Genomic DNA, 67809 nt, shown 5'->3' on the forward strand with positions numbered 1-67809 from the left:
TCTCAGCAGGCGTCTTGTCGGGCCTAGAGAGGGAATCCTTTAACCTAAAAAAAACCCATGTGCACTCCACACGTACTCCGCTACCCTTGTAGCCGCTTCCGGCGTGTAGTGCACGCCTGACCTATTCAGGGGGACCCTACATTTCTCCAGCCGATAACGGAGGTCGAGAAATTTGCACTCCAGATCTCCGCAGAATCGTCTGAGCCTCTGGTTTAAGCCTTCCACTCGGCTCCAAACCAGAGGACCGCGATCGGTTCTGGGAACGATACTACAAATAGTTAGCTCTAGTTCCACCCCGCGAGCGAGGCTTTCCGCCTTCACCAACTCCGCCAACCGCCAGTACGAACTGAGGATGACCTCTGAACCCAGACGGCAAGAGTCATTGGTGCCGACATGAGCAACAATTTGCAGTCGGGTGCACCAAGTGCTCTCTATCGCCGCCGGTAGGGCCTCCTCCACATCTCGGATGAGACCCCCAGGCAAGCAGACAGAGTGAACACTGGCCTTCTTCCCCGACCTTTTCGCTATTTCCCTAAGGGGCTCCATCACCCGCCTAACGTTGGAGCTCCCAATAACTAATAAACCCCTCCCCCCGTGTGCCTGCTCGGACCTTGCTGAAGGAGCAGCCACATGTCCACTCACAGGCAGAGCGGGCGATGCCACACGGCCAGCCTCCACATTGACCCTCCGCCTCGTGCGCCGCGAACGCCGCTGAACCCGCCACTCCCCTTGGGGAGAGGGTGGCCCAACCCCGCGAAGATGTCCCGACAGCAGGGACCGTGGGTGAAGCATGTAACACCTAGGGTGTACCTTGCGACGCACCAGACTCCCCACTGCCGCCACACTCCGAGGCAGCAGCCTGAAGACAGCTGACGGCGGCCATCAACACGCTCAGCTGTTCGCGAACAGTGGCCAGCTCCTCCTGCGTCCGTACACAGCAGTCACACATCCTATCCATCCTAAGGAATCAATTTACTGAAGAGACTTAATCAACTTTTAACTAGACTGCTAACTCACTAAAGGCGGCTGATTATTGACTAAACTGTAATTGCTAGCCACTTCTTGTAGAAAACAATGAAAATAGCACTACCTGTCTCTGGACTGTACTGAAAACAAACACTAGCACTACCGGCACTATGGTTGACTGAAGGGACTCTCTCTGACTGTATTCTAAACAAACACGAAATCTATGGAACAATTAATAGCACTCGACAATTAAAGCTTCCTAAAAGCAAAAACACAGTGAAGAAGAAGTGACAAGTAAGAAAAATACAGTTAATACTTAAATTAAAGTAGCTCGTTGTACAGGAGACGTGAAGCAGACGGCGGTTAGGACGACACTGACACCTCAAGCGTCGATTGGCATTGACTACAGAAATGTGTGGCTTATCAGAAGCTCGTCGACCTTTGTACTCCATTCTTTTGAACTCCCTATGCATAGTCGTAGGACCAGGTGAACTGTTGATAGCACTTTGGAATTCACGAGTGATTCCATCAGCTGATTTCATGAGATTTTGTACAACCACTCTCCGTGATGTTTGACGGTGCCCGCCCATCAGTACATGGGGTCTGCCTCGTCTTAGTTTAGCTGTGGTTGCTTCTTCACGTTTCCACATCACAATCACATCACCAACAGTCGACTTGGACAGCTTTAGAACGGTTGAAATGACCCTGGCAGTTTTGTTACTGAGGTGATATCCAACGACTAGTCCACGTTCGAAGTCACTGACCTCCCCTGACCGACCAATATTCGGCACTTACTACTCCTTTGGTGGCAACACAATACTCCCCACCTTCTTTCTCAAATCTAGTGGTTCCACATTTCATAGGGGTGTCCACTTACTTGGATCAGATACTGCTGTCACAACAACGCTATGTTAAGATGTTCTCGTAACAATGGTAACCACATCACAGTACCTTTTCATCACTACATACAGCCTAAGTGAAACTGGATCCTTCCGTGCTGGAACGAAAGATACTGGCATATTGCAGGTTTATTTCGCAATTGTGAGAATATTTTCACAGAAACAAAGGTAACTGGGATAACAAACTGAATAAATCGTAATTACTGAATTACTCTGGAATCACTAAACACCATGTGTCTCTTACGTCAATGTAACCCTGAATGACCTTTTATTTCAATCATCCATCACATCCTAATGTATTTCAGTGTTTCCTGGATACCTGCCACTTCCAAATTTTACAAATGCCTTAAAATCGCCGAGAGACCTACCTCTATCTCGCCTTCCCTTCAGGCTGCCTTATCCAACCAGCTTCGTACACCAGCTCATCCATTTCTCACATCTCCCCTTCCGTCCACCTTCTCTGAGTCAACGCCACAGAACGTCAAGCCTCAGGGCCCGGGTTCGATTCCCGGATGGGTAAGAGATTTTCTCCGCTCATGGACAGTGTGTTGTGTTGTCCTAACCATCATTTCCTCCCCATCGACGTGCAAGTCGCCGAAGTGGCATCAAATCGAAAGACTTGCACCAGGCGAACGATCTACCTGACGGAGGCCTTTGTCACACGACCTTCTCTTCCTGCATCACCTTCGAACCCAGTAGCGTACATAAATCGGAAAACCCTCTCCTGTCCAGGCTTCATGCTGCGGTATTACGCTTGTATCCCACCCTGCATACATACCTATACCTTTCCCGTGCTCTCACGTTACAACTTCAGCCACCACCCATTTCCCAATTATACCTGTCCCACCTGCCGTAGTCTAAAACGCACTATCCCCATACTTTTCCCCTTGTTACACCTGCTCCTCTTTATTATAATGCCTCCTACAGTTCTCCATGAGCCCATTATTGTAAACATCTTTCAATCTCCATCCCAAACTTATTTCATATGTCACCAGCACAACCATTGTGGCTACAGCTTTATTAAATACGGAATACTTACGCTGAAGGGTGGTTTAATCCGCTAGCAGTCCATTTCCTCGAAGAAAACTGAAGTAATAATAAAGAAAACTCAAGAACAGTTTTATTTATTTTTTATTTATATTATTAATGACTATGACAGAGAATGATAGAGTATTAAAACCAGCAGCCAGGGACCCATAACACCTCTCGAATATCACCAAGAAGATGTGAGTGGAATGGGTGTCGGTGGCAGGGGGGGGGGGGGAAGGGGGGGGGGGTTCAACTCAGAGAATCCGACAGGCGAAATCGTCATTAACAGTGCCGAAGTCTCACACCAAAAAGCATCGAGTACTTTGGAATACATTCTGGTTGTCGTGGAGTAATTGCCAATACATTCTCTCGCCTTGGTATCCAAAGCTCTTTGACGAAAACATCTTCGGCCATTGGGGCTCGAGCCTTCGATTTACATTACCTAGCGCCGTCGTGTTAGACAGTATGTGGCCTTGGCTACAGAGGTCACGGTTGAAGGCGCCACGATCTCCTTTGTGAATTCATCTTTCGTTGGACGACGTACTCACCATAATATTTGCCGCATCTCTGCAAACCATGTATGTTTTAAATACAAAACAGATTTTGAGGTTCTTAGCGTTCGTCGTCGACATGAAGCGTCGAAGCTGCAAACAGTGATTTTTTGAACATCGAGTAGCAGACTACAGGAAATTCGTAAGCAATATATAGGCATATCAGATGTTTCTTTTCGGATGATTAGTTCAATTTTACGGAGTTCGCTGTCAGTCTTTCTCTGTGGCTTGTAAGTTTGCAAAGCTTGGTGTTTGTGAAGTCGTCAGATCGCACATTAGTTGGGCTACTACGTTAAACTACCTGAGTGAACTGATGAAAAGCTTAGAATAAGAACATAAGATGTCCAACAGCACCAGTTAATATCGCAGAGTGAAATGCTACTTACTGTTTTCCCAAAGAAGCCACTTCGGAAGATTATCAGACCACTTCTGAATACGTTTAACGGTTACTCGTCATCATCGGCACTCGTGCTACTCATTTCCGTGTTACACATTCTGGACAACGATCTGCTTTCGTGGGTGGAGGGAGTTCGATTTGTATGACCGTTAGTTGTTGCACTTTATAAATCTTAGTCTCTTGCCTGCTGTCTCTCTTTACAGTACCCTTCTAATAAGATTGATAACGTAATAAAGCAATTAAAAGTCAAACAGTCAATTGGCGTAGATGGTGTTACATCCCACAACATAAATGGAGTGACAGTGTATTAAAGCACTTCATACATCCATTGAAACTTGAAACACACGGAGATATTCTTCCGTAATCATTAAATTTATATAAAATAAAATCAGACTTTAAGCTAGGTAATAGCGGTGAATTGGAAAACAAAAGGCCAACTGGTTTTCGTTGTTGGAAAAATCTATACAATAATGTCGTGATATATCAGACTTAAACTGCATACTACCCTCAACACACCAAAGTGGAGAAAACTCAATAAATCAATAACAACAGATTTTGTTGATAATTTTCTAAATGCCCTTGTCTGAAGTACCAGGCGAGCTGTTAGTGGGCAATTGGACATAAATGAGAGCCATTATCAGTTCCCGTATTTGATTTGCAACCAGCACAGTTTTACCGAGAACTTCTGTCGAACATATTTGTTATTCGTTGAGGCACAATGTTGTCCAATGAAGCAGAAGAACTGGATGCAATAAGCTCTGTCTCATACATTAGACTAAGTAAACCATTTAAGACTAATAATGACTTTGTATCAATACGGGAGTCAGTAAAATGACATTCTATTATAAAATCTTACGCAGCAAAGAGAAAACAGTTGCACAGAAATCAAACAAAATGTTGGGAGAAATGTAATCAGTTACAGATGTGATTTGCAAAGTGTCAAATGGCTCTGAGCACTATGGGACTCAACTTCTGAGGTCATCAGTCCCCTAGGACTTAGAACTACTTAAACCTAACTAACCTAAGGACATCACACACATCCCTTCCCGAGGCAGGATTCGAACCTGCGACCGTAGCGGTCTCGCTGCTCCAGACTGTAGCGCCTAGAACCGCACGGCCACTCCGGCCGGCTGCAAACGGTCAAATTCAGCTTCCTACAAGGTGTCGATCTCGGATCAATAATGTTTATTTTTTATGTTGATGCAGTCGTCTAAAATGTTAAGCAGAAACTTAGAATGTGTGTGTATGACGTGACAATTATCTACACCGCTCAGACAAGGAAGAGCCTGAAAATGAGGCAATTCTGAACAGAGGAAAGAAAAATATATGTCTGGTTTAAGGCAATATATGTAGCATATCGTCAGATAGTGTGAAGTGAGTGACGTAGATATTTTAAAAAATAGCGAAAGAAGTGAAGAAATAACCAGTACTATGTGTTTAGGAACTACCGCAGATAAGCATTTTATTTAACAGATCATGTAGAATATAGATACGTTACATAGAACTACTCGTATATGCTTACAGACACCCCCCTCCCCCCTGATCCGCAAAACAGTGTTAAGGAGGAGGTTTTGGACTCGTATTTACACACGTCTGATTCTTCTCATCTATATGGTTGGATTGTTTGAGGGAGGAGACCAGACAGCCAGGTCATCGGTCTCATCGGATTAGGGACGGACGTGGAAGGAAGTCGGCCGTGCCCTTTCAAAGGAACCATCCCGGCATTTGCCTGGAGCTATTTAGGGAAATCACGGAAAACCTAAACCAGGACGGCCGGACGCGGGATTGAACCGTCGTCCTCCCGAATGCGAGTCCAGTGTCCTAGCTACTGCGCCACCTCGCTCTGTCTTCTCATCTATAGGGGAGTGTACAAGATGATTCTTAGAAAGAATACTCGTGTTTCGTAAAAGAGCAGTGCGGTATACTGTAAAAATACCGCTCACAATTAACGTCAACTTTTTTGTAACTTTTCATACTGCGACAGTATACTAGCGCGTACACCGTTATCTAACAGAAATATATATACAGAATGAGCGTGGAACTAAATTTAAGAAGTGAATAATTATCTAACTCTGTTTGTCTGTGCGTGTGCGCGCGCGCGTGTGTGTGTGTGTGTGTGTGTGTGTGTGTGTGCTATACAGGATGTTACAAAAAGGTACGGCAAAACTGTCAGGGAGCATTCCTCATACACAAAGAAAGAAAATATGTTATGTGGACATGTCTCCGGAAATGCTTACTTTCCATGTTAGAGCTCATTTTATTACTCCTCTTCAAATCACATTAATCATGGAATGGAAACACACAGCAAGAGAACTTACCAGCGTGACTTCAAATACTTTGTTACAGGAAATGTTCAAAATGTCCTCCGTTAGCGAAAATACATGCATCCACCCTCTGTCGCATGGAATCCCTGATTCGCTGATGCAGCCCTGGAGAATGGCGTATTGTAACACAGCCGTCCACAATACGAGCACGAACAGTCTCTACATTTGGTACCGGGGTTGCGTAGACAAGAGCTTTCAAATGCCTCCATAAATAAAAGTCAAGAGGGTTGAGGTCAGGAGAGCGTGGAGGCCATGCAATTGGTCCGCCTCTACCAATCCATCGGTCACCGAATCTGTTGTTGAGAAGCGTACGAACACTTCGACTGAAATGTGCAGGAGCTCCATCGTGCATGAACCACATGTTGTGTCGTACTTGTAAAGGCACATGTTCTAGAAGCACATGTAGAGTATCCCGTATGAAATCATGATAACGTGCTCCATTGAGCGTAGGTGGAAGAACATGGGGCCCAATCAAGACATCACCAGCAATGCCTGCCCATACGTTCATAGAAAATATGTGTTGATGACGTGATTGCACAATTGTGTGCGGATTCTCGCGAGCCCACACATGTTGGTTGTGAAAATTTACAATTTGGTCACGTTGGAATGAAGCCTCATCCGTAAAGGGAACATTTGCACTGTAATGAGGATTGACACATTGTTGGATGAATCATTCGCAGAAGTGTACCCGTGGAGGCCAATCAGCTGCTGATAGTGCCTGCACACGCTGTCTATGGTACGGAAACAACTGGTTCTCCCGTAGCACTCTCCATACAGTGACGTGGCCAACGTTACCTTGTACAGCAGCAACTTCGCTGACGCTGAAATTAGGTTTATCGTCAACTGCACGAAGAATTGCCTCGTCCATTGCAGGTGTCCTCGTCGTTCTAGGTCTTCCCCAGTCGCGTGTCATAGGCTGGAATGTTCCGTGCTCCCTAAGACGCCGATCAATTGCTTCGAGCGTCTTCCTGTCGGGACACCTTCGTTCTGGAAATCTGTCTCGATACAAACGTACCGCACCACGGCTATTGCCCCGTGCTAATCCATACGTCAAATGGGCATCTGCCAACTCCGCATTTGTAAACATTGCACTTACTGCAAAACCACGTTCGTGATGAACACTAACCTGTTGATGCTACGTACTGATGTGCTTGATGGTAGTACTGTAGGGCAATGACTCGCATGTCAAAAAAAGCACCGAAGTCAACATTACCTTCCTTCAATTGGGCCAACTGGCGGTGAATCGAGGCAGTACAGTACATACTGACGAAACTTAAATGAGCACTAACATGGAAATTATGCGTTTCCGGACACATGTCCACATAATATCTTTTCTTTATTTGTGTGTGAGGAATGTTTCCTGAAAGTTTGACCGTACCTTTTTGTAACACCCTGTATACAGAATGAGCATGGAACTAAATTTAAGAATTGAATAATTATGTAACTCTGTCTGTCTGAGTGTGTGTGTGTATGTGTGTGTGTGTGTGTGTGCGCGCTTTAAAATATATTTAGAGTAAAATGCAGATAATATACAAAAAGCATAAAAAGAGGGCGTGCTTATAAAAATTATAAATGTAATCGAACGTAGAAATTACGTCGTAATAGCTGCCTGATTATGAAATCGTATGACGCACCCAATACCCTCAGCTGCAGTTGTCAGGATGTGTCCTCGGGCAAGGAATGGGTAAGCGAGTTCTAACACACAACATTTTGCTTGTGGCTCGAGACTCATACGCGTGCGTTGTTCCGTCAAAATATTCTACACTCGATGTCTTTCAATTCGATAACACTTCAGAAAACTAAGAAATCAGTAATGGCTGTAATCAGTCTCAAAATAGAAAATAAGGCACTTGGAAGCGTTGAGGAACGAGAAATTCATTTTCTGGGACGCGCGCTTTTCGATGTCTTTGTGTTTCTCAACCAGCCGATTCTTGTGAATGGTTCCTGCTAGAACCGCTATCGAGCTCCCGCGAGTAGGCGCATGCGCACTGGCGTCGGTCCGAGCGTATGTCATGCGCGGCCAGACCTCTCGCCCGGACAGTGCACTGGCTGCCGCCGACGAAGACGTGTTGCTCGAGGAACGATGGTCCACACCAAAGCAAGCTCCGGCAAGAAGGACGAGGTGAGCGCCTGCCAGACGCCTTGTTCTCAAGCCTATTTCCCGCTGTTCGCTTTTGTGCCTGATAACCCGCTGCTCATATTTTTGCCCTGTAATTCCCGTTTACAGTCAACTCCCTATGCTATCGATATCAGCTTTGCCTCTTTGTGCCCCAGGCAGGAAAGACTTGCGGAATAATTAACTGCGTATACCCTACAGTATACATCTTTATTTCTTTACTCTTTTCTCGTCATCTTCGGGGAACTTGTTTGGAGAAGCGTATGCTCTTAAAATATTTTTGGCAGATAAGATTATAGCATTATTAAAATTTTCTATACAATGTAGTGTCCTCTTCACTGAGTGAGGCAACACACTGAGTTCGTACCTCGAGGGACAGAAGCTCAAATTCTGCTTCAGCAAAGTGTTTTTTAGGCCTTCGACTAGCCTGACCGACGCCAAAACAGACATCTGCAATGTGTCCTCAAAGACCACTTTGTGGACTATGCGTCCAAGTCTAAACTTCCTGGTTTCTTACATGTCAATTTCTGATAATGTTGCGATTAATGTTAAGCATATCGGTAAGTCTCCCGTGGTCACAAAATTAGCTCATCATAAATCTTTTCCTTTCAGTTACTAATTTTTTAGCTCGTTCCAATATATATATATATATATATATATATATATATATATATATATATATATATATATATATATGTGTGTGTGTGTGTGTGTGTGTGTGTGTGTTCATGTTTTAAAAGCCTATACAGCACACTAGCTAGATTTTGGGTTCTAAGTAAATTTTCTTCTGTTACACTGTCGCGAAGTTCTTGCCAAGTACATGCTACGTCAGTGTTTTATGTCATGTCGAAACTACGCCTCCACATCCTCCATATACAATTCCCAAGGAATAACACGCTAAACTGTTTCTGCCCCCGGCAATATGGGAACGCGAAAGAAGCCTATATGAACCTGCATGCAACACCAGCAACTGAAAATAATATATTCATACAAAATATTCGCCTGAGTTCATAGCTACGTTAAGAGTTTTTTATGTGCGAAATTTGTTGTTTTAATCTCGCTGGATAATCATCAGTGGTCACAGACGCAATTTTCGGTATTTCGCAAGGATACAGTCACTGTTATTGAAGAAATATTCGACGACTTGGTACAATACATTTTTCTTGTAGATAACAGGATAACCTTTCAGAAATTGTTGCGTCGAAATTCTGCTGTCATTTTTCTCCGTTTCAAAATATCAGTTTGTTATAGGGAGTGGAAAGTAGTTCTACAGGTACTGGGTTCTGAACTTTTCTGTAGTTGGTCACCACTGAAAACGTGTTACGAAATGGAAATATAAATTAAATTTAGCTTGTGAAATAAAGATTGCGTAGCTCCTCTCTATTTCTACGGTACTGGCTATCTACGAATAAGATTTCATCTGCAATCAGCAGTTAAGACCTCTGTGACGAATGACTAGGATTTCAAATGTGTACAAATGAGGGTCTCCGTCAAGAGATTACTTACACGAGATCTTCGTGACCACATTGATCAACCGAATACGGAAGCGTTTCGGGACTGGAGATGTCTAAACCTCCAAAATATACAAACGATCTAGGTGTTTATCAGCATCCTGCAGTTTTGTAAATATCGTTGACGAGGGAAGATGTAGAAAAGGCAAGCATCTGGCAGTCATTTTTCTCATTCTCCACCTGAGAACTGAAAGCTAGACACAAAATACCCTTTGTCATGTAAAATAATCTTCGCAAACGTAATTCACGTATGTTCCACCAATTTTCATTACATCGCTCAATTGTCTTGTTGCTTCGATTATATGTCATTAATCCTTATACATGATAGTATCCAATAGATTCATTCTTCAAACTTCAAATGACTCAGTATATACAATACTGAAGAAAGGACTTTTTTACAAGAAAGTATAGTAATGTTTGCTTATGAATTATGAATTTGACAACAAAGAGCTACAGTATCGTACAACTTATAAATTTAGCGCTTCAGCAGGAGGACAACTCTATCCTGATAATGCTCATGTTTTCAGATAACCTTCGTTCCTGTATCTATTCTCTATCGTCAACCACTTACTCAGCCCTCGTAAATGTTACTACCTGATAAGTACGTAAAACCAGACACGCTTTCTATGCACTTCTAAAAAGATTTTTAAAAAAATAAAAATAAAAATACTAGAATATCGTTGGAGTCCGATATGTCCTATCGTCGATACTTCAAACTTCCTTACTTTTGCATACGTACGCGTAACTCATGGATGTTAAGAAACTATAGAAGATGTACATAGTGCATAACTAGAAATTCTCTTTATTATTTGACTTAAAACCAGCCTTAAATTGCCCGATTGCTACTCCTTAAGTCCACGGATGAAAAACATCATAAATCAGAATCTCTAATGTTAAATACATGACATTCAATGTCTACAGTTCAAAGGCAATTCTCTTCCCATGTAACTCATGCATAACTACAAGTTTTCTGCATTACTTTGTGCAACTACTGAAGAAAATCATGAGAAACGCGAATTTTTCGCATGGTCTCTTCATGCTCTCATTTATTATTGTAATAAAAGAACTAATCTCAGAACACAGCTGTCATTCCGCTAATAAATAATAAATTTGAATCGAGCGATGTTTCCATTTGGATTACACCATCGTGCTCAACATCTCACAATGTTGTCTTATTTCTCTCACTAAAAAAATCGCCAATATAGAATTATAATCGAAGGTATACGACGCATATCAGAATGGCGTTGCACCCTCTCTCGCTTGGATGTACGCACTGATTGGGTTGGGTGGGGTGTCGTAAGGCCATCTCCGGAGGCAAGCAGCCTCACAGCTCTTTTAACTGGTCCTTGATATCCTGGATAACGGCGCTGGGACAGAGTTGACGTCCCAGCTGGACGCCGAGATCTGGCGATCTGGCTGGTATTGGGAGTACCTCAACATCACGCAGATAGTTCACAGACACACATGGCGTGTGTGGGCAAGCATTGTCCTGTTGAAAAACGCCACCACGATACTGTAGCCTGAGGAGTAACATACGAGGGCGCAGCGCATCCACGACGCACCGTTGTACATACAGAGTTCCCTCGACCAATACCAGACGTGGCCTGAAGTCATACTGAGTGGCTGCCTACCTTAGGAGTAACACCACTGTGTGTCTTCAACACATCTGAAGAACAGGACCTCTCGGCAAGACATCGCCGTTCTCACCGGCCATGGTCATCCGTACTAGTGCAGAACTGCGGTTCATCGCTGAACGCAATTCATCAGTAGTCCACACTTCATGGTCATGGCACTACTCCAAACACAGCAGTTTGTGTTCGGACCAATAGTGCGGGATGGCACAGCATGTAGCTGGGAGTCCGTTAGTTGTTCTCGCACAGCAGGTGCGAACGAGTTGCGTTGTGTTGGTGCATAATATGGCGATGCTTCCTTGTGTTGGTCAGAGTGGTCCACCAGAATCTTGACGAGGAGCATGCCAGCCCTCACGTGTTCTCATGCATCCCAATATCGGATGACTGTCACATCCGAATGGTATACATATCCACTCGGCCAAATGGAGACCCTCATTGGGCCCCTCTCAAACTCTGTCAGATGCTAATAACGCTGTCTCACACGTGTACGTGACGTCTCCTCGTCCATCAATATAATACTCTGCAAGCCACCGCACGGTGTATGGCGGAGGGTACCACGTATCACTACAAGTCATTTCCTTTCCCGTTCCACACTCAGATACAGTGAAGGAAAAGCGAATGTCTAAAAGCTTCCCATTAGCCCTAATTTCTCTCATTTTATCTTCGTGCTCCTTAGGCGAAATATACGACGGCAGCATTAGGATCGATGTGCAGACGGCGTCAAATATCGAGTCTCTAAATTTCCGCAATAGTGCCTGGCGAGAAAGAGTCGTCTACCCTCCAGGAATTCCCATTTGTGTTCAAGAAGCACTTTCGCAACACTGATCGACACTACCGGTAACAAATATAGCAACACGCCTCTGAACTGATTTGATGTCTTCCTTTAATCCCACCTGGTGGGAATTCCAAATACGGGAGCAATATCCAGTGCTGGTGTGTAAAGCTCTTCTGTAGCAAGGAAATTGATTACATTCGAACTCAAAATGTGTACAATAATTCTGCTGCAAACCGATATTAACGATCCAGAATGAAATGATCATTCTGCAGCGGAGTGTGCGCTGATATGAAACTTCCTGGCGGATTTAAACTGTGTGCCGGACCGAGACTCGAACTCAGGATCTTTGCCTTTAGCGGGCAAGTGGGCCAGGAAGTTTCGATATTAAGGATACTTGTGTGTAATTATACGAGCCCGTTCTTTTACCTTTCTCATATAATAGCATCACCAGTTTTTTTTTTTTTTTTTTTTTTTTTTTTTTTTTTTTTTTTTTTTTTTTTTTTTTCACGCGGAGCTCCTCCCTGGGCGAGAGATTTCGCGATAAATGCAGGTTCAGTAAGGGGCCAATGCCGAAGAGTATAAGAGGACAGTGGATTAGCTGAGGTGGCATTTGTACTCAGGTGATTCATGTGAGTAGGTTTCTGGAGTGATTATCGGCGCACAGCATTAACAGACTTTGGACGCGGAATAGTTTCTTGAGCTACACATAAGGAACATTCCATTTCGGATCTCGTTAGGGAATTCCATATTGCGAAATCCACAATGTCAAGATTCTGCCGAGAAAACCAAATTTTAGGCATTACCTCTCACCAGGGACAACGCAGGGGTCGACGGCCTTCGTTTAACGACCGAGAGCGTCAACAGTTGCGTACAGTTGTCAGTGCTAATAGACATGTAACATTCCTTGAAATAGCCGCAGAAATCAACGTGGGACACAGGACGAACGTATCCGTTAAGACAGTGCGGCAAAATTTGGCGTTAATAGGCTATGGTAGCAGACGACCGACGCTAGTGCCTTTGTTAAAAGCACGACATCACCTACAGCGCCTCTTCTGGGCTCGTGACAGTATCGGTTCGACAATAGACGACTGAAAAACGATGTCCTGGTGGGATGGGTTCCCTATGTCAGTTGACAAGAGCTGAGAGATCGAGTATCGTGCAGAACACACAAAGCCATGGGTCCAGGTTCTCAACAAGGCACTGCTGGTGGTGGCTTCATAAAGCCGTAGCCTGTGTTTACATGGAAAGGAATGGGTCTTCGGTTATGTGAGGTTATTTAGCGACCATTTGCATTCTTCCGTGGACTTCATGTTTCCAAACAACGGTGGAATTTTTATGGATGACAATGGCCCACAACTCTTTGCATTTCGAGCCAAAGATTTGGCCACCCATCATGAATCCCATGGAACATTCGTCGGAATAATGGACACCTCAGTTCGTGCGCAAAGTCCTGCACCGGAAAAACGCTCACAATTACGGACTGCTACAGTGTCAGCATGATTCAGTATTTCTGCAGGGGACTTCCACGACTGGTGAGTCCATGTTACGGCGAGCTACTGTGCTACGCCGACAAAAAGAAGGTTAGACACGCTGTTACGGAGTAGCCGCGCGGTTAGAGCCACCACGTCACTAATCGTGCGGTCCCTCCCGCCGGAGCTTCGTCTTCTCCCCCAGGCATGGATGTGAGTGTTGTCCTTAGAGTTAAGTTAGTTTAAGTATTGTGTAAGTCTAGGGACCGATTACCTCAGTTTGGTCCCTTGGGAATTCACACATATTTGAACATTTTTAAACAAGCTATTAGGAGGAATCTCCAGACTTTTGTCCGCTCAGTGTGTATGGTACCAGATAGGGTAACAGCACGAAACACGAACACCACTAATACCCTGGTGGCCGTTCTCAGGCTTTCAGACAATTCAACTCTAACCATTTACACATCCACCAATGGTGTGTATGTGTACGAAGTGACATGGGCATTCGACACGACTATGTCTTCTGTAGGTCATACGAAATCGCACTCCAGACCATAGCTCCAGGTGTAGGCCAATTGAATCAAACAGATTAGTCGCAGTCCATCGCTGGACTCCTTTTAACCAACACACCATCACTGTGCACCAAGGCAGAACCACCTTTCATCAGAAAACGTAACAGACTTCCACCCTGTTCTCGAATGATCCCTCGCTTGACACCAAATGGCGCTGGTTTGGTGTAAGTGGAATACACGCTACAGGTTGTCTGTCTCGCAGCAGTCCTTGAAGTGACCGATTTGTAACAGTTTGTTGTGTCACTGCCGTGCCAGTTGCTGCTCATACAGCTACTGCAGAAGCAGTACTATGCGCCAGAGATAAAGCCCAAACACGATGGTCTTCTCTTTCGGTAGTGCCCTTTGGCTGTCCAGAGACATTCTCACGACTAATGCTGCCAACAATAATGCACAGTGGCTACATGCGTGCCAAGGCTCTCTGCAGTATCGCAGAAGGCATATCCAGCTTCTCGTATCCTTGCCACACGACTCCGCTCAAACTCCATGAGGTGCTAGTAATTGCGGCTTTGTCACCTTAAAGGTCTTCTTGATTAATGTCAATTCATCTTTCGTTTAAGTCACATAACTCCTTCTTTGTGTGGCGATTTTTTTCTGTCTGTGTATGAAAGGTGACGCAGTTATAATGTGCAGGTCCCTAGGATTCGTAAGGCTACATATTCATACTGGGTTACACTACTCCACTGAAACGACAGTGGGTTGTGAGCACTAAACATATCGAGGACAGTTACAGTTTCATTTTCGGTCAACGCCGAGGTCATTTAGAAATGGAGCGCTGCCTCAGTAGCTCAAGAACGTGAGAAGGAACAGGCTCTGGCCTGTTACGAAGCCATCTCTACAAACACTTGAAATCATTTTCCAAAAATCACAGCAGAGCCGTATCGAGAGGGCTAGTCGGGGATTTGAGTGCTACTTGTCTATTACGTTTACCGCATCACTTTAATAAAAGTATACTAAGGAACCTTATTTTGAATTTCAAGCCATTTTGAATATTTTTAGACAGTGACTGTCTCAAGAAATATGTAAAGGTATTTTTTTTTAATTACCGCTACCAATCACAAACTTTGTCAACTATTGTACTACTTATTTATTTAGCGACATGTTTCGAGGGTTAAACCTCATCTTCAGGCTAAATGGCATTACAAAAACAACTTTGCAATAAGGTCATACTGATATTACATAATCTTTTCGTAAATGCTGTAGTCATCCTGTGAAAGAAGAGAAAACTTAGTAAGAGGCGATGTCACTTTGGAAGCTTTAAAGAACACATTGACTGTTTCAAACTTGGCAACCCGAATAAATCTGCTATAGCGGAACATATAAATGAAACAGGACACAGTGTTACAATAGACAACGATCTCAGAGTAGTACAAATTTAGAAAAGAGCTGGGAAATGGAAATCTTGGAAGAAAAGGAAATATTCATCCATGGCCACATGGGGAATAACGAGATCCTCAATGAAATGACAGACTTCAAAAATTCACATTTCTTTTCCAATTTCACTACAGTACTCCTAGAATAAAAGATACATAACATGACAGTCGTTTGACTCTAGCCCCAGCAATAGCTTAGAAATATGTAAAATAAATAGTCTGTATCATGACGTGTCAATAATATTGCAACAGTTGCTCAACTTGTAATGTATTTCGTCTACCTACATCTGTAATACTACAACAAGACGAGCAGACGACATGTAAACATCTGACACCACATAGATCGACAAATCGATAGTCAAACGAGCTGTATTTCGACCGACATCTTGTCCACTGCACTACAGAGCTGTTTGTGATCGTGTTTCCAAGTTACTGCTATATTAGTGACAATCTGTGAACTGTGACCAAGAGAGCCACGGAAATGGATACACCGCAACACATCACAGCGAGACTGCCACACCAGAAGAACAAAGTGAGTGACCGTTACACGACGCTTTCGTGCAAACATCAGTTCAGCTTCCATCCAGTGACATCGCCTCTTACTAGGTTTTCTCTTCTTCCACAGGAAGACTGCAGCATTGACAAAAGACTACGTAATATTAGTTTGACCTTATTGTAAAGTTGTTTTTGTAATGCCATTCAGCCTGGAGATGAGGTTTAACCCTCGAAACATGTCGCTAAATAAATAAGTAATGCAACAGTTGACAAAGTTTGTGACTGGCAGCGGTAATTTTAAAAAAAAAACCTTTACATAAAGGAACCTTATATTTAACGTCTCTTTGACAACGGAGTTATTGGACATTTGACACAAATTTGTATAGCACAACGATGGGGCAAGAATTCGAGCAGTACATTTTCAAAGAAACAGAGATTTGAACCCCGCTCCTCCCATATGCGAGACTAGAGTCTTAAGCATTGCAAAATCTTGCTCTCCACTTTAAGAAGGCTTGAGGTCGCTATTGCAAGCTCAACTTGGAGCTAAGCCGCTTCTTATCCTGATGGTGGAAAATTTTCACTGTCTGTATTTGACCGGCAGTGTGCGTGTGTGTGTGTGTGTGTGGGGGGGGGGGGGGGGGGGGTAGAACGGAAGATGATGGCATATAGTTCCTGACAACCAGTCTTGGTGGTATTGTCCTGGATTAAACTCCAACCCCTCCGCAGTGTCTTATGAAGCGAGAGCATGTGGAATCCGATCGAAAGAGACGTTGAGCTCGGCGACCTCCTTGGTGCTATTCGAGAGGAGTAGCCAATGTGCCAACAACGGGTCTCACCCTCCCCATTTCCTTGATCCATAATGGCATAGACCCACCACTACACTGTGCACGCACCCATTGCAGTCATCCACAAGACACAGATACACACACGACACTTCACAACAGGTCGGAGGAAGGCAACGGCAAACCACATCCAATAGGAAATTTCTCTAAACTCCAATGAAGTATTGCTGCACCTTCTCCCTCAAATGCATTCTCTGAGTATGAGACTCTACGTTATGCTTCAAAGGCTTAGAGCAGGCCTTGATTAACGTGTTAAGCAGGCATATTCAGGGTGAACCCACATTAAAAATTCGTCAGATAACTATTAACTTGATCCATAACCAACGTTACATCTCAAAATACCTGCTACTGAACAAGAAAAAGTGCACCGATTTTATCTCCGCTCATATTCAGTGACATCTGGACCATAGCCTTATAACCCTTACTGAAATTTCCTCATTAAAGGCGATGTCTTAGTAGCGCCGCGATTCGCTTGCCCACAAAGACGTGCGAGCTAACTACACAGTCGATAAGTCTTCCGGAAAAATCTGGGTTGGGACATTGTTTGTTCGCTAGATAAGTGCTGCTCTGCCAAACAGCTGACGAGATAGGACATTTCCTAGACCTATCGCCGTCATTCTTCCTCCGAGATAGCTTATCGATTTTAGAGCAAGTCAGGTTCAAGGATTTAGATCTAATTCTTCCATTGCGTTCCTAAATGTTTATGAACTGCAGATCGGTTTAATGCAGTGGCCGGTAAATAGCGCCACACCAAAACATCGCAACGATTATTGAGTACTGCATTAGTGCTGCACACCTACAAGATCACATACATGGAACAGAAACTGCTGATATCCCAGTTTTTATAATACCACTGCACTCTGTGTAATAACTATTTCCTCTTGAGTCATATGTCATACATAGTTTCAGAGTTGAACAAATGTGATTTTCCCCCTTCTAATTATGAAAGGCGAAACAAAAGGACTCCACCAAACTTTCAAAATATCTTCCTCACAGACATATCAGAACAAAATATGTTACATGTATCGGATATGAGAACGTGGTCATTTCTGATCAGAAATAATTTTCCATAACTTGTTAGAGTGTATTAACATTAATCGTGGGACACACTTAGGAACAGGACATATCAACTAGAGACGAATACGAGTATTTTAAAAGGCGGTGCCATCTTGCTTGGTTCAACGGTTCAACTAGGAAATATACGACGCACTTTGCGTGTACAGCCTACACTAAAACATCATTTTATCAGGTTGGACTCAAAAAATGGCTGTAAGCAATATGGGACTTGACATCTGAGGCCATCAGTCCCCTAGACTTAGAACTACTTAAACCTAACTAGCCTAAGGATATCAAACACACCATACCGAGGCAGGATTAGAACCTACGACCGTAGCAGCAGCTCGGTTCCAGACAGAAGCGCCTAGAACCGCTCGGCCACCGAGGTCGGCTATCAGGTTGGACTGATAGACCATCAAGTGCGAATGGTCTCAGATAGGTTTGCCTCATTAGAAAGTATGACGGAAACGTTGATTTCCATTGGCAAATTGTCCATCAAACACGCCTGTTACGTCAAGGAACTCCGTTTAGAAAATGCTGACCGATATCATACCGTGGTAAGGCACCGAAATCGCATCCAAAGGGACCGTTCATCCAAATTTATGTTTTCCACGACTTCCTAAATCCCTTAACGTAAATGCAGGGACGGTTTTTATAAAAAGAACACGGCCGACTTCATTCCTCGTACTTTTCCACTTCGATTTTGTTCGCCGCTTCTAATGAGCTCACATTCGACTCGACGTTGAACACTAAACTTCCACAGTTCTGCGCTAGGAATTATTCTTTCATTGCGGATGCACACCAAGCCCAATATCTTGCCAGAATCCGAAATGGCGAGTGAGGGGTAGATGGATAAGAGGCTCTACGTTAGTAACAGGCCAGGAATTTGGGTCAGATGGGTAAAGGACTCGGATGTCCGAAGCGGTTAAGGCAATGCTGGTGATAGGTGGGAAATCGAGTTTCGAGTACCAGTCTGGCACAAACGTTCACCTGTTACCATTGATTCACTTCGACGTCCAAATGCTGCTAGTCTCACTGAAAATATTTAAATATTATTTTTAGGGCAGCTGGACCGCCTAACGTGTACTATCTGAACAAAAGTATCCAGACAGACGTACATAATGAATTGACCACTAGACGTTACGCGATGCGGACGAGCCTGTATAAAAAAAGAGACGGTATTGTGCTGGTTGCAGTGTCAGTACAGAAGTACTACTAAAAGCAGAACAGGTTGGTCAGGAGAGCTCAGTAACTTCTAACATGGACTTGTCACTCGATGTCAGCCCAATGACAAATCCACCAGGTACGTTTCAACTCTGCTAAAGCTGACCAAACAGACTGTTGATGTTGTGATTGTGAAGTGCTAACACGATGGAACTAAACCAATATAAAGCAGACTTCAAGTCTTGATTGACTAGGGATGAAATGATGACGGTTGGGACAACAGAACACCCAGGCCTTGAGCGGAGAAAATCTCCGACCCAGCCGGGAATAGAACCCGGGCCCTTTGGATTGACATTCCGTCACGCTGACCACTCAGCCACCGGGGGCGGACAGACTAACAGTTGAGAGACGATGATTATGTATATCACCTGGCAATACACCTTGTTATAAAGCAGCATCTGCGAGACAATGGTTTGTGTACAATAACATTTCAGAAATGTACTGGTCTGTCCAGAGTCTCGACACAATAGAACACCACTGCCATGAGTTATAACGTCAACTTCACTCCAGACACCAGCGTAGAGAATCACTACCCTCTCTGGTTTCAGATCTTTAACAAGAATGAGCTACTATTCCATTCATCTACATCTACATTTATACTCCGCAAGCCACCCAACGTTGTGTGGCGGAGGGCACTTTACGTGCCACTGTCATTACCTCTCTTTCCTGTTCCAGTCTCGTATGGTTCGCGGGAAGAACGACTGTCTGAAAGCCTCCGTGCGCGCTCTAATCTCTCTAATTTTACATTCGTGATCTCCTCGGGAGGTATAAGTAGGGGGAAGCAATATATTCGATACCTCATCCAGAAACGCACCCTCTCGAAACCTGGACAGCAAGCTACACCGCGATGCAGAGCGCCTCTCTTGCAGAGTTTGCCACTTGAGTTTGTTAAACATCTCCGTAACGCTATCACGGTTACCAAATAACCCTGTGACGAAACGCGCCGCTCTTCTTTGGATCTTCTCTATCTCCTCCGTCAACCCGATCTGATACGGATCCCACACTGATGAGCAATACTCAAGTATAGGTCGAACGAGTGTTTGTAAGCCATCTCCTTTCTTGATGGACTACATTTTCTAAGGACTCTCCCAATGAATATCAATCTGGTACCCGCCTTACCAACAATTAATTTTATATGACCATTCCACTTCAAATCGTTCCGCACGCATACTCCCAGATATTTTACAGAAGTAACTGCTACCAGTGTTTGTTCCGCTACCATATAATCATACAATAAAGGATCCTTCTTTCTATGCATTCGCAATTTTTACATTTGTCTATGTTAAGGGTCAGTTGCTACTCCCTGCACCAAGTGCCTATCCGCTGCAGATCTTCCTGCATTTCGCTACAATTTTCTAATGCTACAACTTCTCTGTATACTACAGCATCATCCGCGAAAAGCCACATGGAACTTCCGACACTATCTACTAGGTCATTTATATATGTTGTGAAAAGCAATGGTCGCATAACACTCCCCTGCGGCACACCAGAGGTTACTTTAACATCTGTAGACGTCTCTCCATTGATAACAACATGCTGTGTTCTGTTTGCTAAAAACTCTTCAATCCAGCCACACAGCTGGTCTGATATTCCGTAGGCTGTTACTTTGTTTATCAGGCGACAGTGCGGAACTGTATCGAACGCCTTCCGGAAGTCAAGAAAAATAGCATCTACCTGGGAGCCTGTATCTAATATCTTCTGGGTCTCATGAACAAATAAAGCGAGTTGGGTCTCACACGATCGCTGTTTCCGGAATCCATGTTGATTCCTGCAGAGTAGATTCCGGTTTTCCAAAAACATGATACTCGAGCAAAAAACATGTTCTAAAATTCTACAACAGATCGACGTCAGAGATATAGGTCTATAGTTTTGCGCATCTGCTTGACGACCCTTCTTGAAGACTGGGACTACCTGTGCTCTTTTCCAATCATTTGGAACCTTCCGTTCCTCTGGAGACTTGCGGTACACGGCTGTTAGAAGGGGGACAAGTTTTTTCACGTACTCTGTGTAGAATCAAATTGGTATCCCGTCAGGTCCAGTGGACTTTCCTCTGTTGAGTGATTCCAGTTGCTTTTCTATTCCTTGGACACTTATTTCTATGTCAGCCATTTTTTCGTTTGTGTGAGGATTTAGAGAAGGAACTGCAGTGCGGTCTTCCTCTGTGAAACAGCTTTGGAAAAAGGAATTTAGCATTTCAGCTTTACGCGTGTCATCCTCTGTTTCAATGCCATCATCGTCCCGGAGTGTCTGGATATGCTGTTTCGAGCCACTTACTGATTTAACGTAAGACCAGAACTTCCTAGTTCCATTCCTCATAGACAGCCAGACAACATAATGAAAGTGTTCCAAACAGAGTTCGATCCATTACAAAGACGAAGGGTAGGATCACCCAACGTCAATATCCACTGATAGGTGATTGGATACTTTTGATCAGATAGTGTATTTTTGAACACACAACTCCTCAGCGGGTGACTCCTTCACAGAACGAATCGTCAGTTTGGATTGCAGAGGACACAGGATCATCGATACTGGACAGTCCATCAATGCATACATGTCACCTCATATCATGAATCTCGTGTACTGGTACACCAGGTCTATGGTCATGTCCGGATACACCACCACCCAGGCAAACAGCTGCTCAAAACATGCATTACATCACATTAGATTCCAGTGGGGCAGTATTATTCTATGGGGTGTATTTACCTGGTCTTCAAATTGTTCAAATGGCTCTAAGCACTATGGGACTTAAGATCTGAGATCATCAGTCCCCTAGACTTAGAACTACTTAAACCTAACTAACCTAAGGGCACTACAGACATCCATGCCCGAAGCAAGATTCTAACCTGCGACCGTGGCAGCAGCGCGGTTCCGGACTGAAGAGCCTAGAACCTCACCTGGTGTTCCATGAGACCTGTGGCAGTAATCGAAGGGCCCATGAACACATCGCTTAATGTTTGATGTCTTTCCAAACGAGGGTTCCCGGATATGTGAGTGGCTGCAAGATTTCTTATGTAATAGTATCCAGTATGCTGTCGTCGAAGTCGAGTGCTCATCACAGACAAAAATATCGTCAGGAGTTCCCCAGGGAAGTGTGGCAGGATCGCTATTATTCTGCATATACATAAATGATCTGGCGGGCAGGTTGGGCAGCAGTTTGCGATTGCTTGGTGATAATGCCGTGGTGTACGGGAAGGTGTCGAAAATGGTTCAAATGGCTCTGAGCACTATGGGACTCAACTGCTGTGGTCATTAGTCCCATAGAACTTAGAACTACTTAAACCTAACTAACCTAAGGACATCACGCACATCCATGCCCGAGGCAGGATTCGAACCTGCGACCGAATCAGTCGCACGGTTCCGGACTGCGCGCCTAGAACCGCGAGACCACCGCAGCCGGCGAAGGTGTCGAAATTGAGTGACTGTACGAGGATACCAGATGACTAACATAAAACTTCTAGTCGTTGTGGTGTATGTCACCTAGTTCTAAATGCCGAACGATGTAAGTTGTTACGGATGAACAAGAAAAACAAGCCTGTAATGTTCGGATACAGCATTAGTAGTGTCCTGCTTGGCACAGTCACATCGTTTAAATATCAGGGCGTAACGTTGCGAAGCGATGTGAAATGGAACGAGTATTTGACGATTGTGGTAGGGAAGGAGAATTTTGGGAAAATGTGGTTCATTTGTAGAGTAGACCTATTTAGGACGCTAGAGCAGCCTATTCTCTAGTACTGCTGCGACGTGTGGGATGCGTACCAGATCGGTACTACATCAAAGTAGTTCAGAGGTGGGCAACATTCTTTTCGAGGAACACTATTGAGAAAATTTAGAGAACCGGAATTTGAGGCTGACTGCCAAACGATTCTGTCACCTCCAACATATTTTGCGCGGAAGCACTTAGTAGATGGTCTTGCGGCAGCGTTCTCGCTTTCCGCGCACGGGGTTCCAGGTCCGATTCCAGGCTGGGCTAGGGATTGTTGTGTCGTCTTCATCATCATCATTCATCCCCATTACAGTTGGAGGAAGGCAATGGCGAACCACCTCCACTAGGACCTCACCTAGTCAGCGGTGCTGGTCTAGGCGCTACAGTCTGGAACCGCGCGACCGCTACGGTCGCAGGTTCGAATCGTGTCTCGGGCATGGTTGTGTGTGATGTCCTCAGGTTAGTTAGGTTTAAGTAGTTCTAAGCTCTATGGGACTAATGACCACAGCAGTTGAGTCCCATAGTGCTCAGAGCCATTTGAACCATTTGCACTCGTGTTTCCCTCGCCCTGTTTGCGAACCGAACAGGAAAAGAAATGACTAATAGTGTTGTAAGGTACCCTCCACCACGCATCGCACGGTACCTTGTGGAGTATTATGCAGACATAGACGTAGTCGTAGAAATTGGATAACTTTTGCGTAGCTATCAGTTGCCACAAACTTCAGGAATCGTTCCGAGGACAGGCAAACCCACGCTACGCAGAATCGCAGCTTTATTGCGTTCCCAAGGTTGACCAACGATGTTGACCAGATGGTTGTAATGTTTTGGCTCGTCCGTGCAGACTGGCGCTGTGCCACAGGTCTTTAGCCAGTCTGGGAGACTGTTCCATCTCCTGGCTGCCTCATGATAGTGCCACGGAAGTTATCACTGCAGGCATGAGTACTTTATTCCCAGAACTATACACTCACGGAATGGGTCGCCATCACCACAATATGGCGTAGCATTCTCGTCCCTTAACATTCACCACAGTGCGGCCGGAGACCGGTGGAAACCCCGACAATAGGTACGTCATCGCCGTCCGTCCTTTGTCCTCAAATGTTGACCTTAGCCCGGGCGATAAGAGTATGAGCAGGCAGGCGCACCGAATACAATCGCTTTGTGTTTGCACCCCCTTGTTTTTATTTAGTAAGCAAATTGTCTCGTTTACCCGGGATGTTTGATTGCACGGGAAAGTAACCGCGCGGTTTGTTTCATCAGACACGGCGAGAAGTCCTTCGGCTTTAAGCCACAAGTTACACTGGTCACCTTTAATAGAGGACGCTTCAGACGTGCCGGTCAATACTTTACGTGTGACGATTGCAAAGGTAAATCAGCACACACCTTCCAAGCACTGTAGGCTACAAATTACATAATTACTACATAATTCTCGATCTTATATTCGTCTTTTTTTTGTCTCATTCACCATCGCGAAACATATTTAACATAGGACAAAATAATTAAACAGTGTGATGGATGATGGAAATTATTAGGAAAACCTAGAACATAAAATGGATCTGGAAATAGAATGGAGTAGAAGACGTAATTACGATTGTAATGCAGATGAAGGGTAGGTGGGCAGGGCATGCAACCAGGTAGACTGACCAAGACATAAGAGAGATTAACAGCGAGTGATCTGAAGGTGTGTAGACATGCGAGACTGAAATTGATACTTACTGCTGAAGACTGTGATACACAGGAAAGTCAAGCAGTGGATGTCGAATGATCGGTGAACGTAATGACCCTCGAAAGTTCATAACATTCTAGAACCTTATCAGCATATTGCCATAGGCAAATGAATAACTTAAACTCATTTTTTGGTTTACTTTAAAGTAAAATGCGAATTTCCAGCAATGCCAGTTGCTTTCTGAAAAGAAACAGAACGCAGCATGTCATTCTCAATGGAGACAAGTCTTCCGAAGTAAGAGTGATTTCAAGTGTGCCGCAGGGGAGTGTCATAGGACCGTTGCTATTCACAATATACATAAATGACCTGGTGGATGACATCGGAAGTTCACTGAGGCTTTTTGCAGATGATGCTGTGGTGTATCGAGAGGTTGCAACAATGGAAAATTGTACTGAAATGCAGGAGGATCTGCAGCGAATTGATGCATGGTGCACGGAATGGCAATTGAATCTCAATGTAGACAAGTGTAATGTGATACGAATACATAGAAAGATAGGTCCCTTATCATTTAGCTACAAAATAGCAGGTCAGCAACTGGAAGCAGTTAATTCCATAAATTATCTGGGAGAACGCATTAGGTGTGATTTAAAATGGAATGATCATATAAAGTTGATCGTCGGTAAAGCAGATGCCAGACTGAGATTCATTGGAAGAATCCTAAGGAAATGCAATCCGACAACAAAGGAAGTAGGTTACAGTACGCTTGTTCGCCCAATGCTTGAATACTGTTCGGCAGTGTGGGATCCGCACCAGGTAGGGTTGATAGAAGAGATAGAGAAGATCCAACGGAGAGCAGCGCGCTTCGTTACAGGATCATTTAGTAATTGCGAAGTAATTGTGGAAGACTCTGCAGGAGAGGCGCTCAGTAGCTCGGTACGGGCTTTTGTTAAAGTTTCGAGAACATACCTTCACCGAAGAGTCAAGCAGTATATTGCTCCCTCCTACGTATATCTCGCGAAGCGACCATGAGGATAAAATTAGAGAGATTAGAGCCAACACAGAAGCATACCGACAATCCTTCTTTCCACGTACAATACGAGACTGGAATAGAAGGGAGAACCGATAGAGGTACTCAGGGTACCCTCCGCCACACACCGTCAGGTGGCTTGCGGAGTATGGATGTAGATGTAGATGTAGATCGTTGAACACAGCGACGAAGAGCTTTAACTTCCATAAAATTACGAGTGCTGTAGGCTGTTTTCACTATCGGATCAGAACTAAGACATTCCTACGTAATGTGGGTATTAACAACCACACCCATGCTCATAAATTAAGGATAATGCTGATACGTGGTGAAACAACGCTCTGATGGGCGGTTTGCGGGTGTAAATCACCTTGGGGTATGACCATGCAGTGCATTTGACCTGCGATCGTCGCGAGGTGGCTCTGGCAGCAGTCCACATAGAGGTGTGTTGGTGCATGTCAGAGTACAGCGCAGCGGTAAGTGTGCAGACGTTTTCAGTCGTGCTAATGGTGACTGCTTAATGGCAATGGCTCAAAGAACACATATGGATGACGCTATGAGGGGTAGAATACCAGGGCGACTGGAGGCGTGTCAAACAACACGGACCCTCCGTGTGCCACAAAGTGTGATACCAAGATAATGGGAACGATTCCAGCAGACAGGAAACGTGTACAGGTACTACAGTATGGGACGTCCACAGTGTACAACACCACAAGAAGAGCGATGTCTCACCATCGTTGCCCGCAGACGGCCACGGATTACTGCAGGTAACCTTGCTCGGGACCTTAACGCAGTCACTGGAACAGTTGTCTCCAGACACACCGACGACTGAACAGACATGGTTTATTCCCCTGGAGACCTGCAAGGTGCATTCCACTGACCCCTCGTCACAGGAGAGCCCGAAAATCCTGGTGTCAAAAACACAGAACATGGTCATTGGAAGAGTTGTCCGGCTTATGTTCGCGGACGAATCCAGTTATAGTCTGAACAGTGATTCTCGCCGGGTTTTCATCTGGCGTGAACCAGGAACCAGATACCAACCCCTTAATGTCCTTGAAAGGGACCTGTATGGAGGTCGTGGTTTGACGATGTGGGGTGGCATTATGGCTGGTGCACGTCCGTCCCTGCATGTCTTTGTCAGAGGAACTGTAACAGGTCAGGTGTACCGGGACCTCATTTTGCACCACTATGTCGGCCTTTTCAGAAGTGCAGTGGGTCCCACCTTCCTCCTGATGGATGATAATGCACTGCCCCACCGAGCTGCGATCGTGGAGGAGTACCTTGAAACAGAAGATATCAGGCGAATAGAGTGGCCTGCCTGTTCTCCAGACCTAAACCCCATCGAGCTCAGGGATGCTCTCGGTCGAAGTGTCGCTGCACGTCTTCAAACCCCTAAGACACCTCAGGAGCTCCGACAGGCACTGGTGCAAGAATGGGAGGCTATAGCCCAGCAGCTGCTCGACCATCTGATCCAGCTGTGTGGCCTGTGCGCGTGTGCATGGGTCGGTTTTCTCAACTTATCACCAATACCGTGGACTGAAAGATATGTGTCGTATGTGTTCCCTATGTGCCTATAGTATTAGCGCCAGTTTTGTGTAGTGCCACGTTGTGTGCCACCACATTCTGCAATCATCCTTAATTTATGAGCATGAGTGTACATGTCACAAGAGGCGGACCCGAGAGTTTAAAATGGGGCGGGGGTTATTGTGTTGCAGTAGAGAAACAGTAACAGTAGAATGGGTCTGTCAGGAGAGCTCAGTGACAAAAACGGATAAGTCATGCGATGGCAGACCTCATGAATTCATGGACGGGGACCATCAGGCATTGCTGAAAATGGTTGCAAGAAATCGCATGAAATCGGTGGGAGTTCATAAGTTCGTGAGATCCAAAGCGCTACCAGAGGACCAGCTGCCACCATGACTGTGCGTAACGAGTTAAGAAGAAGCTCGTAAGCCAACCGCTCCTGTAGTCGGTCCAGACCCCCAGCACACAACGTTAATACCTTCGCTAGTTTGAACTCTTGAAAAAGAACGGGCTGCCATTCTTCGACAGACATTTAGACACCTCATTGAAAGTGATCCCAGTAGAGTTCAAGTTGCCACAAAGGCGAAGTGTGGAAACTTCCGATATCAGTGTCCACAACTAGGTGTCTGTATAGTGTTGATCAGACGGTGTACGTTGTAGATGCATTTCTGGACTGCCTCAGTAGCCAAGGTCACTGGTGCTCGCTAGTATGGTGGCGCTCGATCTGGCGGTAACAGATTCGTATCCAGATGATGGAAGAAGTGACCATGGGCAATAGTTGGTCACCATGCGTGAAGACACACTGGTGTGCAGTGTCTTATCATTAGAATATCATAATGTCATGGAATGGGGACATATAGCGCTCTTCATAACGAGACTATGTGGCTCTGTTCATGTTGATTCTTCCTCCTTAAGATAACTCGCTTGTTCAGTTTCTAGGCATGGAACTCTTTTATCATAGTGCACAGACAGGGACGGACTTCAAAGAGATCCAATTAATAACTTAAACGGCGAAAGAGTTATGCTCCCTGAATCAAATGTGTGATAATTGCGATAGTCTTTCATGCATTAGTCGCGTTAAGTCTATTAGTGTCCGCCCGGCTAGCCGCGCGGTCTGACGCGCTACTTCCCTAGTGGTCCCGCACGAATCCGCCCGGCTGATTAGTGTCAAGGTCCGGAGTGCTGGCCAGCCTGTGGATCGTTTTTAAGGCGGTTTTCCATCTGCATCGGCGAATGCGGCGTGGTTCCCCTTATTCCACCTCAGTTCCACTATGTTGGTGATTGCTGCGCAAACACTGTCTCCACATAAGCGTACACCATAACTACACTTCCACACAAACATTTGGGACTACACTCGTCTGGTATGAGACGATCGACTGGGGGCCGAACAGCACAGTAACCCTGGTTTCGGTATGGGGCAGCGGTGGGGTGGGTAGACCTCTGTGTCCTGTTGTGGGGTTGTGAACCACTGAGGGATACGGCGGGACGAAGCCTCTCCATCGTTTCTAGATCCCTGGTTCAATACACACAATCCACAATACACAAGTGTAATTGTTCCGGAAAGTCGATTTTGAACTGTAGGTAGAGATAATTATGCAACGTGAGTGACGCATTGTCAGACGAAATTACACTCCTGGAAATGGAAAAAAGAACACATTGACACCGGTGTGTCAGACCCACCATATTTGCTCCGAACACTGCGAGAGGGCTGTACAAGCAATGATCACACGCACGGCACAGCGGACACACCAGGACCCGCGGTGTTGGCCGTCGATTGGCGCTAGCTGCGCAGCATTTGTGCACCGCCGCCGTCAGTGTCAGCCAGTTTGCCGTGGTATACGGAGTTCCATCGCAGTCTTTGACACTGGTAGCATGCCGCGACAGCGTGGACGTGAACCGTATGTGCAGTTGACGGACTTTGAGCAAGGGCGTATAGTGGGCATGCGGGAGGCCGGGTGGACGTACCGCCGAATTGCTCAACACGTGGGGCGTGAGGTCTCCACAGTACATCGATGTTGTCGCCAGTGGTCGGCGGAAGGTGCACGTGCCCGTCGACCTGGGACCGGACCGCAGCGACGCACGGATCCACGCCAAGACCGTAGGATCCTCCCCAGTGCCGTAGGGGACCGCACCGCCACTTCCCAGCAAATTAGGGACACTGTTGCTCCTGGGGTATCGACGAGAACCATTCGCAACCGTCTCCATGAAGCTGGGCTACGGTCCCGCACACCGTTAGGCCGTCTTCCGCTCACGCCCCAACATGGTGCAGCCCGCCTCCAGTGGTATCGTGACAGGCGTGAATGGAGGGACGAATGGAGACGTGTCGTCTTCAGCGATGAGAGTCGCTTCTGCCTTGGTGCCAATGATGGTCGTATGCGTGTTTGGCGCCGTGCAGGTGAGCGCCACAATCAGGACTGCATACGACCGAGGCACACAGGGCCAACAGCCGGCATCATGGTGTGGGGAGCGATCTCCTACACTGGCCGTACACCTCTGGTGATCGTCGAGGGGACACTGAATAGTGCACGGTACATCCAAACCGTCATCGAACCCATCGTTCTACCATTCCTACACCGGCAAGGGAACTTGCTGTTCCAACAGGACAATGCACGTCCGCATGTATCCCGTGCCACCCAACGTGCTCTAGAAGGTGTAAGTCAACTACCCTGGCCAGCAAGATCTCCGGATCTGTCCCCCATTGAGCATGTTTGGGACTGGATGAAGCGTCGTCTCACGCAGTCTGCATGTCCAGCACGAACGCCGGTCCAACTGAGGCGCAAGGTGGAAATGGCATGGCAAGCCGTTCCACAGGACTACATCCAGCATCTCTACGATCGTCTCCATGGGGGAATAGCAGCCTGCATTGCTGCGAAAGGTGGATATACACTGTACTAGTGCCGACATTGTGCATGCTCTGTTGCCTGTGTCTATGTGCCCGTGGTTCTGTCAGTGTGATCATGTGATGTATCTGACCCCAGGAATGTGTCAAAAAAGTTTCCCCTTCCTGGGACAATGAATTCACGGTGTTCTTATTTCAATTTCCAGGAGTGTATATGTTCCTGTTTTCATGCAGAGGTAGTTCAGTTCCAATAGGGTTAACATGTACATGACAGAGTGCGAGAGAAATAGCACGATAATTGAGTGTACTCCAAAGTTAAAGTACTGGGGACAGCACGATTCTTTTGGGGAAAATACGTCTAAATGTCATACAGACTTGCCGTCAAATTCTGGCGGTATAAGGACCAAATGCAAAGCCGCGTCCAGCCGCAGTGAATTGGTGCCAACAACGTGGCCAACACGCCGGTGATGCTAACCTAGAAGGAAATCCATCGTCGACCACAAACGACAATGTCCAGGCAATGGAGTAACTGATTCGCAGCAACCTCAGAGAAACATCGTGGATACTGCTCGGCAGATGCGTACCTCAATAGTCAGTGCTCATCCCATCGTAAGAGCTCGTCTACAGTACCCTAAACTGTGGTCATACAATGTCCCACAATGAGGGATGGCATACACGAATTGCGTACGTAAGGTTACTTTGACGACTTGGCGTCACAAAGGGCATCCAGTTACAAAGTTAATAAAATTAGCATTTGTGAAATCCTGAAAAAGAGGACTCTGTGCTACAAACGAATAAATTCTAACCAAAGAAAAACTATACCCGGTCTAGTGCCGTTTTCTTTTTGTTTTTGACCGCGAAATTAAGTATGTGGCAGTTCTTTTTCTTTTTTTCCAATCAGTTTTACAACAAACACACGGTACCAAGAGCATTTCAATAAATCATCGGGACTTGATAGTCGACTAGAATAGTTTGCGCTTGTGGACACGATATCAGAGAGTACGTGTTAAACGGATATCCAGTATTAACTGCATTTTTCTACTCTGCGTTTTATCTCCGTATCCTTGAACTAGAGAGTCAAAAACATTGCTGTCACGGATCACGGGTGATATCAAAAACAACTGTGATAGTGGAAGGAAATTGGAGAAGTTCCCCAAACAACAAGCAGTTTGTCTGCGTCATCGCTCCTGTAAGGACGCCACATGGAAGCTGAAGCTCTCTATTTTCCTCTCTGGTGACTACTCAAGGAAACAATGTGTCCGTGATATAGCGTACTTGGAGTTGCAGTCCCGATAGTTAGAGACGTCATTCAGACGTCAGTCGCATTAGCTTGTGTATGTGTTACTCATTTTAGTAATATTAGGAGTTATCTTTTGGGGTTCCTACCAAAACTGTTAGCCAAAAATCCTGTGCAAACTGATGAAATTTTAAAGCTTGTTCTTGAAGGCAATTTGCAAGTAACAGAAAAGTCTGTACTGACATAGTTCGCACTGTGTTCAATGGAAAAAAACTGGTCCTGAACATCATACGCAAATGATAATCAATCCTTTTTATTTCATGACCGCATGTTAAGCTGTAGTTGACATTGAAAGACCTGCAGAGGGAAACTAGGTCTCATATCCAAAAGGCTAGCTCCAATTATTGTTTCGTAATCGTTGTCAGGAAGCGAAAACAAAAGGGATGTATCTGTGTTTCTTAAAACGGTTATTATGGCACCAGTCGAAAGCACAATCGATTCCTCTGTCTGTTGCCCTCCTTCCTGGGCACACTGATTCATAAACAGAATGTCAACATATGGAATCCCATCACATGCATGGATCTTAAACGTACTGTGTTTAACATCAGGATCCGACCACACGTCTAGTGACTCTTGAGAAGATAAAATCAAACACTGTGAAGGTGTATCTGATGTTTGTATTGAAATACACGGTCTAGTCACATTAAGGTGACCACCGTTTTGTTCGCGACCAACGTGCAATAACCATTCACAGAGGGCAGATGGCAGCACTTGCGTGGAGGGTATACAGGGTGTTACAAAAAGGTACGGCCAAACTTTCAGAAAACATTCCTCACACACAAAGAAAGAAAATATGTTATGTGGACATGTGTCCGGAAACACTTACTTTCCATGTTAGAGCTCATTTTATTACTTCTCTTCAAACCACAGTAATCATGGAAGGCAAACACACAGCAACAGAACGTACCAGCGTGACTTCAAACACTTTGTTACAGGAAATGTTCAAAATGTCCTCCGTTAGCGAGGATTCATGCATCCACCCTCCGTCGCATGGAATCCCTGATGCGCTGATGCAGCACTGGAGAATGGCGTATTGTATCACAGCCGAGCACGAAGAGTCTCAACATTTGGTACCGGGGTTGCGTAGACAAGAGATTTCAAATGCCCGCATAAATGAAAGTCAAGAGGGTTGAGGTCAGGAGAGCGCCGAGGCCATGGAATTGTTCCGCCTCTACCAATCCATCGGTCACCGAATCTGTTGTTGAGAAGCGTACGAACACTTCGACTGTAATGTGCAGGAGCTCTATCGTGCATGAACCACATGTTGTGTCGTACTTGTAAAGGCACATGTTCTAGCAGCACAGGTAGAGTATCCTGCATGAAATCACGATAACGTTCTCCATTGAGCGTAGGTGGAAGAACATGGGGCCCAATCAAGACATCACCAACAATGCCTGCCCAAACGTTCACAGAAAATCTGCTATGATGACGTGATTGCACAATTGCGTGAGGATTCTCGTCAGCCAACTGGCGGTGAATCGAGGAAGTACAGTACATACTGATGAAATTAAAATGAACTCTAACATGGAAATCAAGCGTTTCCGAACACATGTCCACATAACATCTTTTCTTTATTTGTGTGTGAGGAATGTTTCCTGAAAGTTTGGCCTACTTTTTTGTAACACCCTGTATAAAGCGTTTCCGGGGGACACAGGAAACAGTGCAGTCGTTGTCATAATGCGGAAACGGAGCCATTTATCTGACGTCGAAAAGGGTATGATAATTAACATTTGGATCAAGAATGGAATAATTTTCGAAACATTTAAATTTGTAAACAGTATGCGTGCCGCAGTGGCAAAATGTCGATATCCAGAAATGTGCTGAAGGAACTGTGTTGCACCCGGGGGCAATAGATGACAGGGGTGATCGGCTGTTGCGGAGATGTGTACGGGCGAATAGACGTGCAACTGTTGAGCAACTGACCGGCCAGATGAACCAGTGGGCTACCAACTGTGTCTCCTCAACATTCAGCGAACTTGATGCGCATATGAGCCTCCGTAGTAGGCGCCTGGTTCACGCACCCATGCTGAATGCTGTTCATCGGGTACGAAGGCTGCAATTTCCACGGCGGTATCGGAATTGGACCTCCACTGAGTGCCGATCCTTTTCAGATGAATACCGTTTCATGCGTGAAACGGCTGAAGGCAGACACCCTGCAGCAGTCACCGGAAGGGTCCAGGTCAGAGGAGGGAACGCCATGGCCTGGGACACGTTTAAATGTCATTAGCTGGGTCATCTCATTACTATAGAAGACACAACGGATCGGCGCAAGTGTTTATATATTCTTGGGGATAATTGTCCACCCCTACACGCAGCTTATTGTCCCTCGGCAATCTTTCTTTTAATATTATTTATTGTGCAGTAGTGGTACAAAGCTGTATCACTTTTCAACATAATCTCCCCCACGCTCAATGCAAATCCTCCAGCGCTTACAGAGTGCATAAATTCCTTTAGAAAAAAAATCTTTTGGTAGTCTGCGCAACCACTCATGCACGGCGTGGCGTACCTCTTCATCAGAATGGAACTTCTTTCCTCCCATTGCGTATTTGAATGGTCCAAACATATGGAAACCACATGGGGCAAGGTCTGGTGAGTATGGAGGATGAGGAAGACACTCAAAATGCAGGTCTGTGATTGTTGCAACTGTTGTAGGGGCAGTTGGGGCCTAGCATTGTCATGTTGCAAAAGGATACCTTCTGACAGCAATCGTCGTCGCTTTGATTTGATTGCAGGCCGCAGACGATTTTTAAGTAGATCTGTCTATGATGCATTGGTGACGGCGGTCCATCTGGGCATGTTATGCTCCAAAATGACGTCTTTGTCGTCCCGAAAGAGAGTCAGCATAACCCTCCCTGCTGCTGGTTCTGTTCGAAACTTCTTTGGTTTTGGTGATGAGGAATGGAGCCATTCCTTGCTCGCTCTCTTCGTTTCCGGTTGGTCGAATTGAACCCAGGTTTCGTCCCCAGTAACTATTTTCGCAAGGAAGCCATCGTCTTCTCGTTCAAAGCGCCGAAGAAGTTCTTCACAAGCATCAACACGTCGTTCTCTCATTTCAGGAGTCAGCTGCCGTGACACCCATCTTGCAAACACTTTGTGATACCGGAGCATATCATGCACAATGTGGTGTGCTGACCCATGACTAATCTGTAAACATGCTGCAATGTCATTCAGTGTCACTTGGTGATTTTCCTTCACTATGGCTTCAACTGCTGCAATGTTCTGTGGAGTCACAACTAGTTGTGCCTGACCTGGACGAGGAGTATCTTGGGAACTTCCTACTCCATTACTCCATTCCTTGACTTGCTGCTGTGACAAACATGCATCACCGTACTGACCCTTCATTCGTCGATGAATTTCAATAGGCTTCACACCTTCACTAAGCAAAAACCGAATAACAGAACACTGTTCTTCCCTGGTGCAAATCGCAAGTGGGTCGGCCATCTTTATACTAATACTGCGACGGTATGTGTGCATCTGCATTATGCTGCCACCTACAGGCCATTCTGCACGCTGTTTGTAGCACGCTTACGAACTTGCAGGATAACAGCGCGAAATTTCGATTTGTTATTACAAATTTAAGGTTTTCATTTGACTCAACCTCGCACGTGCGTGGTTCGAAGAGCACCATGGTGAGTTTACCGTACTCTCCTGGCCATCTCGTCATTCTGGAAGACACAATGGATCTAGGCAAATCTGCATGTATCCTTGGGGACCACGTCCACCGTTACATGCAGTTTGTTTCTCCTCTTCACAATAGCATCTACCAGCGGGGTAATGCAAAGTGTCATAGAGCATGCAGAACACGTGAGTGGTTTGAAGAACACCTGAATGAGTCTACCGTACTGCTCCGACCACCCTATGTCCCAGAGTTACAGCCAGTCGACAATCTGTGGGATCACCTCGATTGGGCTGTTCGCGGCATGGATCCTCCACCGTGAAATCTAGCGCAGATAGCCACTGCTCTGGAGTCGGCATGGATCCTCATCCCTGTCGGTACCTCCCAGAACCTCATTGACTCTCTTCCAGCACGTCTCTCAGAGGTCCGCTCTGCGAAAGGTGGCTTTTTGACAAGTGGTCACATGAATGTGACCGGAGAGAGTATAAATTATCTTCATCACGACATTTCTTAATGTGTAAAATCCACCAACGATAAGGTCTGATAAGTTACCTGTATGTAAGTTCTGATACACTAATGAGCCAAAACATTACGACTAATCTCTTCTTGGTCAACACTTAGAACGCTGTACTGTAGCATCCCTGCGTGGCACGGATTCATCAAGCCCTTGGTAAGTTTCTCAAGGTAGGTCTTGCAATTCCGGTGCTTTATGGGCAATGAGCTGCCGCCCGAAGGGTCCCAGATGTGTTCCATCGTGTTCCGGTCAGGCGCCTAGACATCAGCGTGTCTTTACTATCATGTTTCTCAAACCATTGGCCTTGCGACACACAGTTATCCTATCAGAAGATGCCATCGCCGATGGATGATTTCAAGCACGAAGTTCTGCAGGTGATCCACTGTAATGTTTACGTGGACCACAGCTGTCATGGTGCCTTCGATTACGAACATAGGCTTAAGGAAGCGCAGATGATTGTCCCCCATACAATAAAACTGCCCCAACCGGCCAGGTGACACGTTTGGAGCAGCCGTTCACCTGTATGACTGTGTATCCGAACATGACCATCGCCTTCTGTAACAAGAATCGGGATTCATCAGACCAAGCCACACGTCTCTATCGATTCAAGCTTCAATGTCGGTGATCCTGTGCGCATCATAGACTAACAGTCGACCAGTTTCATTGTTACAGAGATGCTCGTTCTCAGGCACCGGGCAGCAAAAATGTGCCCTTTCTTCAACCGATTATGTGAGTGGACTCCCCCAATTGCACCCGGTATCGTCGCTAGACTCATTCCCCACTCATTTCTGCTCCTCTGAAACACTTGTGTTACCGCGCCAGGTGTCGGCAACGCCACGACGCGGCATAGCCATGATATATTGACTCATCAATAAATATCGCTAATGTCGTGATTTTTTTGTTATATTCGAACTTTATTATGTGTGTCACTGCTACAGTTACACTACTGGTCATTAAAATTGCTACACCAAGAAGAAATGCGGATGATAAACGGGTATTCATTGGACAAATATATTATACTAGAACTGACATGTGATTACATTTTCACGCAATTTGGGCACATAGACCCGGAGAAATCAGTACCCAGAACAACCAGCTCTGGCCGTAACAACGGCCTTGATACGCCTGGGCATTGAGTCAAACAGAGCTTGGATGGCGTGTACAGGTACAGCTGCCCATGGAGCTTCTTCAAGAGTAGTGACTGGCGTATTGTGACGAACCAGTTGCGCGGCCACCATTGACCAGACGTTTTCAATTGGTGAGAGGTCTGGAGAACGTGCTGGCCAGGGCAGCAGTCGAACATTTTCTGTATCCAGAAAGGCCCGTACAGGACCGGCAACATGCAGTCGTGCATTATCCAGCTGAAATGTAGGGTTTCGCAGGGATCGAATGAATGGTAGAGCCACGGGTCGTAACACATCCGAAATGTAACGTCCACTGTTCAAAGTGCCGTCAATGCGAACAAGAGGTGTCAGAGAGATTAACCAATGGCACTCCATACCATCACGACGGGTGATACGCCAGTATGGCGATGACGAATACACACTTCCAATGTGCGTTCACCGCGATGTCGCCAAACACTGATGCGACCATCATGATGCTGTAAACAGAACCTGGATTCATCCGAAAAAATGACGTTTTGCCATTCGTGCACCCAGGTTCGTCGTTGAGTACACCATCGCAGGATGGATGCAACGTCAAGGGTAACCTCAGCCATAGTCTCCGAGCTGATAGTCCATGCTGCTGCAAACGGCGTCGAACTGTTCGTGCAGATGGTGGTTGTCTTGCAAACGTCCCCATCTGTTGACTCAGGGATCGAGACGTGGCTGCACGATCCGTTACAGTCATGCGGATAAGGTGCCTGTCATCTCGACTGCTAGTGATACGAGGCCTTTGGGATCCAGCACGGCGTTCCGTATTACCCTCCTGAACCCATCGATTCCACATTCTGCTAACAGTCATTGGATCTCGACAAACACGAGCAGCAATGTCGCGATACGATAAACCGCAATCGCGATAGGTTACAATCCGACCTTTATCAAAGTCGGAAACGTGATGGTAAGCATTTCTCCTCCTTACACGAGGTATCACAAAAACGTTTCACCAGGCAACGCCGGTCAACTGCTGTCTGTGTATGAGATATCGCTTAGAAACTTTCGTCATGTCAGCACGTTGTAGGTGTCGCCACCGGCGCCAACCTTGTGTGAATGCTCTGAAAAGCTAATCATTTGCATATCACAGCATCTTTTTCCTGTCGGTTAAATTTCGCGTCTGTAGAACGTCATCTTCGTGGTGTAGCAATTTTAATGGCCAATAGTGTACTTTTATTTCGAATGCTATGAATTATTGGATCATTGGTGTGCTTGTCGAAGAGGCAGAGAACGAGCGATGGGGCCGGAATACTGCTAAGGTACAGATGGGTCCGTAACATCGCATTGAACCCTCATAAAACGAAGCAGCTCTTTCATTGAACTTTACATCCTCGCTGCCCTATGGTGATAGCTACAAGAGAAAGTAATAAAAACTCATCTCCAACTTGGCTGGATAGTAACACAGATAGGCTCAAGACCTCCCTGACGATTACGTGTTTCATTCGGGGATGGTCTGTTTACATCGTTTCCACATTCAAGGAGAGCACCGGCAATTTCTCTTTCCGTCCTCTCATTCTGACCTTGAGTTTCTCTTCTAATGTGATCGTTGGCGATGGAAATCATCTGATATTCTCTGCAACATGCTTCCTTCCAGAGATGTCACTCCTATTTGGTTATCAAGAAATAAAGTGTAATATTTGGAAAAATGGACGAGAAGCAGTCCCAGAACATATGTGTACTTTGGCTTAAATGTTAAAACGCCCAACGACCTACAATGCATGGATCTGCAAAAAACCCGTTTGTACACATACTGGACTAGGACATAGGGATTTTTTTTCCAGCTAAAGAGTAGTCTGCGTCGCATTTACAGCTCTGCCTGACTGTATTCTTTAAAAAGTAAGGAACTATGTCGCGTGAATTACCATAGGTACAGAAGTATTGCTCGTTGCCTTCTCCTCAGCCTGTTAGCAGTGGTACAAATTAAGCTAAAATATAATTTTTCTGTGTCAGGCTTAATATTGTATCTGGCTGGAACTCGCTATCTTCATTCAGTAGTGTGATTCTGGGTATGCAGGGCTTTACATTTCTGATCTGTGTGCACTTAACTGGGACGTCAGTGAATCTTTGTTAATTCGTGGAAAAGATCCAACTCTCTCGCTGTTCTCATCTCCTTTAAGAGCACAAGTGGCACGTGCCGCTTTGTTGTTGTTGTGTAACGTGGTATCAAACACATGGCACCGGCGCCGGCTATGACGTAATCTCTAATGCTGCTCTAATCTGCCGGGTCGCGACACGGGCTTCCTCGTAATCAGCTAAGATTCGCAATGCTCCCACGCTGGCGGAAATCCGTTTAGCGCAGATCTGAGTGTAAGGCTAGCTCGTACTCGCTTTTACCGTTTGTCAGGACAGTATAGGTTGACGATTCGCGGTTTTATGGTCACCCACCTAATAGCACGCTGGTTCAAAACTGATTCGCTTTCTGTGGCAGTGTCTGTTAAAGTTTCTTGTACGTAGCTGTAGATGCTATCAGATGTCCATGCACAGGCTACACATTTTCTGTACATTATAATGCAGCTCTAATGAGTTTAGTTTCTAGGGTACTTTGAGGCCGAGAAACACTGGAATTTACCTCCATGATTCTCTCGCTTTATTCATCATCATCAAACAAATCAAACACCAGCAGAATAATTATGACTGAAAAGTGGAATACATCTGCCACATTCTACCTTCCTCAACACCTTTAAAAATTTCCCCAAAAATTGCGGCATGAGAATATATTCACGCTTTTTGTAACTTGCATCTCACCCCAAACTCCCATAAGCTCCCCTAACTACAATTCACTCCCACCCACAACTCCATCGCTGCTGTAAGTCGCTCATAGCCCAGTTGTCCATTGTACTCACTCACTTATTAAACCGAACTCATTGTCGTTATCTCTTTATATCTCTCCGCCATTTCTCCTCTATCACAGCACAGTCCCCTTCATTCTTTTCTACCGCTACAGTCTCCGCTCACTTTCACAGTCTCCCTCTTGCTCTCTCTTACTGCTAATATCTCACTCCTTCCTTCCAACTGCTGCTGTTTCTCCTCACTGCCACTACCCCTCTCTTTCTCAATGTCATATACTCTCTCTCCCATGATCACTGGCTCTCAAAGGCTTCCACTTTCTCTTTCTCATAATTCCCCCCCCCCCCCCCCCCCTCCTCAACCCCCTGGCAATATTCCTTCACTCTCTTCCAGCACTGTCAACTAAGTTCCTCGGGCACTGTGTTCCTCTGGTGAAGCATTGAAACCATTCTCTGCATGTTATTTCACTAACGGGTGCCTTACCATAGCTCTTCTCCAGCATTTTGTGAGCCCCAGCCACAGATTTCATGTTAAAATAGAAAATTAAAACTTCCCGCAAATAACGAGATCCAGGCTCAGGAGTTGATATATTAAATCGAGAACAACTTTATGTTGCAAGCATAAATACATTAATATTTTGATGGCATTATGTATACAAATGTCTAAGCAAACTGTATGACATTTGCGGCCTATTACGTGCACCACCATTTCTCGCTACTAGCGCTCATTGCTAAACACTGGTAGCAAAGTTGTAGACTTAATATCATTAAAGCTTCACTCTCTTCCCAGTAAGAGAGCATGGCGTGCTATAGGCGGAAGTCTGCATTCGGGCAAAAGAGATTGGCACACATACGTGAGCAGCGAGCAGAACCCTTGGCTGCCCTGCTCTACATGTATCTGCAAGAGACTCACTAATTCGTTCAGTCATCCATTCACTCATTCATCGTGTGAATTCGAACTTCGAAAAACAGTCGGTGCTCGTGTGGTGCGAGCTTCCGTAACCAAGGTAGCCGAAGTGTTTCAAGAGGCGCCGTATCGAAGATTTTAGCTTCTTTGCATTTACTTTAGGTTATCTGTCTAGTGCCATTGTATTTCTGCATTTTGAGTGAATGGTGTGGTTGTTAGACAGAGATTTGGAAATACTTTGGAGGTGTTTCGGGCCATGGTTCTGCTGAGACAAACGAACTTCTTTTTAGGTTTATTTGTTGTCCCCGTATTTATAGTTAGGCGGTTCTCCATGTAAGATCTGTTTTGAAGGATATGTCGCCCGTATCTTGCTGTTAGGTTCACTAGTTTGTAGGCGTGCTTTCTTTGTGGTGTTGTCCACTTCATCGTTTGAGATCCTGTTGTTGAGTCTCATGAAGCTCCGAAGTAGTCATCTTTCTGTGTCGTGTACTTTCTCTGCCATTGTTATGGCTCACAGTGACGTAGCCCTCGTTCAATGACTGGCCTGATTTAAGCTTTGTTAATGTGAAGTGCCGTTGTAGCACTGCATTCAGGAAATATGTCTTGCATATGTCAGACTATTCCCTGTCTCTTCCTGATTATAGGTGTTACATGGCCCTTAAGGTTGCCACCCATCAAGAGTGAAATGATATAGCAAGACGACAGTAGATTTACGATAATGATAGAAGCAGGCGAAATGGATTAAAATTTGTGTTGCAGCTGGGACTCGAACCCTGGTCATCTTTCTTACTTCGCAGAAATGCTAACCATTACACCACTGCAGTACGAGCGGCAACATTCTTGCACGAACTAGGTAAGCTGAGTGCCCTCCCCAACAGAAACTTTAATTCATTTTTCCCTTACAAATTGTCACTACTGCCAGGGCTCTCCAATGTTGGTAACCCCCCTAACATTGGACGTAATGGGACGTCTTTGTACCGTTGGTGATCTTATAGATCTTAGATTTCGATTTCGAGTCCCAACTGCAGCACAAATTTTAATTCATTTCGCCTGCTTCGATCTTTATCGTAGATAGTAAAAAGAGACTTAAATGCCTCAGGGAAACATTTAATTGTAAGAAAGTAGATTTGTTCAGTTAATTGCTTCATTCTGACCCTTGGCCATAGTACATAAGGAACAGCTTGGCGGAGCCGTCAAGTTACCTCTCATGTGAAATGATATACGTCCGGCACTGCTGACAGTGCAAAGAGCGGGGCCAAGCATGGCAGTGACGTCTTCCACTGTGACTGATGACTAAGTGGTGGCGCAGCTGACGATGGCCGTGAACAGGCTGCCTTGTCTCACAGTTAAACCCCTTACTGCGTTCGGGATGTCACTCTGGCTGTCACAGGCTCGTGGTGTAGGCTGGTACTGAGACGAGAATGATTTAGTTCACGAAAGGCTGAGCACTTATACCTACAGACTATGTTCATTTAGGGCTCAAGGTCCAAATGGTTCTAAGCACTATGGGACTAAACATCTGAGGCCTTCAGCCCCTAGACTTAGAACTACTTAAACCTAACTAACCTAACGACATCACTCACATCCATGCCCGAGGCAGAATTCGGACCTGCAACCGTAGCAGCAGCGCGGTTCCGGACTGAAGCGATAAGCCGGCCGGTGTGGCCGTGACTGTAGGAGGATACAAGATGACTTGGACAGAATTTGTGATTGGTATAAAGAACGGCAGCTAACTCTAAATATAGACAAATGTTTTAATGCTCCATTAGTAGTGTAGGGCTTGACACAGTCACGTTGATTAAATATTTGGGCGTAACATTGCAGAGCGATATGAAGTGGGACAAGCATGTAATGGCAGTTGTGGGGAAGGCGGATAGTCGTCTTCGGTTCATTGGTAGAATTTTGGGAAGATGTGGTTCCTCTGTAAAGGAGACCGCTTGTAAAACAGTAATACGACCTATTCTTGAGAACTGCTCGAGCGTTTGGGATCCCTACCAGGTCGGATTTAGGGAGGGCATACAAGTAATTCAGAGGCGGGCAGCTAGATTTGGTACTGGTAGGTTTGATCATCACGCAAGTGTTACGGAAATGCTTCAGGAACTCGGGTGGACGTCTCTGGAGGAAAGGAAGCGTTCTTTTCGTGAATCGGTAATGAGGAAATTTAGAGAACCAGCATTTGAGGCTGACTGCAGTACAATTTTGCTTTCGCGGAAAGACCACAAACATAAGATAAAAGAGATAAGGGCTCGTACAGAGCATATAGGCAGTCATTTTTCCGTCGTTCTGTTTGGGAGTGGAACAGGGAGAGAAGATGCTAGTTGTGGTACAAGGTACCCTCCGCCACGCACCGTATGGTGGATTGCGGAGTATGTATGTAGATGTAGATGTATTGTTTGTGCATTTTCGAATTTAGGTGCTTGTGCTAATGGAACCTAAGATCTTACGTTTTCACTGGCATGTAGAGGGATTCCTAGTAATATAAGTTGTGTATCTCTGATATCTTGCTGGTTTTCCTTCGTTAGGTGTTTATGCTGGAAAAGAACAATTGAGTTTTGATATAGTTTGGCTTAATTCTGTGTTTATCCTTTCGCTCTTCCAGTCTGGCTAAGTAGATGGTTCAAACGGCACTAAGGAACTTAACATCTGCCGTCATCAGTCCCCGAGACTTAGAACTACTTAAACGTAACTAACCTCAGGACATCACACACATCCATGCCCGAGGCAGGATTCGAACCTGCGACCGTAGCAGCAGCGCGGTTCCTGACTGAAGCGCCTAGAACCGCTTGGCCACAGCTTCCGGGGCTAAGTAGGTTCTGGATCTTTGTCGTACGCTGTTTGTTCGGTCCCCTGTGGTCCAGTACGCCGTTTCGTCGGCACAGAGAGCTATTAACCACAGTTTGGCATGTCGTTTGTGTATAGTGTGTAGAGGGCCGGAGAAATGATACCCCCCTGAAGTCGTCCTGCTTCTGGAGCGGAATAGTCGGCCATTTAGTTCCCGTTCATGCACTCTGTACGGCCTCTCTGTTTGCTGTTCGTCTGCCAGCTTTTGACTAAAACACCAATACAGTGGTTCGGAGTCACAGCTGAGCCGGCGTGCTTGCCCTGTTGCAGCCGGAGGCAGCCCCCAGCTGGATGATCGCCCTGCTGTACGCGCCGCTGTTCCTGGCGGCCATGGCGGTGCTGGCGCTCGTCGTGACGCTGCACCTGATGTACAAGTCGCTGCTGCTCGACTCCCGCTACAGCCACTATACGTTCTACATCGCCAGCGCCGTCACCGTGGCCGCCTTCCTCATGTGCTGCTGCATCGCCTTCTGCATCCGGCGAAAGCAGGTAACACCCGCCTTCCCCTCCTATGCTCTGTTAAAACCATGGCCTGAAAATAACTCAGCTATCTGAAGGTCTCAGTGGTAAAGTGTGGTAGCCGACCTTTTGGTGGTGTCGCGAAATCACGCAGTGAATCGTCAAATTATCATAAATAACATACTACATGTGGATCCAATGTGATTTTTTTTATACAGACGTGTGCATTGTTTTCACATACACTCACGCTCATAAATTGAGGACAATTGCAGAACGTGGTGCCACACAACGTCGCAGTACACAAAACTGGCGCTAATACCATAGACACATAGGGAACACACACGACGGTATTGGTGATAAGTTGAGAAAACAGTCCCGAAACACACGTGCTACACAACGCCACTGTTTCCTGCGCATGTACCCCGACGTCAATATGGGATATGATCACCATGCACACGTACACAGGCCGCAGAACGGGTTGCCATACTCTGGATCAGGTGGTCGAGCATCTGTTGGGGTATAGCCTTCCATTCTCGCACCAGTGCCTGTCGGCGCTCCTGAAGTGTCCTAGGGATTTGAAGACGTGCAGCGATACTTCGACCGAGAGTATCTCAGAAGTGCTCGATGGGGATTAGGTCTGGAGAACAGGCAGGCCACTCCATTCGCCTGATAGCTTCTGTTTCAAGGTACTCCTCAACGATGGCAGCTTGGTGAGGCCGTGCGTTATTATCCATCAGGAGGAAGGTGGGACCCACTGCACCCCTGAAAAGGCGGACATACTGGTGCAAAATGACGTCTCGATACACCTGACCCGTTACAGTTGCTCTGTCAAAGACACGCAGGGGTTACGTGCATCAATCATAATACCAACCCACACCATCAAACCACGACCTCCAAACAGGTCCCTTTCAAGGACATTAAGGGGGTGGTATATAGTTCCTGGTTCACGCCAGATGAAAACCCGGCGAGAATCACTGTTCAGACTATACCTGGACTCGTCCGTGAACGTAACCTGGGACCACTGTTCCAATGACCATGTGCTGTGTTCTTGACGCCAGGCTTTATGGGCTCTCCTGTGACCAGGGTTCAGTGGAATGCACATTGCAGTTCTCCGGGCGAATAAACCATGTCTGTTCAATCGTCTATAGACTGTGTTTCTGGAGACAAAGCAAGACTACCTGCAATACTCCGTGGCCGTCTGCGGACACTGATAGTAAGATATCGGTCTTCTTGTGGTTCTGTACACTGTGGACGTCCCGTACTGTAGCGCCTGGACACGTTTCCTGTCTGCTGGAATCGTTCCCATTATCTTGACATCACACTTTGTGGCATACGGAAGGCCCGTGCTACGACCTGCTGTCTTTGACCAGCCTCCAGTCGCCCTATTATTCTACCCCTCATAAAGTCATCAATATGTGTTCACTGAGCCATTTTCAACACACAATCACCATTAGCACGTCTGAAAACATCTGCACACTTACTCGCTGCACCGTGCTCTGACATGCACCAACACACCTCTACGTATGTGGACTGCTGCCAGCGCCACCGTGCGACGACCGCAGGTCACATGCACGGCATGGTCATACCCCGAGGTGACTGAAACCCGCAATCCGCCCACTAGAGCGTTGTTTCACAATGTCTCAGCATTATCCTTAATTTATGAGCATTAGTGTATATCTACCGCAATGACATATTTTTATAGTGGTAAATTCCATCCACAATTCTACTCCTACAATTCCGTCAAGGGCTACTGAAAAATTTTTACTTGCGAATCGAGTGCATTTAACACCCGTTTCCATAGATTTAGTACTGTTTTCTTTCTGGGCAAGTAAACGGAACATTACTGAGAAACCTTTCCAAAACACAAATTTAAAATGTCGTTTACAGATAACTCTTTTTGACCATAAACAACTTCGTAGGTGCACATTTTGCATATCATTGCATTTCAGCTGCCAGAAATTTCTGAATATGAGATGCTTGTCTTCATCACTTACAAGCTTGAAAAAATCGTTTGAGCATTTACATGTTTTAATAGAGCATCTCCCCGGCCCCCTTGTCCCTGTATGTTTTATGTCCCTTTCCCTCATTTCTCTTTTCATTCGTTTGTTCCTGGATACCTCCATGTTTTACCTTCTTCCGAGCTTTCTGTCGGCTCCGCTGATCATTTGCTTCTGCCGTATCTGCTTGTAGAATGTCAGGACCCGGTGCATCCTCCGAAGGATGCATTTCTGTGTTGTTCCTGGTAACCTACACAATTTCAGAGCTACAAGCTTTCTGTCTTCCACCCAAAAGTAAAATACACTGTCAGACAAGAAGAAAACACAATGTAGCACGAAGCAATAATCGGAATGGGACGGAAATCGGTACATGTGTTGTAGTACATGTACAGACAAAAAAAACAGTGATTACAACTTCAGAAAACTAGGATGATTTATTCAAGAGAAAGAGCTTTACAAATTGAGCAGATCAGTAATGCGTTGGTCTGCCTCTGGGCCTTATGCAAGCATTTATTCATCTTAACATTGATAGAACTGTTGGATGTCCTCCTGAGGGAGTAATGGCAAATTCTATCCAATTGGCACGTTAGAGCGTAAAAATTCCGGGATGATTGGAGGATCCTGCCCATAAAGCTCCAGACCATCTTAGTTGGCTACGTTGCTGGCCAAGGTAGGATTTGGCAAACACGCAGATAAGTAGCAGAAAACGCTTGTCGTGTTCAAAAAAATGGTTCAAATGGCTCTACGCACTATGGGACTCAACTGCTGTGGTCATCAGTCCCCTAAAACTTAGAACTACTTAAACCTGACTAACCTAAGGACATCACACACATCCATGCCCGAGGCAGGATTCGAACCTGCGACCGTAGCAGTCGCATGGTTCCGGACTGCGCGCCTAGAACAGCGAGACTACCGCGGCCGGCGCTTGTCGTGTTCCGGTGGGCACTATGTTACTGAAACGTAAGCCCAGAAAGGGGCATAGAATATCGTCAACTTACCACTGTCCCGCAAGACTGCAGCGGATGACAACCAAATGGATCCTGTCATATAAAGAAATGGCACCTCAGAACATCAAAATGGTTCAAATGGCTCTTAGCACCATGGGATTTAACATCTGAGGTCATCAGTCCCCTAGACTTAGAACTACTTAAACCTAACTAACCGAAGGACATCACACACATCCATGCCCGAGGCAGGATTCGAGCCTGCGACCGTAGCAGCAGCGCAGTTCCGGAATAAAGCACCTAGAACCGCTCGGCCACATCGGAAGGCACAGAACATCACTCCTGGTTGTCAGGCCTTATGGTGGGGGACAATCAGGTTGGTCTGGGGCGTTGCCAGACACGTCTTCGGCCTGGAATCTCGTTGACTGAAGCGGAATTTTCTCCAGCAATGAGTCTCGCTGTCTGCAAACCGCGCGACCGCTACGGCCTCTGGTTCGAATCCTGCCTTGGGAATGGATGTGTGTGATGTCCTTAGGTTAGTTAGGTTTAAGTAGTTCTAAGTTCTAGGGGACTGATGACCTCAGATGTTAAGTCCCATAGTGCTCAGAGCCATTTTAACCACTTTGAGTCTCGCTTCGAACTGAGCCCCAGCGACCAACTAACACGTATTTGGCGACGGCCCTGACAGCAGTGGGATACCGACTTGTCGCTCGCCATATGGCCCGACATCAAAGCGTGAGAGTCGAGAGTGCCACTTCTTTTCATAGCAGGATCACTTTGGTTGTCATCCGCGACACCCTTACAGCACGTCAACGATACTCTCTACGCCGCATTCTTATGCCCTTCACGGCAAGCCATCCTGGGCTTACACTTCAGCAAAATAATGGCTACCCATACACGGCGAGCTTTTTCTATTACTTGGCCAACAAGGTAGCCGACCGATTCAGAACGTTTGGAGCATTATGAGCAGGCTCCTCCAAGGATCCTGGGAGTCTGACTATCTAACGTGCTAATTGGACAGAATTTGGCACGATATCCCTCAGGAAAACATACAACAACCCTAACAATCAACGACAAACCAAATAACTGCTTGCATAAGGGCCCGAGGTGCATAAAAATGTTATTGATTTGCTGAGTTTGTGAAGCTCTTTCTCTCGAATAAATCATCCAATTTTTCTGAAACTGTAATCACTGTTTTGTCTGTACATGTACTAGAACACGTTTACCGATTTCCATCCTTTTCGGATAATTCTAGCTTGGTGCGTCGCTTTTATTTTTTTCTTAGAGTGTACCTAGTTAGTATGTGCTTGTTAACAGACTAATAAATATGCCAAATATAAATACACATCCAACACAGGCCTTACAGAATGTATAAATGCAAAAATAATGTGCGTAAGCAGGTAGATACATAACAGACTTTTGTTCATACGGCTCTGGCTCTGACCACTATGGGACTTAACATCTCTGGTCATCAGTCCCCTAGAACTTAGAACCACTTAAACCTAACTAACCTAAGGACATCACACAACACCCAGCCATCACGAGGCAGAGAAAATCCCTGACCCCGCCGGGAATCGAACCCGGGAACCCGGGCGTGGGAAGCGAGAACGCTACCGCACGACCACGAGATGCCGGCTGTTCATATGGGTTTCGAGGTATGGATGCAGCTGTAGATATTGCTTTATAAGAAACCGACGAAATACCTTACTACAGCACTTCAGCAACGTTAAGGATGGCACTTAACATGCCTGCCGTCGCAGGGCAACATAAACTATGGTAGGCCTCGCGACTTAACATTGTTTATTGGCTTAACGAAATATTTACATTTATCTGATTAGCAGCGCCGTTCAAGAACGTACACAGGATGTTTATCAGAGTCATATGTGTCCACATTCTCACACCTCGTTACTGAAAAACATTACCGTGGCACGATCACCGCACACGTTACCGCTTACAGGCAGCACTGTTTGTGCCTCTTACCACTATTTAGCTCCACACGTCCTGCCAACATCGTCAGTAGCTAGAAACTGAATTTCGAAATAAAACTGCTGTACCTGGGATTATAGTGGAACTATCAACTAATGACAATTTTTTGAGAGCAATGAGGCAGTTTCCCATCGACTCTCACTTACCACTGCTTACAAACGAATTCTTCATTTCACCCTTAAAATATGAAGAGGTTTTTTCACTCTTGCTTATCCTTTCCCATATATTTTCTCTTAAATTATCGCGTAGCTCCTAGACTAAATAATGAACGTCAACTGTGACACGCTTCTTAACTCGATGATCTAGTGCTCAAACATCTAAGATCAGGAAACTGTGCAGTTCGCATGATTCATAGTTTTAGAAACAGGCAAATCAACATCTTATCATACAATGCGTGATAAGAAAAATGAAACAAGTAGAAGACATGGTCGGACGTCAATGTAACTCCATATACGTAAGCACTATCGGCGGCGGGGCGGCGGTGTGTAAGGAATTAGCTTTTACGTTTCCTCTGCCAGGTAAAACTGCCACCAGAGAGCATTAGTGTTGTTCCTGTGATTCTTCCATATCTCCGGGTGTATTTTATGACGAAATAAATCTCGGGTGAACAGTTTATTGATGGTGTACAGGTTACCTGAATATATTAAAGGTCTCACAGATTGGCACTGTCAAAAGTGTTGAACCTGTGCAGGTCCTTTTAGAAACACTGATCTGGATTAAAACGTTCTTGTTGTTGTTGTTGTGGTCTTCAGTCCTGATACTGGTTTTATGCAGCTCTCCATGCTACTCTATCTTGTGCAAGCTTCTTCATCTTCCAGTACCTACTGCAACCTACATCCTTCTGAGTCTGCTTAGTGTAGTCATCTCTTGGTCTCCCTCTACGATTTTTACCCTCCACGGTGCCCTCCAATACTAAATTTGTGATCCCTTGATGCCTCAGAACATGTCCTACCAACCGATCCCTTCTTCTGGTCAAGTTGTGCCACAAACTTCTCTTCTCCCCAATCCGATTCAATACTTCCTCATTAGTTATGTGATCTACCCATCTAATCTTCAGCATTCTTCTGTAGTACCACATTTCGAAAGCTTCTATTCTCTTCTTGTCTAAACTATTTATCGTCCATGTTTCGCTTCCATACATGGCTACACTCCATACAAATACTTTCAGAAATGACTTCCTGACACTTAAATCTATACTCGATGTTAACAAATTTCTCTTCTTCAGAAACGCTTTCCTTGCCATTGCCATTCTACGTTTTATATCCACTCTGCTTCGACCATCATCAGCTATTTTCCTCCCCAAATAGCAAAACTCCTTTACTACTTTAAGTGTCTCACTTCCTAATCTAATTCCCTCAGCAACACCCGACTTAATTCGACTACATTCCATTATCCTCGTTTTGCTTTTGTTGATGTTCATCTTATATCCTCCTTTCAAGACACTATCCATTCCGTTCAACTGCTCTTCCAAGTCCTTTGCTGTCTCTGACAGAATTACGATGTCATCGGCGAACCTCAACATTTTTATTTCTTCTCCATGGATTTTAATACCTACTCCGAATTTTTCTTTTGTTTCCTTCACTGCTTGCTCAATATACAGATTGAATAACATCGGGGAGAGACTACAACCCTGTCTCGCTCCCTTCCCAACCACTGCTTCCCTTTCATGTCCCTCGACTCTTATAACTGCCATCTGGTTTCTGTACAAATTGTACATAGCCTTTCGCTCCCTATATTTTACCCCTGCTACTTTCAGAATTTGAAAGAGAGTATTCCAGTCAACATAGTCAAAAGCTTTCTCTAAGTCTACAAATGATAGAAACGTAGGTTTGCCCTTCCTTAATCTAGTTTCTAAGATAAGTCGTAGGGACAGTATTGCCTCACGTGTTCCAACATTTCTACGGAATCCAAACTGATCTTCTCCGCGGTCGGTTTCTACTAGTTTTTCCATTCGTCTGTAAAGAATTCGCGTTAGTATTTTGCAGCTGTGACTTATTAAACTGATAGTTCGGTACTTTTCCCATCTGTCAACATCTGCTTTCATTGGGATTGCAATTACTATATTCTTCTTGAAGTCTGAGGGTATTTCGCCTGTCTCATACATCTTGCTCACCAGATGGTAGAGTTTTGTCATGACTGGCTCTCCCAAGGCCGTCAGTAGTTCCAATGGAATGTTGTCTACTCCGGGGGCCTTGTTTCGACCCAGGTCTTTCAGTGCTCTAACAAACTCTTCACGCAGTATCGTATCTCCCATTTCAAAAACGTTCTTACCATTGAGAATTTACAAGAAGGTGATGCATAGCACTCCATTAATTCTCTGTTGTTCCACCAAATTCTGCTATCCCTAACCTCCAACTAGTAACACAATAACAGAAGGAAATCAATTTTACTTGTTCCACCCTAAGAGTTACTTCACCAGCTCATGTCCTGCTGCCAGCATGGGATACTATCCTCTTGAAGCGAGCCCTTCGGGAAACTGATTTTCTTTTCTGACTGTTGTAGATGTACGCACGTCTTGGCTACGTGACTGCGCGCACGCGGCTGTTGGACGGGAAGACGTACCTGCCTCTCTACGTGGACGTGGAGGCATCTCCAGCCAAGATCAGCACGCTTCCGGTCAAGTTCGTCGCGCCCCCAGAGAACACAGCCAAACCTTCAGCAGGCTGAACGAGAGCGCCGCCTGTCCGCTGCTCCCAGAAGCAGCGCCCTCTGGTCACGTGACGTCAGAACTGCACCCAGCGGGACTTCCCCGCGGTCGCATCATCCGAGCGCACGTCTGCGCCGCGACCTGTGTGCACTTTGCAGTCGCCGCATTTCCTTGTGAGCTACACGGATCTCTGCACTCCGTCAGAACAGAGGTGTTCAGCGTGGTGCAGATTCCCATCAAACTTTGAGGAGCGTAATGAACAAACAATAAAAAAAATTCTACAGTACACAGAAAATCGGGAATAACAATATGGCCCACTGACAATAACGACAGCAAAATTTCCACAGTAAAGAAGTATATTGTTGGTGATTTGATGAACCTGATGTATGTAGCTCAAGGAACGAGGAAGGAGAAGGTTTCGAAACCATTCTGTCTTTGTAGCACTTTGGTTCGTCTAGTATGTCACAATGAAACAATGATTGTTCAGTCAATAATTTTTGGCAGAACTACTCAAACTCCAAAGTATGAGTGACAGAGAAGTCAGATGGAGTATCTGTGCTCATATTTTGTACATAATGAAATGTACTGGATAACCAGTGTTGGACATGAAACAGGACATAATCATCATTTTTGATGATGATAGTAATACAAGAGTAGCGATGGAAAACAACATGAATAGAACTGTAACCGAGAAAGTTATCAAACACTAATATTACAGATATTATTTTGTTGTAAATACAAAATTTTGCATCGAACTGGATTACTGCGTCAGCCAACTTAAAATCTGTGCAAGCGTGAAACAGTGTCTCAATAGCGATGGGCCTCAGTAGCATCATTTTTTATCTCTTTCATCAGGTTTCACTGAATATGTTTTTTCGCAGAGTTCAATACCTATCCGGGACGAATTCTGTATTGAGTTGGAGAGGTGAAGTGCCTTTGTTTCTTAAAATGAGTACCTTATATTAAACATATTGGTTGTTAATGCTAGTCAGTAGTTGTAACGATAACAACCACCTCTCAGTATTTCAAATATCATCTAGCAGAAGAAAGTAGTTGAAGATGAGGAATGATGTGTTAGAAGAGGAAAGACACATGTTTCATGTCAGCCAAGCTTGTGCTTTCAGCTTCAATATAACTCTTCAATGTTATCTTCGAACTTTCCATACTATACCTGCCTTTTGCAAATCAAGAATGCTGTCTGGTTTTCTCTGTAATCCTTTTTGCCCCACATCACACTTTTTTTTACACAAGGTTCACAAGTAAATTCCAAGGTATATGTGCCAATATGCATACTGAAGCAAAAGCTTGTACAACAGTTCTGACATTCTTCGTGTTCTATTAGTAATTTAGTCTGTAAGTATGGCTTTAATTATTATCTTTAAAATGAAATATACTTAAAATGTGCTACTGGTTACCTATACCCATATATTTGTCTCTTCTATTGTTCAACTGAGACGATTATTTGAACCAGTTCAACACATTATTTAAAAAAAAAAATCTTTTCATCTTGTGATGTGGAAGTTGTACATAGATAAAATTCCTTACAGAGCCATCTGTCTTATATATTCTGCTCTTAGAAAATAACCATTATGTGCGTTCTATATTTAATTCCAATGTTTGCATAAATTAACGCTTACCACATTTGTATAAATGTGTGAATAAATAAAGTTTATGAACAAATGAAACTGTTTTATACCTTACGTTTTACGCTTTGTATGCTTCGTTCCCAACAGAAAAATTTAATAAAGAAGCCCGCTTCTAATTGCAGGTGCTTACTGTCAGTTACGTCCAGGTACTTCGGTTTCGTATCGAGAGACGAATCCAAAAGTACACTTCATAGAGAAAAAAATGGGTGCTGTAAACTGTTTATACGTGTACCTGCAGTGACGATCCTTTTCTTTTTTTATTCAAGTGACCTCATCGTGGACAAGACCTTTAACCGTAACCTGACTTATCTTTTTACATTCCATTCTTCCTGAAAAACATTTCCCAACTGGCATATTCGTCTTCGTCGGGTTTTTCAAGCGATTGTGTTAGCTGTACTCGGTACTGGATTATAACCAGATTGGGGTCCAAGTGGATTGGATTACCCCTAGATTTGAGTCCGAGTGACGGGTTGACGGACACCGTCGACCACAGCTGCTGACGAAGGCAAGAAGCTCACCTCCCGAAATGTTTTGGGGACAAAATTTAAATCGTCAGGCTGGCAGTGCACTCAGCTGTCTTCATCAATCACGTTGACAACTCTTCGTATATGCTTGCTCTCCGTATCCATTATGACAAATTTTTGCCAGAAATGTGGTCAATATGACACTATAATTAGATAAATGTAAATAAATCTTGTTGGGTGCAAGACACACCATTGCAGAAGGCCTCTCGTGCCTTGCACATCAGTGTAGTTGAGCACATCCGTCAGTCACCATTTCTGTATGTTGGATCTTGTAACGTCCCACCGGTTAGTGAGTAGTTAAAAAATGGTTTAAATACCCGTGAATATTTTGCCTTCGGTCTCGCTCAACGACTGCATATATGGTCTAAAATATGCTTGTTCAATAAATACAGGATACCATAATGGATTTCACTACAGTGATGTAGGCCACAACTGATGTAAAGTAAGTACGTAGAGTTATTCACTTCAAAACCTGTATCTTATGAGCTCATGATCAATCTTCGGTGTAATACGCCTCTTGTTACTACTACAGCTAACCGATGGTAGCACATACTACACTGGCAATATTAAATAGTCCAGATGCAGTAATTTCATTGAAATGCGTGTGAGAGGTCCATTGCATTGTTCAACACTAACGCTCAACAAAGTACAAATATAACTCCACGTATCATTCTGCCTTTTGCGATATTAAATCAAACTGTTTCACACTCCGAAATAATCCGTCACTGCACTGTTCTAATATGCTGTTTTAGACAATATCCAACACACGAGTTGCTCTATTGTAAATCAAACCTGAATCATGCTCCAACAACTTATCTCAACTGTTCGCACAGACCTGTCCTCTAGTGGGTCCAACACTCATCTGCCCTAACAACACTCGAGGCCGAGTATTTATACTCTTCCTACAATGTACTACTGGTTATAATAATGCAAAACATAATATATAATATTAAATAGTTTAACAACATTATCAAACACTCTGTAACAGTCCCAACTTTGCTACAACAAGTTTAAGACATTTTCTAAACACATAAGAGTCACATTAATATTGAAATTGCAGAAATAAGCATTTTAACAATGCCAAAAGATCAATTATCTATATTTTGTTAATTAGGCTCGAGATTTAATTCCTACCATTTACAGATGATAAGAACGAATTATATTATTCTTTTATCTAAACATTTTCCATGTATTAATTTTCTGGATCTGATTTTGATTGTTTATGGTACAAAGGGTATTGTAACTACTATTGTTTGGTATTGCTATTATTCTTCTAAAAGCCTTTTTCTTATTATCGAAAAGAAATTGAATTTAATTATAGCTGGAGACATAAGAGTACTTATATAGTAATACGTAATGCAGGGCTAGTAAGCATTAGCCTGGAATGTTACAATCTGAAACATGGTTCTCTGATTGCATTGATTTTTCACATACATTCCTCGTCTAACAAATGTATGAACACACGGAGAAAACTGCCAAACATAAGATGATTTGCGATTACTGTACGCTTCCTGTCCGCCTCCGTGGCTCGGTGGTCTGCATGAGGAAGAACTGGGTTCGATTAGCGATACCGCAAGGACTTTTCCTTGGCGGGAGGACTGGTACGGTGCATCCAGCCTTGTGATGCCAATTAAGGAGCTACGTGACTGAGAAACAGTGGCTCCATGGTAGGAAAGTCGGTAAAACGGCCCGCAGAGAGGTGTACTTACCACATGCCCGTTCACACCACATCTGCATGACGCCTCGGTGGCCGGTCGACATCCACTGGCCCTTCAAGGACTGGACGAGGAGCTGGTGCACTTCATACTTTTCTCTTAACTAGTCCGACTCAGCATAACACCGCGTAGAGTACGTGGATATGCCATCATGATACCACTTTATTTGTTTCACTTAAACTAGTTTCAGCGAGGTTTTCCCTACATCACAACTTCTGAATACATGGAAAATGCAGAAATAAACACGCGCAAATTACGTTTATTTTTTATTATATTTGTCATTAATTATTTACCGTAGTATTTGACATCTTTCCTCCCATGTTACCTAATTGTTACAAAATGTGACATAACTCGGGGTACATAAAATGCTCGTAGAGAAATAAAAACAAAATTTCCATTGTTTTGGTTCCAAAAGAACAAACTAAAAATGCCATGATAATCATTTTTCTTTAGCTTCTATACAATAGCGTCCTACTCTCTCATTCCTTTCTATCGTAGTTCACGATTGTCATACGTCTTAAGTATTCTAAGGTAAGTAGCCTCATTTTGTCTCCTACAGTGTGAAGTTCATCGGAAATTTAGGATTTAAATACAAATACGGTTACTTTCTCCGTTGTTTACAAAAAAGCTATTGAGAATGGTTGTTCGTCTTCCGAAATTCACAAATTTGTTCACATACCGGGTTAATTTAAAATTATTGTATGAACAGTCTTCTTCATTTTTCCAAGAACTTCTTCCTCTCTTTCCGAAAACGTAACGAATAATGGAATTCAGTTTACAAACGATCGCTTTGAACACCATGAACCACGAAAAGTAGAGCTGTGTGACCCCTTTGATGTATTGACGGTAGCAACACCGGATCTGATCGTGTAAGTAGCAACATCCGTCACAAACTACAACTTCCAAGGATGACTCGAAGGAAAGAAAGAAAATGTTGAGCAAATAAGAATATACACTCCTGGAAATTGAAATAAGAACACCGTGAATTCATTGTCCCAGGAAGGAGAAACTTTATTGACACATTCCTGGGGTCAGATACATCACATGATCACACTGACAGAACCACAGGCACATACACACAGGCAACAGAGCATGCACAATGTCGGCACTAGTACAGTGTATATCCACCTTTCGCAGCAATGCAGGCTGCTATTCACCCATGGAGACGATCGTAGAGATGTTGGATGTAGTCCTGTGGAACGGCTTGCTATGCCATTTCCACCTGGCGCCTCAGTTGGACCAGCGTTCGTGCTGGACGTGCAGACCGCGTGAGACGACGCTTCATCCAGTCCCAAACATGCTCAATGGGGGACAGATCCGGAGATCTTGCTGGCCAGGGTAGTTGACTTACACCTTCTAGAGCACGTTGGGTGGCACGGGATACATGCGGACGTGCATTGTCCTGTTGGAACAGCACGTTCCCTTGCCGGTGTAGGAATGGTAGAACGATGGGTTCGATGACGGTTTGGATGTACCGTGCACTATTCAGTGTCCCCTCGACGATCACCAGAGGTGTACGGCCAGTGTAGGAGATCGCTCCCCACACCATGATGCCGGGTGTTGGCCCTGTGTGGCTCGGTCGTATGCAGTCCTCATTGTGGCGCTCACCTGCACGGCGCCAAACACGCATACGACCATCAATGGCACCAAGGCAGAAGCGACTCTCATCGCTGAAGACGACACGTCTCCATTCGTCCTCCATTCACGCCTGTCGCGACACCACTGGAGGCGGGCTGTACGATGTTGGGGCGTGAGCGGAGGACGGCCTAACGGTGTGCGGGACCGTAGCCCAGCTTCATGGAGACGGTTGCGAATGGTCCTCGCCGATACCCCAGGAGCAACAGTGTCCCTAATTTGCTGGGAAGTGGCGGTGCGGTCCCCTACGGTACTGCGTAGGATCCTACGGTCTTGGCGTGCATCCGTGCGTCGCTGCGGTCCGGTCCCAGGTCGACGTGCACGTGCACCTTCCGCCGACCACTGGCGACAACATCGATGTACTGTGGAGACCTCACGCCCCACGTGTTGAGCAATTCGGCGGTACGTCCACCGGGCCTCCCGCATGCCCACTATTCGCCCTCGCTCGAAGTCCGTCAACTGCACATACGGTTCACGTCCACGCTGTCGCGGCATGCTACCAGTGTTGAAGACTGCGATGGAGCTCCGTATGCCACGGCAAACTGGCTGACACTGACGGCGGCGGTGCACAAATGCTGCGCAGCTAGCGCCATTCGACGGCAAACACCGCGGTTCCTGGTGTGTCCGCTGTGCCGTGCGTGTGATCATTGCTTGTACAGCCCTCTCGCAGTGTCCGGAGCAAGTATGGTGGGTCTGACACACCGGTGTCAATGTGTTCTTTTTTCCATTTCCAGGAGTGTATTTACGACGAACTCCGAAAATTTTAACAAAAAATTTAAATATTTCATAAAAAGCAACACTGTAACAAAAATATCTGAAGACTTTTGTAAAACATTATTCTTATTCATGGCACAGGTAAAACACACATTTATGGACACTGTAAAACGACTTCACAGCAGTTCATGAAGAATTTGAACGTAAATCCAAACGAGCTTAATATTTGACTACAAGGCAACTCACATTCAATTCATAACACAATGCAGCATGTGTAACTCGACTTACCAATTACAAAATTACATATTTACTAAGGTTTTTATGGTAATAATGGTACTGCAAACAACTGCTTTGACTCATACTTAACACGAAGAATGCAAAATGCGGCGCTAAAAACTTAAAAAATTTTGAAGAAAAGAATATTTTCACGATCAGTAGTTGGATTGAGAGGCGAGAAGGAGGGTGAATCAATAAAGTAGATCAAAGGGTCCAAAATGTGAGTCCACACTTTTCCTTATATATGTGAAGTACGTTCTACTTCACGTACAAGCAAAGTTGGCGCTTCTGTGGGAAAGTAACAGAAGACTCTTTTATATATATATTGTTCCCTCTATATGCATTCTCCAGTGGTTTAAAAAACTACTATATGTTCAGTTTCGTGCTAATGACTGGATAAGACCAACTATCGATGAAGTGCACTGTAGTATCTGCCTTGCTGTGTAAGACCTGCTTTCATCGAGGTAGCTGTAAGTATCTCGCCACGAATTGCTTGACGAGATAAATAGGTTCCGTTCTCTACTGCCAATCCTACAGCCATGTCTTCTTACAACTATTTTCAGTGTTAACTGAAGCCCGATCCTGAATGCAGCCCGTCACTTTTGCACAAGTAAATACATGACACATGGACAATTATGGTAACCACGCAGGTATTTTTTCGACAGCCTTCTGAAAGCTAACAAACTTAAGGTGCAGATGAGAGTTTCTGATAAACTGGACATTTTAGTAAGGAGTAATTGGTTCCATCATTGGCGTGATTACACATTACATTTTACAAATATCACAAATCAGTGGAAAACGAGTGTCCCATAAGGTACAGAACAGAGGATGTCAAATAATTAAAATGAAGAGAAATTATAATGATCTAATGGATGTCACTCATCATTGTTCTAAGCTTTTCCCATCTTCTAGTTATCTAAGGTGTGTGCAGTCATCTTTATGAGAGCAACTTGACTGCAAGGGGATAGCAGCACTTATCCTAATACTTTTAGGACCTTGTAACCACACACCCCCTACCACAAGAGACTCTCATCATCAACATTCGTTGACAAACTCAGATATGGGCAAGAAACACCGCTTTTCACCATAGTTGACATCTCACTCTTTTCCGTGAGGCATCTAAGACAGGCCACCTGAAATATATCCAGAATGAATAAATATAACAAGGAGTGTTTTTCACCAAGTTACAGGGGACCATGTGCCAAACTTCCTGATGTTCGAAAATAGATGTATCGTTTACTGTCGCCAAATTACGACACGACCAATCTTCTTTTTTTTCTAATAGAACTATAAATAATCTTGTGTGGCATTTGAAAGAAACTTCTAAGAGAACTTCAACGACATAACATGTATGGGAGGTAATCAAACAGTATCAAGACAAAAGCGTCACAAACCACTGTCCCGTCGTCAGGAGACGACGTTCCAGAAACGTCTGCCTCATGATATCAAATGTAAACAAACAGGTACATGATTCTTGTGTTTATCAATGTGCTTTAAGTCATCAGTCTGTGTTCTGCTGTTGTAGCAATCAGATAAGTTGCTCATGAAGCTACTGAGACATTCACAGTGCATGCGACAGTAGCATGAATGTCGCAAAACTGGTTAGAGTAGCGGTGCTGTTGCATGCTGAAGAGTGTTCAGCTCCTACAAAGCATTCACACACAATATGTCTTTGAAATATTATAAAACTTCTACTAGAAACTGGAAGAGAGGAGAATGAAATAAGCCAAGAAAAAGAAGAGCAACTGAGGAAATAAAGGAAACTGACATTTTAGCATCAGTAACGCACAATACAAATGTCATTATAAGAGGCAGCTCCGAAATAAGAGAGAGATCATCAAATGAATGTTCTGTGAACACTACATTCCATCGCATTTCATACTCTTCAGATTTCACTGCATCTACAGCTTCATGGCAACGACTTCCAAAATTGATTAAGTTATTCGACTGTTATCTGCGAAAAGTGCAAAGTGATCCGGCATATCTAACTAACCTAAGGACATTACACATATCCATGCCCGAGGCAGGATTCGAACCTGCGACCGTAGCGATCGCGCGGTTCCAGACTGTAGCGATAAGGCAATCGGTGTGGTATTAACAGGACTGAAGTACCGATAGACCGTCTTAAGAGAACATGTGGAGGGCACTGGAAAGGTATTTCAGGAAATGCAAAATGGTCAACACACTCAACAAACTTACAACGGTCTATACTTTTATCTGTAGCAAAAATGGAAACAAGAGGTTTACTAGAAAGTACCAACGCGTCCCGAAGTCACGAAATGGCTTATAACACTGCCTGTGCTGCCGTTAACCTAGATGAAATTCTGCGTGTGGTGTTGTTTCTCCTGAGTCACTTTACAGCGTGTAAAAACTTCTAGCATTTCGAGTGACAGCCGTGATAATAAATATACGAACCGTACGCACCTGAGATGTGTGCTTGCTTCCATATGGTATAATAGGCAGATGTTTGTGGAAATTCTTCTCCTGACGGCAGGGCGGTGGTTTGTAGCCCCGTTATCTTGATATTATTTGATCAGGTCCCAAACATGATATGTTGTTGAGAAACTAGTCATAGTAGAGGGAGAGAGAAAAAGTGGTCAATGAAGGAAAATATATATTAACTGGAGAGTATGAAATACAGAGCGGAGGGAGAGAGAACGAGATAGTTGCTGTGTGTGTGTGTGTGTGTGTGTGTGTGTGTGTGTGTGTGTGTGTGTGTGTCTGTGTAAGAGAGAGAGAGAGATAATTTTCATTCCTATTCTGTATCATGCGTAGAGTCTCGTAGAATGATGGTTTGGGTATTTGTTGTTACAAAATCTTGCCGAAACTATTTTGGGTGAAGTAAAGTATTTTCGATCAAGGGAATTCATAAACACATGACTGAGCAGCAGCGAATAGAATATGGAAGACGTTTATACATCGTTACAAATTTTTCTTATCAAGAAAAACTAGTCTTAATACTGGCCTGAAATCAGTTTTACACCGCTCCGTCTACTTACCGCTCTTATATCAAACAGTATTATTTTGTTGTTTATTGTTGTGGTCTCAAGTAAATCATTTTAAGTAGACACTTAAACAAAAAAGCTGCAGGTCTTAGTTTTTGCGTTGGAAAATGGCTTAGAATCTACAACCGCTTAAATTTATAGCTTTTAACTACAGTTGAAATAACCCACATAACTAGTTACTCGTACATGCATCTCAAGAAGTTGAGAACATTTCTGTAAAAGTATTTAAAGGTGTAAAGTAATAGCAGTCCTCTGTACCACAACATGTAATGTTTCTAGACTTTAGCCGCAACATTTCCCAGGCGGAACATTTTTCGAAACTTCGTTTGAAATATAATCTGGATTTGTAAAGACCTTTCATTTTCGACAATATACGAAGAAAATCTATCAGTTTCACCGAATTTGCACCATAGATACTCTTTTATTTAGTTACACGTGTTTATTTTAATTCCAAAGATCCTCTTCTATCACAGAAACAAAAGCGACTATTGACGATTTAAGTAGCGCAAGTTATTGACATTCACATCGATTGTTGTTTGCAATGTTTCTGTTGCTGTTAACAAGCGCAAGAAGTCTTAAATAACGAATGTGAAATAAATTTCACGAAAAAGTAACACAATCAGAAGTAAGTAGAATTAAACATTACGTAACGACTTTCAAAAACGGCCGAAAAACAGTTTTCGTTTGATTCAGATTTATGTGGAGAAAGAGTACTGTTAAATCTCCCTTATTGGATCATTTGCCAAGATTTTTTTACTGTTAAATCTCCCTTATTGGATCGTTTGCCAAGATTTTTTTCACGTTTTCTGTAAATTTCATATCTCTTTTCTTATGTTGTGATACTTTTTTCCAGGCGTTCAGTCTGACCTACTCTAAATCGGTTGTATTACTTAGATTTTTAAGTGTAGTCATACGATATCGAAATGATTCCTCAGTTACAATTTTATACTAAAATTCCTTTACTCCTATGCCCTAAATTGCTACCTCCAAATTTATTCGAACTTATAGGAAAAGCTTCGATTTTAAACTTTCAAAACGATTTCCTCCGCTGTTATTTTTTATCGAGCCACTAACTAAATTACGATATAGCATAAACAACGTAACAAGGCTATTCTGTCATTTCTGTTTATTAGCATACTAATAAAAATGTTATAGGGGTGAAAATGATAATATCATAGAGATAAGTTTCCGTTGACGGATCAGTGAGGATCTGCAGTATCTACCCAAGAGCCTTCATGGAACTGCCTAAGAAATCTTCACAGGTTAACTCAAAAAGCGGGCATTCGTTAGAGAAACAATTATAGGCTTCCATCTCTGTTTAAGTGATTTTAATTGCGTTTCACTCATAAAAGGGTTCTTCACCGTTAGACATATGTACCCCACTCTCAAAGTTTTCGAACGTGTATGCGTATAACATTATTTTGAGCCTTTAGGCAACCACTCGCTCACTTTCTGCAGAGCATCTTCATTAAAATGCGACACCTCCGATCATCCTAGGATGTGCCTGAAGCTAAGTTGATTTTATGAAGTGTGACATGGTCAAAAATGTGGAAAAGCAGTTTCAATTTTCAGTATAAACTCTCTTTGTCTCGATCGCGAGTTTAGAAAATCATAGGACCGGTTTCTGTTGTACCATCAATCGTCTTCAGACCACAAAATATCGTTACAGAGTGTATGTAACACATCACATGTTGAAGAATCAAGTACAGATTCGTTAAAATAACTGTGCCAAACGGTACTTAATTGTTGAACATGTGATGTGTAACGATATTGTTTGATCTGAAGGTGATTGACAGGCCAACAGAAACTGGTCCTATCATTTTATTAACTCGCTATCTACACAAATAAAGATTATAGTTTATGTTAATTATTAAATGATGGTGAGAAATGAGACTGCGTACAACTCGCTTCTCCTTCAATAACAACTGTCCGCTCTTTGCATATCAAATTTACAAACGGAGTTTTAAAGACTGGCGGTTTAAAAACTCTGTAGGCTGTAGGAGATGAACTTTTGAATGTATAAGGAACGTATAACCGGAAATAATAAAATCAGGTTTCTACAGCACTAAACCCTTTTACGCATTCGATAGACTAAAGAAAACGCCAGAATACTGAAGTTTGTAATCTTTATTGATAGAAGAGTACAATTAAATGCTGTCAACTGACTCTGTGACTTCATTATTGTAAATTGTATGTTCAATATAATGACCATCAACTTCATTACATAATGTGCACTGAATAATTGTGTTTTGTCTGATACTGTGCAAAATGTCGCTGTGCGCTCTGATGGTATCAGACGCTTTAAAGATGCACCCAATCACGGTACTGTTCCTACTAGTGTTGAGTACACAAGGGACTTACATAGTCCCAAAGGAAAAGCTCCACACGTTTGAGGTCAAGGGACTGGCAAGCCCCTTCCATTTACTCTGTCTCCGCAGCTGCCTGTGAGATATGCCCCGGCGCGACCCTCAAAATGCACAGGAGCACCTTCGTCCTGGAACCACAAACTAGTGTGCAGCTGCACTGAAGGCCTTCCAGAAGTTTAGGGAGAGCATCCTCCAGAAAGTTCAAAAACTATCACCCTTCAAACGAACTAGTAAGATGTGTGCCCCAATAAGGTGATCTCCACGGATTTCAACCCAACTGTTCACTGAGAATCTCACTTGATAGCGTCTTGTACACGTAGTATGTGGATTTTAAGCAATTTGCATTTCCGGCTATAGGTTCCATATAACAAAACGTTCGAAATTTCATCTTCTACAATCTCCCAAAGTTTTAAATCGTCATTGTGTAACACCCTATATACAGTAATAGTTGTTGACCCAAGTTTCCACCTTGTGCAACGTGTAGCTTTTTAACTAAACTTGGTGTTTTTGACACTTTCTGTTAGTGAAAAATGATAGCAAATAAAGTGCTGCATTTAAATGTGGAGTGAGATCTTTTCCAGTTGCCTAGGAGCCGCAGTGACTGGTAATTGACTGTCTAACGCTGCTGCTTTCAAGTAAGGGATGGGGAAGCTGGATACCTTGTGAATGTTTGCACGTACAGCTTCATAGAGGGTAGCATAGGAATGTATCAGCAATTGGGAGCCGAGATCATTGTTTATAGTAAAATTTCACAATTAATCAAAAACCAGTCATAACGGGACAGTCTCTTGTCCAACCGGTAAACTGTTACATTTTGTTTGAATTTGTATGCAAAATTTTCTCTATAGCTGAATAACATCTACATCTACATCCATATTCCGCAAGCCACCTGACGGTGTGTGGCGGAGGGTACCTCTGTCGTTTCTCCTTTGTGTTCCAGTCTCATATTGTTTATGGAAAGAAAGATTGTCGGTATGCCTCTGTGTGGGCTCTAATCTCTCTGAATTTATCCTCATGGTCTCTTCGCGCGATATACGTAGGAGGAAGCAATATACTGCTTGTCTCCTCGGTGAAACTTCAACAAAAGTCCGTACCGAGCTACTGCGCGTCTCTCTTGCAGAGTCTTCCACTGGAGTTTATCTGTCATCTCCGTAACGCTTTCGCGATTACTAAATGATTCTGTAACGAAGCGCGGTGCTCTCCGTTGCATCTTCTCTATCTCTTCTATCAACCCTACCTGGTACGGATCCCACTCCGAAGAGCATTATTCAAGCAGTGGGCGAACAAGTGTACAGTAACCTACTTCCTTTGTTTTCAGACTGCATTTCCATAGGAGTCTTCCAACGAATCTCAGTCTGGCATCTGCTTTACCGACGATTAATTTCATATGGTAATTCCCTTTTAAATCACCCCTAATGTCTACTCCCAGATATTTTTTGGAATTAACTGCTTCCAGTTGCTGATCTGCTATATTGTAGCTAAATGATAAAAGATCTTTCTTTCTTTCTATGTATTCGCAGCACATTACACTTGTCTACATTGAGATTCAATTGCCATTCCCTGCACCATGTGTCAATTCGTTGCAGATCCTTCTGCATTTCAGTACAATTTTTCATTGTTACAACCTCTCGATATACTACAGCACCATCCGAAAAAAGCCTCAGTGAACTTCCGATGTTATCCACAAGGTTATTGTCCTAAAACGATCGTGTTTTGCTGAAGTTAGACAGCGTTTAGAGTTCAGTGAGGTAACTGTTCTGTGGTTGCTTTGTCGCATTTAGTAGAGACCTTGGAATTGTAATTTTTTTGTCGTATTCTGGTTTTGGAATGCGATATAACAGCCGATGGTAACTTTTGTAAAATGTTCAGCACAGGACTGAAACCTGACAAGGTGTTCGATACAGGAACAGCCAAAGTTGCAAGACTCGCCTTTTTATTTAATGGAGGCCTAGTTTTGGGTTTCCTGAACTAGTTTTCTAACCATCCAGACAGGCAAAACAGTATTTTTTTAAATAGTAAATAAACCTTGTCATGCTATACGTATATTTATAGCCTTGACACCGTTTACATGATATTTCGGAAAATACTGTTTCTGTCCTGCAAGCTGGAAACCAACTGATAATGTGTGCTACAGAAAACTCCAATGTAGTAGTAAAATATGTTTATGTGTACTGAGGTTTGTGAAAAGTTTTTCATGTTACTATCCACATCCTGACGAAGCAATATTCATGAAAAAACATTCTGGGAGGAAGCGATGGTCGGGGAGCCAGGCTGCCGGTGGAATTTGCTCCACCGTGGATCAGGGGTGTTTACATGAGATGAAACCTATAATAGTGAGATCTCAAGGAGACTTACAGACTACGTTACTCATTTACTTGCAATCAGAATGCTCCATCCTACACCCAATATGTGTTCACTTACGTATATTTCACAAGAACCAATTATTGTATAAGCTATCACTTCCATAGTTTCCATATATGATCTGCAAGGTCTGAGGTTTTGGGCAAGTCGCAAACAATACCGTTTGGAGCAACTTTATTACTTAATTATTATACGCTTGGGTGAACGAATGATTTAATAGCATTCTCATCTAAGTAGTACTCCTGGAATCCAAACTGTGGTATTATAAATGCTATTATATGAAGATTATTATAAAGACTATTGATAGCATTAACCTCTGAAAGAACTTAAAAAATCACCCTATTAATACTTTAAATGAGTGTTTATTTACCTCTCTCCTCCCATCTTTGTTGGTACAGTATTTCAAAAACGTCATGAAGTAGTTGTTTTTATTGGCAACTGATAATATTTCATCGGCAAGCGCTGTTATGTTGTAAACTAATAATACAATGAAATCAAATAAACAGCTTACAGCTTGCTACCAGTTTAATACGTCTACTGTATATAACAATCTTCTAAGAGACTGCAGGGCTTGTAGTTCCCCTCGGTTAACAACGACGCTTTTGAGGTCGGCAGGGAATAGGGAAAACATACGCTCTAGTTTCAGCAGAAATCTCAATAGAGCATTTGTAGAATTATATCAGTAATGCTATCGAATAATATATCGTTGATGTCGTCTTCAGCACGTGGACATTGCGGGTATTGTATAAAATCTAAGCGATAGAGTTGCTTCTTGACGTGGCCGTGATTGAAGCTCAACAATGTGGAAGATCCGTGCACATCGGCAGTTGCCATATCTACTGCGTTCTGAAAACGACGGATATATTTCGTGCAATAGAGTTAAGACGTTAAAGTCATCTACATCTACGTCTATAGGCTTCTATTCCACAAACTACTGTGAAGTGCGTAGGAGGTGATACTTCCCATTGTACTATTCATTATGTCTTCTTCCCGTTCTAAACAAGTATAAAGCTAGGGAAGAATGAGTGTTTAAACACCTCCGCGAGCGCTGTAAATAGTCTCATCTTGTATTCGCGATCAGTACAGAGGCCATACGTAAGGGGTTATAGTAAATTTCTATATTCCTCACTTAAAGATGTATTTTTGAATTTTTTTTTAATATGCCTTAATCGTAAAGGTTAGGTGTATCTTCAAGCGTCTGCTGTTTCGGCATCTCCCAGATGCTCTCCCATGATTGTAGCTTTTTTCAGACATTACTTCTTTAGACATAAATGTGTCATGTGCGAGAAGTCTTATTGTTTATGCTGTCTGCCATCTCATTAACATACAGCACGAACACCAAGGCTCCAAACACATTTTGCTGGGGCACGACTAAAGATACTTTACATCTTTTGATGACTCTCCATCCTTCATGCTAAGAAATCAATCCAGCCACAATTGGCGTTTGATTTGCAGTCTCATTGCACTTTCGAGGTAATATGCGTTGGTGTGATACTCAGTCAAATACTTTTCGGAAATCAAGAAATGTTGTGTCTACCTGACTGCCGTGATCCATGGCTGTCAGGATGTCGTGAGAGAAAAGCGGAAGCTGGCTTTTGCATGACCAGTGTTTTCGGAATTCATTCTGTTTGTCATTTGGAAATATTTCATTGCGTCTGAGCTTAGAACACGTTCTGGAATTCTCCTTCTGATATGTGTCAACTGTATTAGTGGGTAGTTTTAGGTATTACTCCTGCTACCCTTTTTGTGGGCAGGAGTGATCTATGCTCTTTGCAACTACTGGGTACAGTTTTTGGTTTACGGAAGTTGGAAACATTGTTGTTAAAAGAGGGGCTAACTCAGATGCAAATTCTGTACAGAATCTGGGAGGACTTCCATTATGCCCTGGAGTTTTATTCCGTTTTAGTGATTTCAGCTGTTTTCTCAACACCACTGACACTAAATTCTGTATCCTCTTTTCTCAGTGGTGCAAGAATTAAATTGGGGAAGTTCTTCCAAATTTTGCGTTCTAAAGGAACATTCGAAAATGGAGTGAGCATTTCTTCTTTAAGGTCTGTTACCCTTAATTTCAGTTTCTATGTCAACCATGCATTTCTGGACTCACAACTTTGGTGCCGCTCTCTTTATTGATGACCAGAATTTATTTGGATTTTATAAAATGTCAATCAAGAGAGTGTGCTACAGTAGTCATCAAAGGCAGCACGCAGGCCCTCTTGACAGCCAAACTCGCTTCATTTAGCAAGTTTTTATCCATCGCCTTTTGCTAATTTTTACACCTATTCTGCAGCAATCGGAGCTTCTTCGAAACAGTTTTTACAGAAACTGCGTATGAAAGAACATAAACCACACATACATTAGCTCAAAGGGAGCGTCAAGTTAAATAACAGTTGCAGATTTATGGTTTCACTTATGCACCGTATATAGTATGACGTCCATGATATC

General features: G+C 44.2%; 1 protein-coding gene across 1 annotated transcript; it reads left to right on the top strand.

The window, feature by feature from the left end:
• The first annotated feature begins 8184 nt into the window (after window positions 1-8184).
• Window positions 8185-51420, top strand: LOC126279019 (uncharacterized). Its single transcript, XM_049979411.1, has 3 exons — window positions 8185-8288; window positions 43363-43581; window positions 50981-51420. The coding sequence occupies exons 1-3, from the start codon at window positions 8250-8252 to the stop codon at window positions 51143-51145; spliced, it is 423 nt and encodes a 140-aa protein (XP_049835368.1). The 5' UTR covers window positions 8185-8249; the 3' UTR covers window positions 51146-51420.
• The last annotated feature ends 16389 nt before the right edge of the window (window positions 51421-67809 follow it).

This window comes from Schistocerca gregaria, chromosome 1, assembly GCF_023897955.1.
Source record: "Schistocerca gregaria isolate iqSchGreg1 chromosome 1, iqSchGreg1.2, whole genome shotgun sequence".
Lineage (NCBI taxonomy): Eukaryota > Metazoa > Arthropoda > Insecta > Orthoptera > Acrididae > Schistocerca > Schistocerca gregaria.

Excerpts from the sequence above, each read along its gene's own strand:
- LOC126279019 (XM_049979411.1), top strand. The coding sequence starts at position 8,250 with ATGGTCCACACCAAAGCAAGCTCCGGCAAGAAGGACGAG. Across the intron at positions 8,289-43,362 it reads GCTCCGGCAAGAAGGACGAG|CCGGAGGCAGCCCCCAGCTG; the intron begins GTGAGCGCCTGC and ends GCCCTGTTGCAG. Across the intron at positions 43,582-50,980 it reads TCTGCATCCGGCGAAAGCAG|ATGTACGCACGTCTTGGCTA; the intron begins GTAACACCCGCC and ends TGACTGTTGTAG.